Source organism: Chiloscyllium plagiosum, unplaced genomic scaffold (assembly GCF_037043375.1).
Source record: "Chiloscyllium plagiosum isolate Xiang-an unplaced genomic scaffold, Cpla_swu_hap1 HiC_scaffold_3, whole genome shotgun sequence".
Classification (NCBI taxonomy): domain Eukaryota; kingdom Metazoa; phylum Chordata; class Chondrichthyes; order Orectolobiformes; family Hemiscylliidae; genus Chiloscyllium; species Chiloscyllium plagiosum.
This window is the reverse complement of record NW_028270141.1, coordinates 93,158,564-93,230,652: the sequence shown is the minus strand read 5'-3', so window position 1 is coordinate 93,230,652 and position 72,089 is coordinate 93,158,564.

The window sequence follows — 72,089 nt, the reverse complement described above, 5'->3', positions numbered from 1 at the left end:
AGTTAATGTATCAGTCTTAATTGAAAAGTTGCTAATTCTATTCCTGATCCTGTACATAGAGAGCTTTAGCTAACTTTAACTCTCTAAGATTTGGATAGGTTCAGTAATACAGTAAGGCCTGCTTGAGATATCACTATCATTCAATGCTCTAATGCATCGGTTGTGGAATGGTCGACAGGGCTTTGTACTTGCAATTTCTCAGTCAATATGCTCCCAATTTCAGCAATGTCATTGAGGAGGGCTAAGTGGAGACACAGCATCTTGAAATCGAGGGGAGCAAAATCATTTATTTTTATAGATTAAATCACTGGAGAGAATGTCATCCAGGTCATTTAAGCGTTTAAATAACAAAACTTGCTGAGGCTTGAGAGGAAGTTATTTGTGGTTGCCCTCTTGGGTGATCTTTGCTACAGGGAATTTCAATTAGGGATAAGGTGAACATATTAATGATAATGCCAAAATAGAAGTTTTTAAAAGCGGCAATTGCTGTTGGAAAGCCAGCCAATTTTGCCAACTGTACTTCCACATATACATCACAATAACACAATACATGCCAAAATGATGTTGCAGGATGATCCATTACTTCTGATTGGTGTTACTGAAACAATAATGATGCAAAGATACTGCAGGCACTTCCTTTCCTTAAACAGCCACAATCTTCTAAATAATACTCTGTAGGGAGGATAACAGAATCCATAGCTTTTATAGTTAAAAAGGGCTTATCATCAAGATAGATTACTAACTCAGAAAATCACAGATGCAAAGGAATAAAAACTCCACTTTACAGACAGTGAGAGTCTTCTTCCCTCCTCTAAGCCCAGATGCATTCATTTTGCCATGGAGGGTAAAAGAAATGATATCAGTTTATTTATTTGTCCAAAGACGTTCGTTCACCCAACAATAGAAGCCCCTTATAAAATTAAACTTCATGGCAAATAACCACCATCAAAAATTTAATGAAAGGATGATATTTACAATGATTAGAAAAGAAATCCTCAAGGTTTAAAATAATGCTTCTATCAGGAACAGAGAGAGAAAATGACTTCTACGTCTTGGGAAAATAGGAATAAAAACGAATACCTGTTATGTGGATTTCCCAGGGACAGTCAGTGTTGCCAATTGCTATCTGTGGAGCCAGTGCAGATTTAGTCAATGGTACCTACTGGTTGTCTGAGTATGTCTTCTTGGTGTGGCTGCAGCAAATTAATTTTACCTGTACTGTCTTTTTTGGACACAATCTTATTAGGGAGTGACTGAACTGAGCTATGGTGAGATTTGTGGCAGAATTGGTTGAGAATTCTGGCAAGACCCATCTCAATGTTGGAGGCATTTCACGCCATCTTTTACACTTTTTGACAAGTGGCATGGTGAGCTATTCTCTACGTGGTGGCGAATCGCCAATTCAGGAGAATTATTGCTGGTTAAATGGCTCACTTCAACTCTATCGTGTTCAACTTCCTATCACATCAAATAAGCCAACAAGCTAGACGCCAAGAAAAGTCAGCCTGAAAATCAGAGTGGGTACCTGGCAACTTTAGCTTATCATGTTGATAATGACTGAACAGCTTCCCAGGCCACGATCCATGGGCACAAGCCTCGTGCAACCTCTATTAACAGACATTGGAATCTGGCATTTGTCAAACCATCACGATCATCATGACAGCTCTCCAACACAGTGATAGGGGACTTTGGAATATAACTTGTACTCCAGGATGCACCAAAAACTACACTGATAGGTGCTGCAAGAACCAACATTTCCTCTTTTTTTTCTGGTTGCACAGGCATCTGAGAGTTTGTGCACAGCAGTGACTTCTGGAAACAGAGTCAGCATGAGGGATTTTAGAACATTGCACAGCTGAGAGGGACCTCTGGCAAGGACACTGTACATGCAGGGACAGTGACCCAGCTGAAGATGAGGACAAAGCTGCATCTCCTGGCAGCTTGCTTGCTTTTTTATCATTTGGTTTCACACCTACATGCACACTTACAACACCTTTGTCTTGTCTTGCCATGCCAATTGGGGCAATCATGCAAACAGGCAGCTTGCCTTGCTGCTCAGCAGTCCTCAGTCAATAGGGGCATACATTTGGCTCTATGGCAATGCGCCAAGTCAATCTGATTCTTGCTCCATGTGCCAGCAGATGATGAGGCAAACACACTGTATGTGCAGCAAGAAGTCAGCCATGTCTCAAAGTCTGAAGGGAGTGGTCCCCAGAGTAGGCTATGGAGGCACCTGTAGTCAGGGGATCCTAATGCAGTAGGTCATGGACAGTCTCTGACACCTGGCCAAGGGATTGACCCCAGTCAGGCATCCAGGCAGGTGTTCTCGGTCAAAGAGTCCCTGCCTCTACAGTCTGGGGAGTGGGTCATGGTCAGTTCTGTGACTCCAGGACAGTCAGACCCAAAGGACAGGTATAAAACAGACGTGAAAATGTACAGACACCAGTCGGGGATCCGGGGCTGTCCGTTCAGGTCACATACTGGCGGGGTGGGGGGGTTGGGTTTTACACCGTCAGCATCTACAGCAACTGAGGGAAAAACATGTTGGGAGGTGGCTGGAAATAATGGCATCTCTGTTGCAGGAAGGCGACAGACTGGGGGCTGTAGGCTGGGGTAGGGGACTGTGACAATTGACAAGTGAAACAACAGCATTTGCAAATGGAAAAGCAAAGATGGGAATGGGGCAATTTGGGAGGGGCAATGGTTGCCCATGGTCAGGAGCATATGGCTTCAAGCCAAAGTTGGGATGTGAAGTGGGGGAGGGGGGGTATGTGCGCAGTGCCTGATCACACTTGACATGGTCACCTCATTAACCAGGTGTTGAGGGAGAAGGGGTAGGTAAAACCTATGAGGTTCAGGGGAAGGGTTACCAGGAAGAGGGTGCTTGGGGGCTCATTGACAGAGTTGGAGGTGGGGGAAAGGGTGCTGCAAGTCGCTGGCTTAGGGGCTTTCACTGTCTCGTTCCATCATGCTGCAAACTGAAAGTTCCCGATAGGGAATAAAATGGCTGTGACCACACTCGGAGTGGGCAGGGTAACTGACACAAACTTGGGTGCAGGGGGCTGCAAGTCTCATTGACACTGGGTGTTTTAAAACAAAAGAATATTCCATGCAGACTGTTGCCTGGGCAGGACACAGACCTTTGGGGTCCCTAATCCCTGGTCATGCTAATTCATGGCCCCTGTTTGATGTGCCCATGCCTATCTCACCCAGTGCAGACCAACTAATAGCAGGCACCCCCTCATCCATCTAGGCCCTTTAAAACATAGACCATAGAACAGTACAGCACAGAAACAGGTCTTTCAGCCTTTGTGCCAATCATCATGCTATTCTAAACTAATCCCATATACTTGCACATGGTCCGGATCCCTCTGCTCCCTGCCCGTTTACGTGTCTGTCTAAATGCCTCCTAAACTTTGCAAATGTATGTATTTCTACCACCTTCGCTGGCAGCATGTTCCAGGCATCAAGCACCCTCTGTGTAAAGAACGTGTCCTCTTGTGGCCTGTCTTCTCCTGCAATGAGAGAAAGGCAGGGACTGGGTGAGGTGAAAAGGGCTGGCACAGCTGTTAGCACTGATGCAGATGGTGGAAAGGTGGTGAGATGTTCTGAGGAAGCAGTGCAGAGAGCATGTAGCGTTAATGGTGTGGGAATTTGGGGTTAGTGTGAATGAGCAAGGGATGATGTTGCAGGCAATAGTGAGAATGGAGGAGCATAATCCTTAGTGGGAGGTAGATACAGTAGCAGTGAGTAAGAGGTGGCAGACAGCATAGTACAGCAGACCATGAAAGATAGCATGGGCACAAGAGATACAGAACTTTAGACAGCTGTCCGCTGAATGGCACTTTGTTCCAGATACAAAGTGTGGTGAGATGGAACGGGAATAGGATATGACATGCCATGGGGTAGAGTAGGTAAATAATGAGACAAGAGCTGAAAATGTGTTGCTGGAAAAGCGCAGGAAGAAGGGCTTATGCCCGAAACGTCGATTCTCCTGTTCCCTGGATGCTGCCTGACCTGCTGCGCTTTTCCAGCAACACATTTTCAGCTCTGATCTCCAGCATCTGCAGACCTCACTTTGTCCTCAAATAATGAGACAAGTTTTGTAAAACAAGGTGAGAAAACCAACGAGGCCTCATAGTGAAAAATCCTCAAAAAAACTTAGTGCAACTTGACTGAGCCAAACCAAACTAAGACTTGGCCTTCTGGAAATAACAGTAAAAACTTTAAGAAGTACATACTGTAACTTCTTTTGAAAATTTAACAATGAGATCTTAAGATCTTGCATCTGCTTTGCCATTCAATTCCTCATATAAGGAATATACGTCCATTTTCCCATTTCTTTGATTACCCTACTGATCAAGAACTTATCGATCTCAGCCTTAAATATGCATAAGGATTCTGCCCCACAGCTCTCTGTGGCAAGCAGTTCCAAAGATTCACAACTTTCTGAGAGACAGCATTTCCCTTTCATGAAGCCACGCTAACTCTGTTGATTGGATTGTGATTTTTCAAATATTCTGCTATTATTTCCTAAAAAATTGATTCCAATACTGTTCCAACAATAGATGTTACCCTAAACGCCTGTCGTTACTTGCTTTTTGACCCCTCCCTTTTTGAATGGGGTGCCACATTGATGATTTTCCATTCCTCTGGTACTTCTCCAGAATCCAAAGACATTTGGAAAATTACAATCAATGCGTCCACCATTGCAGTAGCCACTTCTTTTTGGATCCTAGGATGCAAGCCAGCAGGGCAAGTGGACCTGTTGCCTTTATCACCATTAGTTTGTCTAATACTGCTTCTCAAGTGATGGTGATGATAGTTAATTCCTCCCCCTGTATACTTTAATACTAATGAATTATTTGACGTAGCTTCAACTGTAAAAGCTGATGGAATATATCTTTTTTACTCCTTTGCTTTTTCCTTGTTCCCCATAACTATCTCCCCAGAATTATATTTAAAGGGACTATGTTCACATTTACCCCCCTCTTCCTCATACATTTGAAGAAGCTATTAATGTCAGTTTCGATATTCCTCAATAGTTTACCCTCATAGTTCATTTTCTTCCTCTTTATTATCTTATTAGTCCTCCTCTGCTTTGAATTTATCCCAGACTCGGAGGCTGTTGCTGACGTTTGCTTCCTTATGTGCTTTACTTTCAACCACGATAGGGACGTTTCAGAGACTTTTAGGTAAACACATGATATGCAAGGAGTGAAGGGATGTGGACCAAAGGCAGGTAAAAGGGATTTGGTTAATTTGGCGTCATATTTGGCATAACATTGTCGGCTGAAGGACCTGTTCCTGTGCTGTGTTGTTCTATGTTCTGTGTTCTGTTTTCAAGTGCTGTGCTGTGTGACCATGAACCTGTATCTCAGAAAGACAAATTTCATAGGACAGATGAGGCTCATATCTTCAGCTAGTGACATAGGATTGACAGCCTGACAATACTTGAATAAATGATCCGAGGAGTGGCTCCAGGATTTGCAACGCTAGGATATACTATTGGTGGGGTTCCAGCAGATCATACCTCACCAATACACAAAATGGTAGGAAGAAAAGGCAGAAAGGAATAGGAGTGCTTTGACTTTGTTAAAGGACATATGGATAGCCACATGGAAAATGTAACTTAGACCCTCAAGGGCATCCTGTGATAACTGAGCCAAGAATGACTGAGACAAGAGTCGTAGACCCTCAGACATGTACCAATCATGCACAACCTGCAATAGAATTCTACATATTATGGAAGATTTGTCCAACCAACCTACAGAATTACCCTGTGAAATGATTCTGCTCTCCCATGTGCGGAAAGTGAACCAACACATTCCCATTCCTCCATAAGAAGGATTAAGAATAGTGTCCAACAGAGAATTTGGAGGAGTGATAGTGAGGAAAACATTAGATGTTAAATGTTATGAGAAATATTAATGGTTAAATGATCATTGTTTCAAAGGAATTGAACAAAGATTTAATTGGGGGAGAGAGAGGTAAGGCAATAGTTAAAACATGTAATACAACAGGGCTCTCATTACTCTCTCTTGTACTTGGCTTTGACTATTAGTCATTTAGTATTTAGTTTAAGAAAGGTTCTTGGTTGTAAGTGTGTATTCCAGAAAGATCTTTAACGACCCTTACAGCAGAGTGCAGGACGAGCCACAGTTTTAAGTCCTTCAGTTGTGGTCCCCATTTCTGACCTTCATTGCTGACCCACCTGACCAGAGTGTGACATGGTGTAGACTTTACTTCTTCTGGGGGCCACTTAAAATGGATGGTCTGTCAGAACATGGGACAAAAATCAGCAGGGATCACTACTCCATACCTCATTAGCACTGCAGTGCTTGAAATGGTCTGGTAGTAGAGGTAGCTTACCACTGGGGGAAGCCCAAGTTATCCTGGGAGATATGGAGAGAGCATTTTCCAGACATTTTAAGGAATAAATTAAGCTGCTTTGGATATTATCAATTTATTTTAAACCACCTCGTAAAGAAATGAAAATCAGCTTTCTTCTTCAGGCACACTTATATGCTCAGAATTGATGTCAGCACTCAATGCATAGAACATTGCCTCATTCTGACTTTTGATCTTGACAGCCATTCTCACTGTCTCCATTTAACAATGTTTTGTTCTGATTGAGTTAACTATTGCCATTGGTGGAGTGAGGCCAGTCATGTGGCTAGGATATGAAGCGGCAATGACATTTCAGTAAGGTAGGGTAAATTTTACTTTGCTTATAATTCAGGTCAGACCTAACCAAAAAAAAAGCACTGACAAAAAAAATAGAAATTTTCAGCAGGACTGAAATTTCTCACTGGGAGCAGCTCAACTTTTTAACCACAAATTACTTCTATATTCCCAAACAGGTCAATGCCAGGATTACCCTTTCACAGCATTAAACCTTTCTGTCAAAGTACCACCTTGGACCAGGTAAATAAAAGTAATAATGCTCACTATTTTTTCCTGGGTGATGGTACATTGTCCATTGTAGGATGTCGACAACGTATAAATAATTTTCTCTTGAGAATGTGAATTCAGCAACAGATGGCCTGACACTATACTTTACAGAGGTAAATTGATGGCAAGGAAGGCAAAATAATGGCAAATGTGCAGGTGTACCTCTGCAGTGTATGTATATTTCTTCTGATGTGGGATAGGGAAGCTGAAGATAGGAGTGCTTCTTGTTTTTATCCAAAATCACTCAAATCACATCACATCAACCTTGAAGAGTTTCTCTCGTATTCCAAACATCAATCCCTTATTACTTACCCAATTGACATTTTGTTATGGAAAGAGGAATCATGCATGGGCTTCAATTTGTATTTTTTTCCACCTCTCCAGGATGTACATAGCTGGGATTCATGTAATTCATACCTTAAAATATCTTCTAAATTCTATTGTTTCCAATGAACAATCAAAGACATAATGAATCTTCCCAGATTTTTGTGTTCTGAAGTAAAATTAGACTCGATAAGCACATTGCAAAGTAGATCTACTCTCAACATTCCCATGCGGTAGAGGCTAACCCCTTCCTGTAATATTATCACTGGCAGTCATACAAAAGCAACCATACAACTAAGGGGCACAGAATCGTTGAATTTACAGAGGGTGTTTTCTCGACTAACAAAGAAGCCATATGCAAGACATGTTATAACCGAAGGTCACACGACGTCAGAGGGTGTTTTAATGAGAAGCTTTTATATTTCTCACAAATCCTAGTCAAATCAAGGGTAAACAATGACATTTAAAGAAAACAAAATTGAAATAAGAACAGAAAAGCAAAATGAAAGTGATGAAGAGCCAGTTTATCGAAAGCTTGTACTTTATTCAAGTTTATGTTAGGGGTATTAGATTTTTATTAGTCATACAAAATACTCATGTCGACCAATAAATAGAAAGCTGTCACATTAAATTTGAGATTTTAATATATTTGTAAGACACTGACATAGCACAGAAGGAGAGGAACACACTAAACTGATATTTATCAAGCTCTTACTCTGCTGGGAATTAAAGAGAGGAAATAAAGGGGGGTGGGGTAGGGGGAATGATTACATAAAAACTGAAACTAAATAGGGTGGACACATTTTGTTTTAAGTGTAATGGCAATCTAGGTGAACAGGGCTCATGGCTTTACTATTTTTAAATCTGCTGTCTATGATATGAAACGATATCTTTCAGTCTGATATTTTTGTGCTGGTGGTGCTTGTAGGCAGATGAGTGTTTCTCACTGTGGCGTCCATCATTCCTTGCCAGTCTTGTCTATTAACAAGCACTATCATCCCATCTCAGGATGACAGCTGCAACACTTACTCTGGCGCAATAAACAGCTAAATGAGGCGCACAGCAATTTTGCTTGTCACCAAGGCCCTCGGCACGACTGGCTGCACAGCTTGATGCATAAATTCATGAGGCTGTTGCATATGATGGAGCATGTCCAGCTGAGAGAAGTGATGGATAACCGGGTGGCTAAAATTGGCCATCACCTTGACTGTGTCAGGACTTTAAAAAAAGACTAGGGGAAGCGGGGGTGGGGAGGGGGATGGGGAGGGGAACCTTTCTTATATTACCCGTGTACAGTACTCTCTCTTGTGGTAGATAGCATTGTTCTCAGTCAAGGGAACAACAACTTTCACCCATTAGAAACTGAATCTATGAAACCTTCAGCATAGTTTCCCTTTCAGTCTTTCAACTGCAAGTTATTATTGGTGTAAAAGTTCAATGGAAAAAAAGGACTGCTTTTGTTTTACTAACTTTTCTTAGGAAGTTTTATTCGAAAGATTAGGTCATTCATTGTTAAAATATGAAAACACAGTTTAAGCCTCAGATCATTGGATGCATAGTAAATATTGGTTTACTTTGTTTCATAAATTCTAAGTATAATACGGCGAGTTTAATATTAAGCCACTTGAATATCTGGAATAGCCTTGTTACTATAATGCAGATCATAAACTACTCCAATATGTAAGTTAAAAATAGTTTTAATTTTAAAAATTCAGAATATTGATTCAGCTCACCCTGCTGTCTATTTTTGCCCTCTTTATCTTTTGTAATTTCATTTTGTGATTTTTGAATATTTGGATTTACCTTATTTCATTTAATCTCCCATTTCATTATACCTTACATTCCTGATACATTAATAATAGGACCTTTTACTGCCTTTTTTTCCTCCTAATACTGCATTTTGATGATGTCAGTAACCAGTCAAATAGGCGGCTTTAAGTCATTGAAAAGAGATTTTTGAGGTTTTATGTAGCAAGAGCTGACTTTGGCATGTTATCGTATAATATAATATAAATTGACTCTTTTTCACAAAGTTATTTCCAGCATTTAAAATTAAATTCATTCATGGTGTTGGATGAATTAAATCTGATTGGTTATCACCATGATGTAATTGAATATATAATTATACTGTTCCGGGGAGATGAGATCTCACACAGGATAGCCACTTGGTCCCTTTTCTTTAATGAAAGACGAGAGCTCACTTTTCTTGCAGGATCAAGTTAAAAATCCCACAATACCAGATTACAGTCCAACAGGTTTATTTGGAGGCACTAGCTTTCGGAGCACTGCTCCTTCTTCTAGCAGGAGGTTGTGATCAGGGCTTCTTCAGAAATGCGGAGCCATCCTTCCAGCCTGATAGCTCTCTCACAGCACAGAACTGTCAGGAGAAAGCAAACCACAGCACCTTTTCACAACAGTCAGCTGCTGGAATCTGAAATGTAAAGGTCCAGAGTCACAGCCAGCCACTTCGACAGCTGCTTTCAAATGGTGAGTACAGAAGGTAACTGTGAAATTGGAGTGTTGGTAGGGTAAAGTGCCAGCTAGTCAAAGAGAAAAGAATGAAGTGCCGCTGGGGATGAAGGGTGCCATGTATGCAGGATGCCCTTGGTGAGAAGGGTTCAGGGTAAATAGGCTGCTAGATAGGTAGGGGAATAAAGTGCTAGGTGGGTAGCATGCCAAGTGGAACCAGAGTAGATTGTCAGGTGGATAGGATGCCAGGTTGCAAGTGGCGTGGGATTCAGGTAAATGATACAATGTTTAGGATAGATCACGATAGGGGGAGAAATGGTGATTTGGCTGGAATGAGCGAAGGTGTATGTCTGTTTCATAGTGAGGGAGTCAGGTCTGGCAGTGGAGTGGAGGGTGGAGGGGGTTGCGGGAGCAGAGAGAGGATGAATGGAGGATTTCACAGACAGGAGGGAGAGGGGAAGAGACTGCCAATTTCTGGGGCGGGGGGTGGGAGGTGGGGGGTTGACACAGATTAGGCTAGGCAGGGGTTTGGGAAAATGGGGAGCAGATCTGGAGAGGAGAAAGGGATTTTTGCTCCTCACACTGAAGAGGTGAGGGAGGGGTTAGGTCTATGGGGCAAGGGGGGGGGGGGGGGGGGGGGGGGCAAATCTGGAGTGGGAAAAAGAGGATAAAGTCTTACACTGGGTGACAAAGGTCAGACCTGGAGCAGGTCAAAGAGAGGAATCAACTCCATTGCTGGACAAAGGGGATATAACAATCAGAACCAGAGGTTGGGAAGAGGAGGTCAAGTCTGGACTGGCATAAGGGTCCCAGGTTTCAAGGAGTGTTAGAACAGGGTCTAGGGTTGTATGTAGTCTGGATGGGTGTAGTTGTGGGTATGGAAGCAAAGTTTAGGTTTAATTGAATAGTTATTCAGGAACTGAACTATGTACTTAATCATCTAACTTCAACTTTTTCTTAAATTAATTCAGAAGATTGTGAGCATCAATGGCGAGGCTAGCATTTATTGTTAAGACCCAGCTGCATTACCATGGGTCGAGAGTCACAAGTACTCTAGGCCAGGAAAGGACAGCAGTTTACTTCCCCTAAATAACATTAGTGAACCAGATGGTTTGTGGTCACCACCAGACTGGTATTTCAAGATTTTTATTAAATTTAAATTTCACTATCCGTCATGACAGGATTTGAACACTGGTCCCCAGAACATTACTCACGAATATATCACTAGGATATCATCTCTCCTGCTAAGTTATTATTAATTTAATTGGAACCCTCTGATGACTCCAATTTAAATGGAAACTTTCAGAGGGTTCCAGACATAAAGGAACTGTTCCAATGGAATCTTCAATTTCCTGCGCAATTCTTTCTGCAAGGTCCCCAGATGTACTGCCCATCTACATTGGAATTATAACTGTTTGGTCATCAGAAAATCTGGGCGTTTCACTTTGGAAAGGCAATAAACTGGCATGAATCCTGCACTTCACTGAATGCTCACTCTCAGCAGTGCTGCAGTGTAGAAAAATGGAGAGGAAGTCAAGCTAATGAATCCTCATGGCAAAAAATTTGAATTTCTATCCTGCCTTTGTTGTAGTAAAAGACCTCAAGACAGTTGAGTGGAGTTTAGTCAAGCAAGGTCTGACTTTGATCTGGACGGTTGGGTTGTGGTGTGGAACACAGCGTGACATATGGTGGAGTGGGAATGTGGTGTGTGGAGTGGGTTGGGATGGTGGTGCAGGGTTGGGGTGGGCTAAGTTATAGGTGGGGGTGTGATGTATGCTGCCATGTGTATGATGTGGTGTGGGGTGTTGGTGTGCAAGTGTGGTGTGGGGTGTAGTGTGATGTGGCATGGGCTGTGTTGAGGGGTGCCATGTGGGGTGATGCGGGGTGTGATGTGGAGTACAGACATGTAGCATGTGGTGTTTGTGAATTGATTGTGAATCAATCTGTCTGATTTACAATTTAGACAAAAGTTAAGAGTTAACTGTCAGGCATTACTAACTGATGCACTTCTATGGCAACATTTTTTGCTCCATGCTAACCAATCAACACTACCCTTTCACAAGTATCAGTCACGACTTAAACGGACAGTGGAGGCTGAAAATTGACAGTAGTATGGAGCTGATGACAGAAGAAAGATAGATAAAATGCATAAAACTAAATCAAGTAAGATAGAATTTCACTGATTAAAATGTTTGCTTCAAATGATTCTGATCTAATAGTATGATGAAGAAATTCCTCCAAAGCAAAAATGTTCAAAGATGTGCTTTTACTTGCTAATCATGAATGGCCAAAGAAAATGTGCTTTTTTTTTTGCAAAAACTGATGAATACCATGCACACAAACATGCACAATGCTGATACAGAGGGAGGTCCAGGTTTTGAGTGCAGGCACTGAAGTGACAATTTGTGGATACGGTGCCAATCAAGCATGTTACTTTTTCCTGGACAGTATTAATTTTCTTGAGCATTTGTAAAACTGAGTGACTTGCTAGGCCATTTCAGAAGGCAGTTACGAGTCAACCAAAGAGAGAGAGAAAGAGACCGAAGGGATTCCACAATCATCAGATGAGGTCTAAGCTCTGATGTCCGGTCATGAATGACGGTGGACAATTAAACATTCAATGGTGGAAGAGTCTTCACAAACATCTCCACCCGCAATGATGGGGAGCATGTTGCATTCGCAATGATCTGCATCCAGGAATGTAGAATGGTTGATCCATCCTGGCTTCCTCCAGTGGTCTTCAGCAGATGCCAGTTGTCAAACAATTTGATTCACTCTGCGTGATATTCAAAATCAGTCAGAGGCACTGGAGACTACAACAACTATGGGCTGTGACAATATTATAGTAATAGCACTGAAGTACTCCAGAACGTGCTTCCTTTGCCAAGCCTATGTCCTGATACAAAAAAGCAGGCAAATTCCCACTCCATCAGTCTACTCTTGATCATTAGTAAAGTGATGAAAGGTGTTATCTTCAATTCATTCAAGCAGCACCTGCTCAGTGAATCCCAGTTTGGATTCTGCCAGGGCTACTCAGCTCCTCACCTCTTTATAGCCAAATATGGACAAAAGAGTTGAATTGCAGAGGTGAGGTGAGAGGGAAGCCTTTGATATCCAGACCGCATCTGATTGAGTGTAGCATCAATGATTCTTAGTAGAAAGTGAGGGCTGCAGATATTGGAGATCAGAGTCGAGAGTGTCGTGCTGGAAAAGCACAGCAGGTCAGGCAGCATCCGAGGAACAGGAGAATTGACGTTTTGGGTATAAGCCCAAATGAAGGTTCCTGATGAAGGGCTTATGCTCAAAACATTGATTCTCCTACACCTTGGACACTGCCTGACCTGCTGTGCTTTTCCAGCACCACATTCTCAATCAATGATCCTTAGCAAAACTGAAATCGATGGGATTCAGTGGGATAAATCTCTGCTGATTGGAATCATACCTAGCACAAAGGAAGGTGTTTGTGATTGTTGAAGATCAGTCATCGCAGCTCCAGAACATCTCTGCGGTGTAGTGTCCTAGGCCAAACCATTTTCAGTTGCTTCATCAATGACTTTCCCTCCACAATAAGGTCAGAAGTGGATGTTTGCCGATGAGTGCACAATGGTCAGTACCAGTCACACATTCTCAAATGCTGAAGCAGTCCATGTCCAAATGCAGCAAGACCTGGCCAATATCAAGGCTTGGTCTAAAAATTGGCAAGTAAAATTCACATGACACAAATGCCAGACCATGGCCATCTCCAACAAGAGACAACCTAACCCCTGCTACTTGACATTTAATGGCATTATTGAATCCCCTATCAATGGTCTGTGGGGTTACCAACAGAAAATGAACTGAGCTAACCATATAAATATAGTGATTACAAGAGCAGGTCAGAGACTAGGAAACCTACAACAAGTAACAAACATTATGGCTGTCCAAAATCTGTCCACAATCCACAAGGCACAAATTAGAGTGTGATCGAATACTTTGGATAAGTGCAACTCAAGAAGCTTGACACCAGGCAAGACACAGCAATTGTCTTCACTGGCATCACATCTACAGGCCTCAACTCCCTACACCATCGATGCTCAGTAGCAACCGTGTTCTCCATGGTTCCTTAGACATCACTCTCTGAAACTTAACTACAGTGACAGTAAAATTTTTCCCTGATTTCAGTTCTTCATATATTGCTGGTTAAAATAATACTTCAGAATTTACAAGAAAAGATTGAGATTCTAAGGTCAGAATTGACAAACAAAATTTAATAATGAAAGTAACTTAGAAGAAAATCCAAAACAGTTTAAGTGAGTTATTGTTGTTGCCAATGTTTGGAAGGAATCAGAGGAGAATTGGAGGAATATTAGTGATATGCACCACATTATTCTGGTGTTTTGTGATTTGCATTATATATTACATGCCATATGACGTCTCTCCTAAACTAAAGTAAATCAAATGGCATTTCCATAATTGTAAATTTGTCTGCTAGAAAGTAATAGTTTCCTGCACAAAGCGCATTGGATGAAATTTGAAATTCTATGCTCGTTAGAACACCTTAGGTGATTTTTTGCTATGGAGATGGGGAATAGTAGCTAACTCTGTTTGTAGATCTGAAATGCACCTCTGGTGGGAAATTGGATTACAATTCAGATTTCACACAGGTTCATCAACTTATAGCCAGTGGAGTTGAGAATAGAAGTGGCGGAGGTGAATTGTGAGATCTGTTGAGATGCCCTACAGAAGCTAACGTCATTGGCTAGCCAGCATTTATGCTCGTCGCTAATTGCCAGAGGCCAATTCAGAGTCAATCACATTGCTGTGTTTCTGGAATCAAACAGGGTGAAGTTAGCAGATTTCATTCCCCTAAAGGACTGTAGTGAATCAGATAGGTTTTAATGACAATTGGTGTCTTGTGTAACTTATGAGGCCTTGTGCCTCTGGTAATCTAGTACTGGAGGCAAAACCAGTAGGCATACTGTCCTTTTAGACTGTGCCTGTCACTATAAGAAAGTGCTATCCAGCTCTGGCAAAAGCAACATCAGTCATTAGCAAAATACAGTAATGTGCAGCCGTTTTTCAGATACCACAAAGATTCACAGCTAATCCTTGGAAAGAACTAGAAATGAGCAGCCATCATTAGTTTCTCTCTGTTGACCTGTCTGCTTTGATCTGGTCTAAAACTGACAACTTTGAGAACATTTCTGCCCTATTAAGTATATTACCCACCCTTCTACAAGCTTCAAATGAACTTTTCATCAAAATTGATTGGCTTCAATTTGGAGGCATGTGGGGTTTCTGCCTTGTGCTCCACTGTCCCCCATGAATATTGCCAGTACTGCTGACATGCTGCTCTGCAGTTGGAACTTTGGTGTTCTTCTGTCCTTTTAATGCTACTGGGAGAGGTTCTGAAGACTGAATCACATTTTCCTAACATCTGTCTAAAACTACCTGTCACACTCCTTGATTTAGCTGATCTTGCCTGTGTAAGCTATTCCCATCAAGTTCCAACATACTGGGCTGAACTTTACAAAAACGTCAGTTGTCAATTTCAGGCGATTTCAAGGGAGAGTTTCCCGCCATGAGTTCTAGTGACTTATCTCACTCAGTTCTCCACTGCTGTCCTCAATATATATGCACCACACCTCCATAGAGCCACTGTCATGTTATGTTGAGAGTGTGTTGCTGGAAAAGCACCGCAGGTCAGGCAGCATCTGAGGAGCAGGAAGACAGCCCGAAACGTTGATTCTCCTGCTCCTTAGATGCTGCTGTGCTTTTCCAGTAACACACTCTCGACTCTGATCTCCAGCATCTGCAGACCTCACTGTCTCCACTGTCATGTTATCTTGTGTTCACCAGGATATCCTCTGCCAATGCCATCTGTGTGCCTGCTTCGACAGGGGGCAGGGAAATAAAAATGAAAGGCTTCTCTGGGTACATGGTTGACGTTCATTACACTTTGTTAGAAATCAAAGCTCACAATCATAAATGTATTGCCTCTACACATCATTGCCTGTCTGATCAAGTGACACTGCAATTGCGGTTAGAAGAGTGAAGCTACATGGCTTACCCGTCCTTAATGCCATTCATGTTAGAACCCTGTCTGCTACTCATTCCCTGATACACAGTGGAGCACAGCATCTTCTCATTGTTCAATGTAGGAGCTTCTCAGGTTGGAAAGCCTTCAAACAGTTGTAAACATTAACTTTTATTGAACATCAGGAAAAGTGAAGGAAAAGTTAACAAAAATAAATCTGCATTTCCTCTGGGATGAAACAGGGCTTTTTGAACAGCAACAACATTTATTTTCAATGAATAATCACTTCACCCAAATCACATCTGTTTTATTTTATCAGGTGTCAATTAAGTTCCATCTGGTTTATTGTGCCTGATGTTGAACTGCTCTGTCATAGTGAAGGTAAGGTTCCTCATCCTCAATGCCCTCATCTTCCTCTTCAATTGCCTCTTCCCAGCTCTTCAACCTCCAGCACATCCCTTTTTGGCTGCTCCAGTTGTGCAGACCTCAGCATGCTGACATTATGTAGCACACTCTGTCTGCAGCCATTTCTCACTTACATTGCGGATTTGTGATTTAGGCGAGGAAGGAAAGCAACGCAGGTCACATGTTGCAGAGCAAGTCACATGCTTAGCCTGTTAATACAGGTAACCCCCAATCCTTTGTGTACCTATTTTCTTTACATTCCCTGTCAACCCCACTTAGTTCTGAGTTTCCACACATTCCCACTTGATTCATTTAAATCTTAATCTCCCAATATTACTCCCTGAGGTCACCAGCTTAGTCATACCAACTAGCATGATACCCTGTCACTCTGTTGAAGACAGGGTAGCAGTCATCCCTTTTCCAACAGTAATCCGCCAAGACAATCCACTCTTGTCTCCATTCCTTATATGTTGAATTGCTCCCCTCCCAATGATTGTCCCAGTATGCAGCCTCTAATTGGACAATTGACTTGCCCAACTTGCCCACCACAGCAATGGTGCCCAATAGCCTGTCTTGACTTTCAGTGAACAGACTGCAAAGGCCCCCTGAACAGACATGGAACAACAACTCTGACTGATCGTCAAGTAGCTTCCTGACTTCCAGGACTCTTAATCCCTGGACTAGTTGCAGTGGTCCTACACAACTGACCATGCCTCACTCCTCAGCTTGTAATGATATAGAACCCCTGAACCTGACCACCCCAAGAGACTGAATGACCATGTCCAAGCCCCTGGACTGAGATTCGACACTGCCCTTGATTGGTTATGATGGGAGCCCCTGACTGAGGTCAGTCAATCTTGGCTTGACTGAGAACAATTCCACTTAGACTTTGAGCGAGGAATCTTCCCAACCCTTGAAAAACATGGACAGCGTGAGAAATTTGGGAAATTAGGGTGAGATTCTCAATATTAAGAGCAAACAGGCTGATTCTCTGACCAAGTATGGAATGGTAAAACAAAAACCTTGTTAGTGAGCAGCAAGAGACCTATTTGCACTAAGGGACAAAGCTGATAGCCTGACCTGCACCCTGCTCTGATGTATAAGATTAGAACCAATCCCTGTGTACAAAGTGACCTGGTAGCAGCATTGAAAGGTGTTGGTGTACTCAAAAGTGAACTGGAGTGGTGAACAGCTTTGTAAATGAATCTGAGATGTGCCATGATGAGGTGCTGTGCCAGGTGTATTTCCAATGTCTACATCCATGGATGAAAGAAGGAGATAGTTGCTGTGCCTGATGTGAGCCTTATTGTTTTGGGGAATGCTGGTCATGATAGAGGCCCGGAGGAGCAAATCATGAGCTGGACCTGCCAGGTACCCACTCAGACTTCCATGTCAGAATTGTTGCTGTCTTATCTTACTCTGACATGTAGGAGAACGTTAATCTGCATATAAATGAGATGGGAATAGGTAATAACAAAATGTAATTGCTGTCAGAAAACTCTCCCAATTTACTAACCAGATTCTTGTCTCACCATTAAGACCTTCGATGGAAAATAGGTCTTATTTTTATCAACTTTGGGAATCTGATATTTCCAATTTTGCCATTTTCCCCAACTGACTTGCCATTGCCTATGTCAGTTGTGAACATTTGTTTCCAGTAAACTGGAAGATCTGACCTAATCAAGGTTGTGCATTCTGTACAGAATGGGATAGAGTTAAAGTTGTACACTGTTCATTTATTCGGAAAAAAGTTTTAAAGACCATGATGGAACATAAAAAACCCCCAAAAATTAGTTCTCCAAGAAAATGGTTAAATGAAAAGAATAAACAGCAGAAGCTCTATCAATACCAGTAAAATGCTTAAAATAAGGAGCATCAATTGTAGCTAATGGCGCGCTAACACAAGGATCGCTATTTGGAGCCATTCCATTCCCAAGAGGGAGAGAACCAGTAAGATCAGCTGGAGATAATGCTTTACCAGTACAGCACTGATTCATTTTTGCTTTTATTGACACATACATATTCTTTTTCTATATTACAGAATGGTAAATGATCCATTTCTGCATCCATCTTATAGTTTAATAAAGATCTAGAGAAATATTGGCTTGTATAATATCAGTATGCAGTTGTACAAGGAACAATTCTAAGAAGACATTTTTAAAATTCAATGTGCTCCAAAGGTAGTATGCACAGGTTTATGCATTCTCGGTGAAACAAAGTTCAAAATTGCTGCATTTCCAATTATGTTACAACTAAATTCTAGTTCCAACCATATAACTCAATCCTGCCATCTATCATTGCAAACTGCAATCTCAACTGCTCAACACTAAATTTCTCCCAAATTCCGTTCACGTAAAAGGGAGAATGTACTGGAATAGTTTAAAGGTCAAAATTGATCAGCGTTTTGGGATGGTACTAATAAATTGATTGAATTTTGCTTGGTTTATATTGCCTTAAAAATGAAGCCACATTATACAGAATAGCCTATGCGATATGTAATGCATACGATGCATATGGAAGAAAGGCATATGGCCCACAGAGTCTGTTGCTAAAGTGTCTCTATCCTTTGAATTCCAATCTTGAACCTTCCCCATATCCCTGATGCTCTTACTCCCAGATTATATGTTCCTTTGAAATTCCTGAAGTGAATTTCTGAAGCAATGCATTGTATTAAATAGGGAGGTAAGATAAGAAGTACTGTGAGACTAGCATCTTTGGCTGAGAGACAAATTAAAAAAAAACATAAAGCATAGCAAGGCAAAGTAGAGATGGTGTGAGTATCCATGTCCGCTCAAATTAAGTGAGTACTAAGAGAGGAGTTAAACAGCTCTGGGGTGCAACCTGGTCCAATCCATGAGCTGGAGGCATGTCCCTGTGTGTAAAACACACTTGCAGCAGCACTGCAACTTGAGTCAGTGTGGCCTGAGGAGCAGCTTTGATGTGCAGAAGAGTACTGTAAGTGGATTGGAGCTCTGTTATAGTGATGCAGAAAGGCTGCCAGATGTCTCCTGGCAAGGTATATGGATATGTGTGCATGCTGTCACTGTCCCCAAAGTGTGTCTGAGATGCCGGTGTACAAGATGGAGGTCTAAAGGACAAGCTGGAGTTGTTTAGGTATCCATTCAGACTTCAAACTGAGACCCTCAGCCTCGAGTTTCCTCACAGCAGTTGGTAGTGGAGGTGACTGCTCACTAATGAGGCAAGATCTGCAGTTAATTATATCAGACAATAATTCCCCTCAATAGGTGTTTCTCCATTGTGTAGTGAGAATCTAATCTTGATGTCCATAATTCTCTTGGAGAATACAGCAAGTTGCTTCCATCATTCAAATAGATCTTGCTGGACTTCTGGCATGATCCTCTTAAATTTCTTGCCAACCCATATTGTTCAGTCTCCTAATAGATTCTGATCCATGGTGTTTTTAATAGACTTGGAATGCAGCTCTAGAAGTGCAAAATTATTTGCCTACAATGGTTAGGTTTTATTTTTCAATAATATGTGGCAGATTGATATCCAGTAATCTTGTAATGATTTCCCATTTAATTTATTTATTTTCTTCTGACACCTTGTGTGAATGGTACATCCTGGCTGATGTGGTCTGTTCTGATAAACATCCTTCCACCTTCAGCAAGAGGTAATAAATAAAGGTGAAGTAATTATTATGAAAGTAATTGCTTCAAAAAATTTGGCAATGGCATAAACCACCACAGCAATGGTAAGGTAAGTAAATTTGGAAAATCAGTCTGTAATTAAAATTATAGTCGTCCCTCCCAGTTTTTCTCCACGTTATCCTCTTCTGTGTCAGCATATTATTAAGCAGTGAAATTGCAACAATCATTTTTGCTGCTTTTCATGAGGTAAGACACAGTATGACACACCGTCACTTAAACTCCTCTCCAAGGAGACTGTCCACAACTCACCACTGCTTCTTCTTAATGAGTAACAGGAGCTATTGTAACTACAATTAAGAACAGTTGAATCATAGCTTTGAAACTAGGGAGAATGTTCCATCAGGAGATCACTTTTGGTGTGGTTTTGTTTGTATGCAGAGTAAGGACTGTATTTTTCACAACATAGCTTAATCATAAGGCAGAAATACCTCTTCTCCTAAAACATTATTCCCACTTTTGTTGCTCTGACAAAGAAGCAAAATCACAACATAAACTTCTCAATTTTTTCAGCCTCCTTCTGTTTTAGTCAATAAAATGGTTACTAATACCATTTTATTTACTTCCCATTAAGCCTCAGAGTCAACCCGAGAGTAACTGACAAAATATTTTTGAATCCTAATTCATTCATTTAGAGAAAGAAATCTTTTTGTCTTGTTTTGTACTGAGACTTTAATAATATGTTACTTGTCTGCAGTGAAATATATATATTTATATATAAAAACACAATGTGTTTTAAGGATGTTGTTAATGTTGCTGCTGAGTGAAGGTTCCCTCACACCATTGCACAGATTAAATGTAAAGATAATTGTCAAATAGAACTGGGAGTCAGCAACATATTCAGAAATATTTAAACAAGAAATGAAAAAGGTACCAATCAAATATTTTCAAGAAAGGAATAAGAGAAATATGTTGCAGACTATGGTTCTGTAAATAATTAAAGGTAAATTAAATCAAATTTCAAAATAAAAATTATCTGAATTTAGAGGACACATAAATTTAAAAAAAGATTGCTAATATGAATGCAGAAAAGTTGCAAAGTTTTTGAAAACCTAAACAGAAATAAGGAAAATAAGAGAAAATTAACAATATAAACAATGAAACACAATAAAAGGAAACCCCATCAACACACTAGTAATAAGAATTGCTCAAGTTGGATTGGGACCACAAAAATATTATTGAACTGAAAGATGCTTGTGATGCAGAGTGAGAAATTCCCAGAAATATTAAATATTTCACTTCAATTATTGTCCAGTTGGTAGAGTACTATAGGGTAGTGCAAAATAGCTAGTAGAAATTATTATTTAAAGAGATATGGTATTGAATAAGCAACTGAAAGTAGCATTGACAAATTACCGAGACTTGACAATTTATATCCTGGGATTCTGCGAGAAGCTAAGGAAGAATTAAAGGGTATTCTAACTTTGTTTTTTTTTTCCAAAATTCTTTGGAAAGATAAATTGTGTCAGGAGGACTGGAGACTGGCAAATGTAAGATAATTATAGGCCGGTTAGTCTTATTTAAATGGTCAGCAAACCACTAAAATCTCTAATGTGGGATGTAATGACTAAGCTCTTGGAGAAACATGATTTAATTAGGGCCAGACAGCATGGATTTCTGAAAGCCAGGTTGTATTTGACTAACTTAATAGAATTCCTTGTAGAATTAACAGAGGATGGATGAAGAAAATGAGGTGGTTTTAAGGATTTTCAAAATCATTTGATTAAGATACCACATAAGAGAATAAGGGAGGAAAAAAACACAAGAATTCATGTAATGAAAAGGAAGAGTCAAGACAGATTATTGCACAAAGGTATGCAAATGGGTCTGGTACACACTTTCAGACTGTACATTGTTTTGTCAATGGAAGCAGATAAATGAAATTACTTTGCCTCAGTTTTCCATGGTTTCCACTCTTTATTGCTGGCTAAAAAATAGGCTTTCTAGTTGTTTCGGATTGACTGAACTGATTAAAAGCAAAATATTGCCATTGCTGGAAATCTGAAACAAACACAGAAAATACTGGAGAAATTCAGCAAATCTGGCACCACCTGTGGGAGAAAGAAATACAGAGTCAAGTTTTTTGAGTCCAGGATGACTCTTTTTCAGAACTCGGGACTATTCTGAAGCATACCAGCATTTTCTGTGTTTATGTCCAGATTGATGATGAGCAATGAAGCACTGTGGAAGAGTGGGCAAGGAGCTTTTGAATGTGTTCGTTAGATGGGTGCACAATGGAACCTAAGTAAAGTTTCAAATAGATTGGGCCATTCTGGGCAGCAAAGTATGATGCTGATGGTGCAGTGTTCTCATCAACTCTTGCCTTCTCATCCTGCTCTTTCTCGGAATCTTGCAAAGCAGGATCTCTGTGCCTTGGACAAAGTTGCTACCTGTGCCTTGGACTATTAAACACTTAACCAGAAGAGGACGGTCCACAAATATCCCATCCTTAATAATTGGGAAGCCCAGCATGTTAGTATAAAAGACAATGCCAAAACATTTGTGACCACATTCAGCCAGAAATACCAAGTCAATGATCCTTCTTAACCTCCTCCCGAGATCCTGAGCATTGAAGATGTAAACCTTCAGCAATTCAATTCAATATTCATCTGGCAGTAATACTGATGACTCAGCTCCTGAAATAGTATTGCCCTTAGGTAAGTTGTTTAATCCAAAACAAAAGCAGTAAAACTGGTCTTTACCCAACAATGTGGAAAATTACCCACGGATGTCCGAGCCATAAAAAGCAGGACAAATCCAAGCTGGCTAAATACTACTCAATCAAACTATTGCCAATCATCTGCAAAATGATGGAAATTGTCATTGACAGTGCGATCAAGTGAACAACCCTCTCCTGTGAACAGGTAAGTAAACAGCTGTGAGTACTGAGCATTGGCATGTTTCCCTGATAAAGTTTCAGCTTCCTCAGTTGCTGCTAACTTACCATTTTGCTTTCACTGGGGAGTTTCAAGGACCCCCAAAAAAACACATGGTCTAAACTTAAACTTAAAAATCCACGTCAACATTGCTTTAATTGACCGATTAACATATGGCAAGTGGCAATTCCTGTCTCTCCTGAGGGGTTTGTTCATTTTCAGCCTAAAGCATGACAGTGCAACCAAGAAACCAGCAGGTTACAGCTAGTTTCACATGGTGCTGTCAATTTACTCAGGTTTAACCCTCTACCATCTCTCCAATCCATGTACTCCTGCTAAATAAACTCTAGATCCATGATTCAACTGTAGTCCATCACTTATTTTTAAATGTGATTGAATATTTGCCAGGAAAAAAAAACTAAAAGATATGGGAAGTGAACAACAAAGTTTGATTTGACTAGATGGCTCATATAGGAAAAGGAACTTTACTTTTTCTCTTCGGCGTAAATGGCTTGTTTCTCTATTGTAACATTATTGAAAGTTTACTTTGGTCATGAAGTGACATTAGTATCTGTATGAGCCATGAAAAAGTCTTACTGACTCTAGCACGAATGAGAGGGTAGAAACTTTCTCATCTAATTTGATTGGCAGAAAACTTCAAGTTTAGAGAATGTAGATTCAAATTTTAATTGGAAAGATTTTAAAAATGTACTTAGTCTGTTTTATAAAAATTGTGTTGTGAATCTGAAGCTATCAGAAGGAGATAGGTTAAACAGTCTTCCTGGACAATATGATATGAAAACATTAATACTGAGGCAGTTTCTGTCTGGTTTTCCTCACAGTTTAATACAGCAATTATGACTGTTTGTTATTTGTCTATCTTCTGGGGAGAATTAGTTTAATTCTGCAATTACAATAAATCGCGAGTGTCATTCCGTCTGTTCACATCCATTTACTGTTCAGTCATTATAATCTAAATCACAGTGTTGTTGTGATGTGTTTATTCCATCACCTTCCACAGTAAAAGAAGATCTTGTGAGGATGCATTACATAATCAAAGCCAAAATACAGTAACAAGAGTTTCATAGTTAACCAGCAGGCTCAATGCAAGTACTTAAGTACGGGCAAGTGAAAACACACTCTTAATAAACAATGGCTCATCCCTGAGATTGGTCTACAGTGCCGGATCTAAGGAAAATATCAAGAACAAAAACCCAATAGTTCAACAGAGCTAGTATTTTCAGTTAAAAAAAACTTTTACTTTTTTCTTTTAAACTGATCCTCGAATTATATAGATAATGTACAAGGGAGCATAATCTTAAAATCAGAGTAAAGTCATTCAGGCGATAACTTGGAACGTCCTTCGTCACATCAGGTGTAATAAAAGTGTGGAACTCTCCACCACAAAATACAGTAGATGCTGGGTCAATAATTCTTTTAGATCAGAGATTGATAAGATTTGCTGTATAACATATAAAAGGACATGAAGTCAGACAAATGGATCAAATTAGGATACTGATTCCATGATCACATGATCTTTGAGCTGTAGCATTATTTATGGAGCAGGAGGAAGCCATTTAATACTTCGAGTCTACCTTGAGTGTCTGTACAGCAAAACAATCAATCCCATTCTCAGCATTTTTCCCATAGCCTTGTACATCTATTTTTTCAGTGCCATCTAATTTTCTTTTGAAATCCTTGCTCATCCTTTGCTTCCAACTTCCCTATGGATGGTGAGTTCTGGCTCATACCAATGATTGCATAAAAATATCAAATGTCAAAACAGGTTCAAAGGTCTGAATGACCAACTCCTGTTCTTATGTCCCTAAATCACAGCAAGTCAATCATATTACTTGTTCAAAATGATGATGAAACTGGATATGATCAGAGACGCAACAGAAGCAGTAACTCTTTGATCATTATTATACGTTCTGCTAGCTATTTAGCTCCCTGAATGAATATTAGCCAGTATACATAACAGTTGGCAAAATATGATTCTGCCTGATTTACAACCTCATGCACAACCAATTTCACCCGCAATCTGATTACATGAGGCTCTACTCCCTGAGAAATAAACAGGTCAGCCAGAGACATTTTCATGGGAGTCTACCCCTTCATTAGTCAGAATGATTTAACACACTTCCAAAATGTATGGGAAAATATGCTGCTTCTGTAGTCCCTGAGTAAAATTTTCTTGAAGAGAACATGAATCAGAGATGGACTCCTGTTCTATAGTGTCGATTTTCAAGCCTGGATACCCTTGCCAATGGGAACACAGAAGTTGCTGAATTTACCCTGTTGTCTCCCTAATCTATTTGACTTTAAGAAATTAGATGGCATGGTGGCTCAGTGGTCAGCACTGCTGCCTCATAGCACCAGGGTCCCAGGTTCGATTCCAGCCTCGGGTGACTGACTGTGTGGAGTTTGCACATTCTCCCCGTGTCTGCGTGGGTTTCCTCCAGGTGCTCTGGTTTCCTCCTACAGTCCAAAGATGTGCAGGTGAATTGGCCATGTTAAATTGCCCATAGTGTTGGGTGCATTAGTCAGAGGGGAATGGGCCTGGGTGGGTTAGTCTTCGGAGGGTCGGTGTGGACTGGTTGGGCCGAAAGGCCTGTTTCCGCACTGTAGGGAATCTAATCTAAATGGTGTCTGTTTAAATAGCCCAGATACATAACAATAAGAGTGCTCCAACATTCTGTACTGCTAACATCAACTGTGAAATTTGTCAGTTCTCTTCCAGACCCTTGGGATGAGGTAGCTGTTGATGGAAGTGTTTTATCATAAAATGAGCAGGGAGTGTGAGCAGAGGATACTGATATTTTCCATCATGATTCTTATGCATTTCCATTGGTAAAGCCATAGAAAAATCTTAGGTTCGTCTTTTTCATCTTTTGAGGTGAGTGATGATTTCAGTTGCAAATTACTATATCATGAGAAGAGGGAGAAACTTAGGGGCTAGGAAGAACATGAATAATAAAATGATACTTACTTGGCTTCCAAAACCAGTGCCAGGATTCCTGTGGTCATTGCCACAGCACCGGATGTACCGAGGAAATGTGAATTACACCCCTTCACACTGTTAGTGGCTGTCACCTGAAAATGACAAATGCAGTGAGCAACAAAATTAATGAGGCAGATTCTGGAAAAAAGCAACAGGCATAAATCTCTATCATATTTTTTATACCATCAACAAAGAGAGCGCTACTGCTTTTTTTTCTTTTAATTCAACAAAAGTCATAAAACTAGGTCATTACTACTGGAATGAGACAGCTGTACTTGTCCTTCGGGAAAATTTTAATAGTAAGCAACAGGAAATAAAATGAAATGGCTTTCATATTCCGCGATTACTGCTCAACAAAAAATGAAATGGGGTCTTTAAAAATATTTTTGGGGTGATGCTAGTTAGTTGGAAGATTTTCTATTGTTACAAACAGCAGAAAATGTAATGCATAAGTGACTAGTTGAACTTTTCTTTCCAAGGTAAATGTCAATTAAATTATTTATAAATACTGTTAAGGTGTTGCTGGTATTTGTTGTACTAAAAACCAGGTGTAAAGTGAAATCTGCAAATCTCTCTTACAGAGGAAAGCAAAGAGGACTTTTTTTTGTTTTATTTGACAATTTTGCTTTTCTTATTCAGAATTTCGGGGATAAACTTGAGATATAAATATCTCATTAAATCTCTGTCTTATTCATATTAACAGAGAGTGATCCAGTAACATCACATGGACAGCAACAGAATCAATATAAGGTAAAGCTTAGTTGTTTCAACACTCTGATGTTGCTATATTTCCAAAGCCCAGATGGCTAGCATCATCCTCGTCTGTTAACCAGGAACAAACAGTACTCCCCACAGCAGTGTTGCCAACCTAAAGGGGACCTTCCACCAACAACCGCTGTCTATGGAATTTGTTTCTGTTTGTGAAACCCCTCAGTTTCTGTGAATTCAAAAGTGAAGAAAATACCAAACATCTGCTTTGGCTCAATGTAACTGCATGGAAAATACAAGGACTGGTTAATGATCCGCATACAAAGGGGAGTCTGAGTTTTACAGATGTATGTATTTCCAGTATCTCCTGACATTTTGGACTTTATTTTGTTTATAATGAATGCTTTAACATGTTTATGCTGGAATGGGGGCTGAGCATTTCATGATTTAATCAGTTCCGTGTCCCCTATTTCAGCACAAAGATCATCAAAATGCTCCATACGATCTGGATGATAAGAAAAGTAATTGAATATATAGGTGAAAATAAAAGTACTGAAGGGCTATGTAACAAAGAGAGGATTGGGACTATTGGGCAGCTCATTCAAAGAAGCACAGATACAATGGAGTGAATGGCTCCCTTATGTGCTACATTAGATTTTTTTTCTCTGCATGCATAGTAAGCAGTCACAGTGTAATATGGAGGTTAACAATACATTCAGCAACTTCAGTTGTATGCAGTTTGTATGGTCTCTCAGGATAGGAGTTCAGTTTATGGGTAATGGATGTAACTTGGGAGACAGTCACAATTTGACCCGTTCCTCACATTGCACTGATAGAGTACATAGTCACATTTTTCCTGAGCCCCTCCTCAAATATTTAAGGGATGTCCAGACCAGTTGGTGAGAGCTCACATTTATTCACAATTCACTTAATCTGCTATGCATTTGTCAACTCACTGAACTTGTCCAAATCTCACTGAAGCATCACTGCACCGTCCTCACAGTTCACCCTCCCATACAGCTTTGCGTTGTTTACAAAGCTGGACAAAATCTTACATTTAGTTTCCTCTTTTAATTAATTAATGTATGTGATGAATAGTTGGGGTCCAAGTGTTGATTCCTATGATACCCCATTGGTCACTGGCTGCCACTCAGAAAATGATTTGTTTACTGGTACTCTTTGTTTCATGTTTGCTAGTGAGTTCTCTATCCATGGCAGTACACTACGTCCAATCTTGTGTACTTTACATGTTTTTCACCTCTGAAAGTCCAAGGAATCTACATCCACTGACCCTGCCCACCAACCTTATCACCTCTACTGGTTAGATTTACAGATTTTTCAACTATGATTCCCCTTTCACAAATTTATGCTGACCCACTCCAATTCTGTTACAGTTTTCAAAGTGCTCTTCTATTTAATCTTCTAGAATAAATTCTAGCATTTTTCCTGATGTCAGGCTAGCTGATCTGTAATTCCCTGTTTTCTTTGAGGAGAAAGTGAGGTCTGCAGATGCTGGAGATCAGAGATGGAAATGTGTTGCTGGAAAAGCGCAGCAGGTCAGGCAGCATCTAGGGAACAGGAGAATCGACGTTTCGGGCATTAGCCCTTCTTCAGGAATTCCTGAAGAAGGGCTAATGCCCGAAACGTCGATTCTCCTGTTCCCTAGATGCTGCCTGACCTGCTGCGCTTTTCCAGCAACACATTTTCATTCCCTGTTTTCTCCCTACTTCCTTTTTTAAATTGTGAGATTACATTTGTGACTCTCCAATCCATGGAAACTATTCCAGACTATAGAAAGATGACCGCCGATACATTCACTATTTCTACGGCCACTTTCTTAATTATTTTGAGATATGGCTTATCAAACCCTGGGGATTTGCTGGTTTTTAATCCCATCAACACCATTTCCCGAATAATACAGGTTTACTTCAGTTCCTCTCTGTCCTCCTCGAGACCATGTGTTCCCCAATATCATTGGGACAGAAACACTGCATGTATTTAATTGGTTTGCCATCTCTTTGTTCCCCATTATAACTTTCCTTGTTTATGATTGTAAGAGACTGACATCTTCACTAATCTTTTTCTCTTCACATTCCCATTGAACTCTTTTACAGTCAGTTTGTACATTCACCATTAGTTTACTCTCGCACTCTATTTTTCCCCTCTTAATTAATCCCTTTGTCCTCCTTGGCTGAAATCTAAACTACTCCCGGTCCTCAGGTCTAATGTAGTTTTTGGCCAATTTTTATTCCCATTCCTTGGATCTAATAATATGCCTAATTTCAAATATTAGTCATGGTCTGTCCACCTTTCATATCTTTTTTTATGCCAGACAAGTATGAACAATTGTTGCAGTACCACCGTGCACTTTATAAACATTTGCCATTGCTTACGCACCATCATCTCTTGTAGTAACATTCCCCAATTTATCAAAGCCAGTTCACACTTCATAACATTGCACTTTCTTCTATTTAGATTCAGGAACCTAGTCTCAGAATCAACCTTGCCACTCACCATCTTAATGAAGAGTTCTATTATGTTATGATCACTCTTCCCCAAGTCGCCTCACACCACTGGATTGCCAATTATTTCCTTCTCAATACACAAAGCCCAGTTGAGAATGGCTGTCCGATAAGACCACAAGAAATAGGAACAGGAAAGAGCTATTCGGCTCTTTGAGCCTGCACTGCTGTTCAACAGAATCATGACTGATCCAATATTCTTCACATCCACTTTCCTGCCCTTGCCCACTAATTCTTGACTCCCCTACTGATCAAGAATTTTTCTAATTCAGCCTTAAATATACACAAGGACCCTGCTCCCACTGATCTCTGTGGCAAGGAGTTCAAAGATTTACAATCCTCTGAGAGAAGAAATTCCTCCTCATCTCATTCTTAAATTGGTGCCCTTTTATTCTGAGATTATACCATCTTTTCCTAGACTGTCCTATGAAGGGAAGCATCCTCTTAGCATTTTCCCTGTTAAGCCCCTTAAGATTCCAACATGTTTTAATGAGAACATCTCTAATTCTTCTAAACACCAGTAAATAAAGTCTCAACCTGTTTAGTGTTTGCTCATAACTTAAGTCCTACAAACCAGGGGTCAACCTAGTGAACATTCTCTGAACTGCCTACAATGCAATGGTATCTTTTTCTTAAATAAGGGGACTAGAACTGCTCACAGTACTGCAGATGTGGTCTCACCAGCACTTTGCACAGTTGCAGTAAGACTTCCCTACTCTTACACTCCAACCCACTTGACATAAGGGCCAACATTCCATTAGCCTCCTTAATTACGTGCTACACCTGTGTGCTAGTTTTCCATATTGCATGTGCAAGTACCCCTAAGTCCTTTAGTATTGCAGCTTTTTGCAGTCTCTCTCTTTTGTTCTCACTTCCAAAATGAACAACTTGGCATTTTCCTACATTATAATCCAAGCTTTCAGCCCACTTTCTTAGCCTTTCAATAAGAGGTGATGGCCTAATTGTATTCTTGCTAGACAGTTCATCCATAGACCTAGATAATATTCTGAGGAGCTAGCAAAGTGCCTAATCCCATGAATGAATGAAAAAAGGCTCTCATAAACTGTTTGTATCCCTCTCACAATCTGCCTTTCCACCAACTTTAGTGTTATCTGCAAATTTGGCTACAAGACATTCACTTCCTTCCTCCAAGACATTAATATATATTGTAAACAGTTGCAGGCTTAGCACTGATCTCAGTGGAAAGCTACTGGCCATGGGTTGTTAACTTGGAAAAGAATGCCTCACCCCAACTCACTGTTTCCTGCAATGAGCCTATTGTCTATCCATGCCAATATACTACCTCCAACACCATGGGCTCTTATCTTGTGGCTTAACTTCTAGTTGGTTCAGTGTGTGCTAGCACAGGAAGCCTCAAGAGATGTGTTAGTCTCAACATTTCTTTAAGAATCCTCATGAATACCCATAAATGAATATCGACCATGGTTGGGTGGCAGATCCTGAGCTAGATTAAACTGTTGTTCTCTACTGTTGAGTAAATTAGGATATTCCAGCATCACTCTAATCTAGACTCTGGTTTCCAGCATCTGCAGTCCTTGTTTTTACCCAGTGTGCAGCAGTGCCTAGTGTATTGATTGTGCTGTCCCAGATGGTATCCACCAGTTTCCGTTTGAGATTCACTTTTGTTTTGATCTTGGCTCCAGTGTTCTGGAGGTGTTGCCGATCAGTCAATGTCTGCACAAGAGTGGCCATGTGATCAGCTGCAGAACTGGATATGAGGTTTTTTCCTGGCTTAGATTGTTCGGTTGGAAGGCTGAAATTACAGTCTAAGCAGTGTCTGGTCAAAGTATGCATTTTATGAATGAGGCTTTCAGAGAACATAATCTTCAGTGTGGGTTTTGTCAATGTGCTAAAGTTCTTTCACCTGAAAAGCCAAGGTCAAATCATCAGCATACATGAAGAGCAGTGGTTTCATGAGATTGTGTTCACTGGTATATGTGTTAAAGAGAGCTAATGTGATCTCTACAGGATTCATATAGTGTATATTTCTAAATAGGAGACAGTTGTGTATGGACAAGGTGTATATGGAACTGTTGGTTGCAAGTTTTTTTTGTTAGTTATTCCCTCTTCAATGTGTAAGAATATTTAGTAACTTGAGTCAAGTGAAAATGTTGCTCGACCCTGGCACGAAAAAGGAGCTATTCAAAAATGCATATCATGCTGATGCCCCTGGTGTCCTTGTGTCACACGCAACTCAAAAACTTGAACTCTATTAATCATTTAGGGAAACAAATTCTTGAACACACATTTCCCATTCCATGCCCTGCAGCCATGACATTTTATGCACTCTTTAAAAAAAAAGAGATGATTTTCATTTATAGAGTCAAATGTCACAGGTCCTTGAGCACACCGAGTCCATGCCGGTCAAAAAAAAACCCACTTACCTATTCCAATTCCATTCTCCAGCTCCTGGCCCATAGCTTGATATGGCTCAGCATCACAAGCATACATCTAAATACTTGTTTAAATATTATGAGAGTTGCTGCCTCTACCACCTTTACTGGCAGTAAGTTCCAGTTTCCCAGGACCCTCAAGTTAAAACCATTTTTCCTCACATCTCCTCTAAACCTCCTATCCTTTATTTTAAATCTAAGCCTCTTTATCATTGAGCCCTCTATCAAGGGGAAACATTGCCACCCATCTGCCTTGTTTTTGCCCCTCATACTTTTATACACCTCAAACATGACCCCCTCAACCTCCAAGGAAAATAACCCCAGTCTATCTAACCTCTCTTCATAACTGAAACTCTCCAGCCTATGCAATGCCCTGGTAAATTTGTGCACCCTCTTCAGTCCAAACACACCCTCCTAATGTGGGTTGTGTACACAATACTCTAGCTGTGGCCTACCAATGTTTTATCCATTCCAACATCATTTCCCTGCTCTTAGACTCTATGCCTCAGATAATAAAGGCAATTATTCTCCATATGGCTTCTTAATCACTTTATCTACACATGCCGCCAACTTAAGGGACCAGCGTATCTGCACTCCAAGGTCTTTTTGATCTTCGGTACTTCCGAGGATCCTACCATTTGTCATGCATTTCCTTGCCTTATTTGTCCTGCCCAAGTGCATTATCTCATACTTATTGGAACTGAATTCCAATTTATTTCTTTCATCTCATCTGGTATCTTACATAACCTCAGGCCTTTCCCAAAGGCTTTTCACCAATTGGGTCCATTTGAAGTTTAGATGGTGTTGTAATGTTGAAATCACAGCAACCAATTACACAAAAGATGTACAGTCATGTGATCCTGAGCAGACAACCTTGTTTTTGTTTAATATGGTGTTTGAGTAATGTAGAGCTTACCTGCTGTTATTCATGTCATCTTTCACAATAACTTGAGTTCTAGTTTGGTTCTAGTTACTCAAAACACTTTAACTTTGTAGCTTATTTTTCTACCTCTTTATATGTAAATTGTATTTGATTTTCTACCATACATCCATTTTTGATATTCGAGACCAAATTGTTCATTGATGGAGAAATCTGATGTTAATTAAGTGTGGTAAGCTTTGGACCAATCCAACATGACCATCAACTCCAACCGTTTCTGTAGGATTTTCTTGGGAAATGCCATGGCTGCATGGACAAGATCAAAAACCGGAGCTCAGTAATCGTACTTCAGAAAGGGAAAGGATCATCAGTGAAATAGCACCGGAAGAAATAAAAGTGAATATGGTTGCTAGATGAGTGTAAGATTTCATTGTAATAAAGTGTGGACAGAGCAAGTAAGTGGAAAACCTTTCACAGCATATGAACCAACATATAGTTAGTCTGGAATTTAGCTGGGCCAGTTTAGTGGATTGGAATCTGAGAGAAATTGTGCAGAGTTTCTTCTATTGCTTAATATTTGCCTTCCTTAGTGGATTTATATAACATTGTGAAAATTAGTGATTGTGCATTCATGCATATTTATTGTATAGAATAAGGTAAATGGATTAAATAACCTTATTTAAGCAATGATTGTATAATATTGTATATACAGTGAGGTGAGCAGCATGTATAGAAAATGATGAGCAATGCACGAGTAGATTCTGAGATGCACTCCCTACAAGTGCCATTCCTGGTTAAAGCTCCAGCTAATCTTTAATAATGTGGCAATTTCTTAACACTGTTCCAAACTAAGCACATTAGTAATCTCACTTAACTACTTAAGGACAGACAGCACAATAGGAAAAAACAAATTGGACACCAATGTGCCAACTCATTTGAATAGGGTTCAAAATCAGTTTGTAACCTCCCAAAGCTGAATGCCCATAAACATGTGCTCCATATAAAATTGAGACAGCTGACATTTAGTAGTTACAAATTCACATCTAAACAGGTGGCAGGCTGTGTATTCAAATTGGAATCCTATGACAGCAGCAGGAGCCCAATTTGTCAAACTGGACAGAAACTTGGAGGATGAGGTAAGGGGGTGTAGTGATGCAGTGGTAGTATCCCAACCTCTAAGCCAGGAGGCCTAGGTTCAGGTCTCACCTACTCCAGAGATGTGTGATAACATTTATGAACAGTCTGATTAGAAAATATGAAATAAGCTGGGTCCAGGGTCATCTGGAACTGAAAAACTGTACCTAAAATTATAATTCTTTTATGTTATGGAGTTAAAATGAACAGTTGTGCTCCTCATAGATTCAGAACACAACTGCAGGGTGTTGCTATCATTGCCATGTGCCCTCTCCAGATTTATCAGAGGGATGCTACCAGCCTTGTTACCATCTCAAATTGTTGAGTGAAATACTTGCTGATATGTGGTTTACACTTACAGCTGAGCAGTCAAATCCAGACGAAGGCTTGTGGCTAATTCAGCATAGGCCTTCGGAGGACAATCAGTTGCTTACCATTGAGATGCATTGTTTACAGAGGAGTTTGGTGGTTCAACTCCACAGAGATCAGATAAAATGTTTGTGTCTTTTGTCGGCTGTTAAGGATCTTTATGAAGTAAACTGAGTAAATTTTAAACCTGTCTCCTGTAAGCGAGAGTCTAAAGAATATAATGTCTTTGAATTTAGCAGTAGTTCTCGGGCAAGTCTCTAGTACAAGTAATGTGGGGAATGGAGATACAGTACTCATGTCAAATGGTTGATCTTTTGAGGTGGAGGTTGGGATTAAGGTCCAGCCTTATTTGATATTTCTAAATTATTCGTAAGAATATAAAAGGATTGTGTAAAGCTCTGATTCACACTGTTAACTTGGTTATACATGAAGCGTAACCAACACTGAAATCAATAAAAGCCCCCTGGCTGATGTATAAAGGGTTACGAATACACTAACTATTATCATCAAGGATTCCTATTTCTGTTCTTGCTATCATCTTGGTAAGAGCATTACTGTCCTATGCTTTGCTGATTCAACAGCATGGTTGTAAACATTAATGCAGCAAAGTGAACGCTGTCAAAATGCTGATTTCAAACATGAGGGAACTTGGCACCTCGAAAATGGTTGTTAATTCACTTCTGGAATGTTCTACAAGGCACACAGTGCTGGTGAGGGTGACAGTGCAGGCATGTCATATATTTGTTGGAAACATGCAGAGTGGGCAGATTCACATCATATTCAGGTTGTTATTTTGCTAATGTGACACCATAATTGCCAGACTGGACCTCACAGAGACCTCCTGCTAATGGCTGCTCTTAAACACTTGCAGCTAAAAATGCATTCAATTTCACAAGGAACCTCCAATGACAGAAGAGCCAGATTTAAATTCTCCTTAAATGATACACACTGCTCCCTGATTCCCCATTACTCCCTCCTTCCATCATGGACAGATGCAGTATCCTCTTCATCAAAATCCTGAAATAAACAAAAGTAAAAAGAAAACTTCCTTTATCCAACTTGACTTCCGAGAACAGATCCAAAATTGAAATGGCCACCTTTGACTCCCCTAGCATCTGACTTTGCCTTAGCACTTCTACATTGATAGCAACAGGATTTGGTGAAAAATAAGCTGACTTTCACTTGGAGAGACTGCAGAGAGCCATGTAGGACATCTTTGAGCAGGTCTAGCCCAAAGGAGTGAGGAGTCAGTGAAGTAATCTGGGCTAACTGGCTTAAGTCAATAGCAAGAATACTAACAGTAATGGACTGACAATGGTGGCAGCACACACACACACACACACATTTGCATTTTTGCATTTGCAGAAACATTTTATTTTGTTCAAAAAGCACGCAATCTGTAGGCACTCAGTAAATGTGACATTTTATAAATTCCTTATTTGGAAATAGAACCAGTCTGACTCAAGATTGGGATACAGACAGACTCTGAATTCACACCTTTAATGCATTGTCTGAGCTGAGATGTTACCTTGTTTTTATACTGGTAAAGCCTTAAGTAATCTCAGTTCCTTGATTTGAAAGGGTTTCTGGGATTTACATATTAATCAATCGAAACCTGCATCCACTTCTAAGTGATTGAAGACTTAACATCAATCTAGGTTTGTTCAATACTTTGCACCAGTTGTATGACACTTTGATCTTTTACTATAAATTATGTGTCCTATGATCCTGTCCCTGATGAAGGAGCAGTGATCCAGGCTACCTGACAAAGGAACAGTGATCCGAAAGCTTGTGTGTTCAAACAAACCTGTTGGACTAAAACCTGGTGTTGTGTGATTTTTAACTTTGTCCACCCCAGTCCAACACCAGCACTTCCATATCACAGCACAAATACTGTCATCTTAACTGAGGCTAATGCAGCTAAGCACATAATGGAGTCACTTGTAGTCTACAACCGGAATGCCTCATAAAACCCAGTAATCCACTGGAGCACAATTTGTGGGATTGCAATGGGAACCAACATGACCCTTTGAGCACTGTATCTACAATGACTGTGGCAGCAGTCTGATTACAGGTTCTTTAACAGATCTGGCGATGCAGCAAACCATGCCCATCGTGCTTTCCTGTGTGCCATCCCCAGTAAACTACTACCTTGTTTCCCTCCAGCAGAATTTGCCCATGACCTACTTTTTGTGAAGCTGGCAAGCACTCTCCTTGGCCTGCCAGCTGCCTACTTGTGCCTTGTGGCTCGAGAATCTCATCTTTCTGCTGTACTTTAAATTGTACACAGTGGTAGGTATCTGACCTGGTGCCTAGAAAGTGTCAACTCAGTGTTGGACTTCTTTACCAACTGCGCACTGCTCCGCAAATCTTTCATCACTCACCTTTCAGACTGTCTAGCTAAGTTTTTTTTGTAAAAATGTATTCTTTCATGTGATGTGGACATCACTGGCTAGGGAAGCACCAACTGTAATCATACTTGAATTGGAGGTTTTAAGTTGCCACCTTGAACCGTTGTTGTCCACGTGCTATAGATATTCCCATAGTGCTATTAGGAAGGGAATTCTAGGAATTTGACCCATTCCTGAAATCAGAAATGCAGAAATGTAGTGTTGGGGATGGGATTAAGGGATCATGTGAAAAGCAATAGATCCATGGTTCACCACCTGCAGATCTTCAAACCAGATTATGGGATAAACGTGAAGTGGATTTTGAGATGATGTGCAAGACAGGAAATTATAGTCATTCTAAGTGATGCCGTTGCAACAGTGTCAGTGACTACCAGCTCAAGTGTGTTACAATGTATTTGAGTGATGTGTCTGAAACCTCTGAATAGCTGGGAGTATAGGGTATGTGATAGTCATGTCACAGTGCTATGAGAGTTAAGTGAGCTGGAGCATCTGAATGTAAAGAATGGTTGCTAGAGAGTGCTGCAGGGGAGCATTGAGCATAGAGCAGTGTGAGGTTATAGTGCTGTAAGTGAAAGATGGTGTTTGTATGTACATTCATTGATGTTGACCAGTAATGTGAAGTAATTGGAATCTTCTGGTACTTCAGTCTGGCCTTTGGAGTCAAATACCAACTCCAATTTCCTTAGCTGTGTTTTGCTGGAAGACTTAGAATCATAGAGTCATAGAGATGTACAGCACAGAAACAGACCCTTCGGTCCAACATGTCCATGCCGACCAGATATCCCAACCCAATCCAGTCCCACCTGCCAGCACCTGGCCCATATCCCTCCAAACCCTTCCTATTCATATACCCATCCAGATGCCTGTTAAGTGTTGCAATTGTACTAGCCTCCACCACTTTCTCTGGCAGCTCATTCCATACATGTACCACCTTCTGAGTGAAAAAGTTGTCCCTTAGGTCTCTTTTATATCTTTACCCTCTCACAGGAAAAAGACTTTGTCTATTTATGCGTCGCTCCGAAAGCTAGTGTGCTTCCAATGAAACCTGTTGGACTATAACCTGGTGTTGTGTGGTTTTTAACTTTGAGGAGAAAGTGAGGGCTGCAGATGCTGGAGATCAGAGCTGAAAATGTGTTGCTGGAAAAGCGCAGCAGGTCAGGCAGCATCCAAGGAACAGGAGAATCGACGTTTCGGGCATAAGCCCTTCTTCAGGAATGAGGAAAGACATTCCTGAAGAAGGGCTTATGCCCGAAACGTCGATTCTCCTGTTCCTTGGATGCTGCCTGACCTGCTGATTTTTAACTTTGTCTTTTAAGCTATCCATGCCCCTCATGATTTTATGAACCTCCATAAGGTCACTCCATCTTGGCCCTCTGACAGAAATGTGCTTTTTCTCCTCCTTTTGCGCTCCTGAACTAAGGCCTGCGACACCACATTAGGGAACCCAACGTCCTTTTTCAGTCTTGATTCTTCATTTTGAATTTGCGAAACTCTGTTGTGGGCAGTTTCACCAGTTGATGCACCTTGTGTTTGGGAAATGCCAACGTTAACAGATCGAATTGAATTTTTATCCTGTATATCCAGCTTACTTATCCCTCACCTCGTTAAGAATATCAAGTGAAGTTAATGGTGCTTATTGAAAACAAATGGAAATCGAGGCATTGATTTACCCAGTAAAACAAATTTTCTGAATTAACACTCAAAATGACTTATTTCCGTTGAGTTTTCCCAGGACTAATCATGGTTCAACACTCAAAGTAATGGTGCAAATTGAAGTGGTACTCATTTTTCAGGCTGACATATTCTGAAGCCTGAGATGGGGCTGTTTGCTTCCTTCACCATACCTTAAATATGATTGTCGCTGAAGGGAATGCCATCCACAAATCAAGGGATAGATGAAATTGACTACATCAAAGTCTTGATGCAATTATACCATGAGTATAAGTTTTTTATTGTTCCCACACCTCTGTCTTATTTATAAACAAATAAATGCTGAGATCAAGTGATCCTAAGAGAAGAGCTGCATTTAGAAGTTCTCACTGGAGAACTGCTGGAACACAGAACAGTACAGTGTAGGAACAGGCTTTTTGGTTGACCATGTCTATGCTGACCATGTTCCCATTCTAAACTAATCCCACCTGTTGACGCATGGTCTGTATCCCTCTATTTCCTGACTGTTCATGCATCAGTCCAAATATCTCTTAAATGTTGCTATTGTATCTGCTTCTACAAAATTCCCTGGCAAAGCATTCCAGACACCTATCACCCTCTGTGTAAAAAGCCCACCTCTCACATCTCCTTTAAACTCTGCCCTTTTCATTTTAAACCTATGCCACCTAGTATTTGACATTTTCACCCTGGAAAAAGACTCCGACTATCCACCCTATTTATGCCTCTCATAATTTTATACACTTCTATCAGCCTGTGATGTTGTTGCAGAAACATTGCAACTCCATCCAAACTCTCCTTACAGCTAAAACATTCCAACCCGGGCAATATCCTGGTAAAGCTCTTTTGCCCCCAATCCAAAGCATCCATATCCTTCCTATAGTCTTGTGACCAGAGTTACACACAATACTCAAAATGTGACCGAACTAAACTTTTATACTCAATTACCCGACTGATGAAGGCAAGTATGCTGTATGCCTTCTTTACCGCCTTCTTCCCTTGTCTTGCCACTTTCAGGGAATTATGGACTCCCCAACATGTCTTTGCACATCAATGTTCCTGAGGGCCCTGCCATTCACTGTATACATTCTTTTTGCATTTGACATCGCTGTCTACATCCTGCTAAATCCTTTGACAACATTCCTCATGGTCCATAGCTCCATCAATTTTCATGTTGTCTTTAAACTTTCTAACCAGACCAATCCTAACCATGTATACAAATTGCAAAAAACAGAAGTCTCAGAACTGATTCTTGTGGAACATCATTTGTCACAAACCTTCAATCAGAAAAAAAATCCCTCCACAACTACCCTCTCTTTATATGACTAAGCCAATTATGTCTTCAAGCTTATCACTTTATCATGGATCCCATGCGACTTAATCTTCTGGGTAGCCTACCTTGTCAAATGCTGTAGTAAAGTCTACGTAGACCATATCCACTGCGTTACCTTAATCAATAATCATCATGATATCCTCAAAAAACTCAAACAAGTTTGTGAGATAATACCTCACCCACACAAAAGTGGCAATTTCTGCTGCACCTCAGATATGCCTGTTTTATTCTCCTTATTTTATCCCTCATTGATATGGTTCATTGTGAGAAAGCAGGAAGCCACAGTTTCCACAGAGACAGTGGAACACAACAAGAGGAGAACTGCAATTCAAAGCAGGTTACCATTCCACTGTCAGGTAAAAATCTGAGTAGATTGTTGGTCAAATATCCTGAATAGATCAACAGCACGACATTGATTATGTATTCATCATACCTTATCTTCCAGGATATTCCAATCTTGGTGGAAGCATTTGTATTTGTCCTTCATCTGACAATTACTCCAACCCCATGTCATAAACCAAATGAGCTAATTGAGAATTCGGCACCACTGCATGAATAACCAACTACTTGCAAAAAATATGAATATTAATTGCGTTTCCTGAGTAAGGAATTCTGCATTGCTTGTATGAAGAAAAACAATAAGATAGCCATGAAAATAGTTGGATATTACAATGAAGCTGCCACATGTTCTATTAATGTATCTGTTAGACTATTATAGAGCTTCCACATCCCCCATAATCAGCCATCCCCAGATTGTCTATGTCAATTTCTCCTGGAATGAGACATTCCAAGTGCCTGCTCTCAGCTAATGCTGGGGTGGAGGGGGAAACTAGTGAGAAACGATCACTATAACATGGCAGGATGGAGTAGCAAGGGTTAATTGCAAAATATCCATATAATGTGCTTTCAAAACATGGATTGCAGGTGGTTCAAAAGCCCTTGAACCACAATGCATGAGGTTCAGCATTCAACTGACTAAGTTAGAATGAAGATTGGATATGATGTAATGATAAAAAAGGTAGCATGGCAATTTTCTTTATAATCAACAGGTTATTGAATTCTTACCATCAATGGTTTGCTATCCTTTGAATTAGGAATGTGCCATCCAATGAATGCAGGGTCTCTGACCTTGCCACTTCCCTCCACATTGATTTGGCTACTTGCCTTTCGGCAACCTTCTTCTACCTTATCTCAGTAACAATTCCTTGTTCATTAGTATCCGCTGTATTAAGACCTCAAAGTCTACATCAGAAAAATTGTAAAATGTCTGCTTTGATCATTTTTGTGGAATAAATTCGGACGACTCTCTTATATGACCTAACTTGTAGTTCCTTCAGCTACTAATACCTATTAGCATTTCTATTAGCATTCTACTCTTAAATGGACATTGCAAATTCAGGCTTGGCCAACACTGTAAATTGCCCATGGGCAAACACCCCACAGGCTCCAAGATAATCTAATGCCTATAGTTTTAAGCACTCAAATGAAATGGGGATATTACTAAATAATATGCCACCAGAATGTGCTGTTATGTTAAAATAATTCCCCACCCAATTCAGTCAAGTAATTGCATTACCTTCACGAGTGGATCACAGTCTGTTTTGAAATGGGAAGGATTGAAACATAAATTATGCAAAGGCAAATTGAGTGCATGTCATCTTATTGATACTTTTCTTCTTCCAAGGAAAGTGGGAGTTGCAGGTAGCTAGGAAAGCGAAGAAGGCATTTGGTCTGCTTTCCTTTATTGATCAGAGCATCGAGTATAGAACATAGAACATAGAAGAATACAGCGCAGTACAGGCCCTTTGGCCCTCGATGTTGCGCCGATCCAAGCCCATCTAACCTATACTAATCCACTATCCTCCATATACCTATCCAATGCCCGCTTAAATGCCCATAATGAGGGAGAGTCCACCACTGCTACTGGCAGGGCATTCCATGAACTTACGACTCGCTGAGTGAAGAACCTACCCCTAACTTCAGTCCTATATCTACCCCCCCTTAATTTAAAGCTATGCCCCCTTGTAATACCCGACTCCATACACGGGAAAAGGTTCACACTGTCAACCCTATCTAACCCCCTAATCATCTTGTACACCTCAATCAAGTCACCCCTAAACCTTCTTTTCTCTAATGAAAACAGCCCCAAGTGTCTCAGTCTTTCCTCATACTATCTTCCTTCCATACCAGGCAACATCCTGGTAAACCTCCTCTGCACCCGTTCCAGTGCCTCCACATCCTTCCTATAGTATGGCGACCAAAACTGCACACAATATTCCAGATGCGGCCGCACCAGAGTCTTATACAACTGCATCATGACCTCAGGACTCCGGAACTCAATTCCTCTACCAATAAAAGCCAGTACGCCATATGCCTTCCTCACCGCACTATTTACCTGGGTGGCAACTTTCAGAGATCTGTGTACATGGACACCAAGATCCCTCTGCTCATCCACACTACCAAGTTGAGAGGTCATGTTGCGGCTATGCAGGATACTGCTTAGGCCATTTTTGAAATATTGTGTGCAATTCTCGTCTTCCTCCTATCGTTTTGAAACTTGATGTTGCCAGAGTTGGAGGGTTTGAGCTGTAGGGAGAGACTGAATAGGCTGGGGCTGTCTTCCCTGGAGCATCAGAGACTGAGGGGTGACCTTATAAAGGTTTATAAAATCATAAGGGGATAAATAGACAAGGTCTTTTCCCAGGAATGCCTACAACTGTGAAAGAGTAAATAAATACAGTGACAATTTGAATTAGTTGGACAATTACACTGAAGTCCAATAAATTGTTTGCTGCAACATCAGAGCAGATTATTTTCTATCTATCATAAATCAGAGTCTAGATTAGAGTGGTGCTGGAAAAGCACAGCAGGTCAGGCAGCATCCGAGGAGCAGGAAAATCGACATTTCAGGCAAAAGCCCTTCATCAGGAATAGAGTCTATTCCTGATGAAGGGCTTTTGCCCAAAACATTGATTTTCCTGTTCCTTGGATGCTGCCTGTCCTGCTGTGCTTTTCCAGCACCACTCTAATCTAATCTCTGGTTTCCAGCATCTGCAGTCCTTGTTTTTACCTATCATAAATCGAAATCCACTCATATATGCTTTCTTAGCCATGCCACAATACAAGTCCTGATGAAAGGTTCTGACCTGAAACTTTCAATCCCCATCTTCTCTGATGCTGTTTGACCTTTTTCCAGCTCCACTCTTTATCCACCCCAATACAAATATGACAGAGTCAAAACATTCATACACTAAATCCTGATGCTAAATAACGCATTACAAATCTTGATAATGCAACATCACATTTCAGACCCAGAAGTATAGTGATTGTAGAGAAGGTGCTTGGCAAGTCCACAATGAAAATTTTTTGCTTTGGATCATTCCAACTTGTTGGGCCTAAGGGCCTGTTTCCACAGTGTAGGGAATCTAATTACTGCCCAGAGTTGGAATCAGACTGCAGAGAGTACACTGAGGTCTATTAAGAGTGCAAAGAATGGATTCCTAAAGACATACCTACTGGATGTGACCATGGAAGACATGTGAGCAGAAGTTATATCATGATCTTACTAATCAAAATGGTAAGCGTCGCTGCGTTTTAAATTCTATTTATCCAAGACAAAGAGATGAAGGCATACATAGGTCCAAAGATAGCTTCATAATTGGACTGATCAGTCTAATTTTCTAATAAATATTCAATCTCTTGTACCTCTCAATTTCTTTCTCAAGTATCTATTCAGTTTGTTCTTGCAGTTGTCAATACTATTGAATTGTTTCTGAACTCACCATTCCAAAATCTTAGCTGAAAAGTCTGTGGTGTATTTATATTCTTCATTGACTAGACAATCATTGAGAGCTGCAGTGTGTAGAAATGTGACACAGATTGCAGATGGATTTTTGTTTGATGCTGCCAGTGTCATAGCAAAATATAGCCCATTGTGGATGAAAGTGCTCTCGGCAAAAACACATGTTGTTCCTCAAGCATGGTACCATGGATGCCGCAATTAAAGCTGTCTATTTAAATTGCAGCATACCAGGAGTAGTTCCATCAAGATTCTTTTGGCAGAACCAGTAAATGTAACAGCCAGTAGAGCTGGGCAAAGTTTCCTGGAATTGGCTGGGAGGCTGAGGTGAGTAATTGTGCCAATGGGGATTATGTAAATGTTGTTGGCAAATCCAGCAGCTTTGCTGTGATCATCCATCAGACTGCCATTGCCTGCTGCTGGACAAAACTGCTGCCCTTGCCTTTTTGCTCATAATATCGATAAAGAAGTGGACGTAAATGGCATTGCAAGTTCTCTAACCCATATAGAGTTCACATAAAATGATCATTGAGGATTGCTCTTTAGGATTGGCTTATTAATTATTTTGGATTATGTATTTAAATTAGAAGGTTATGTAAAACAGAATGGAAATGGTCCATTGCAGGCAACATCAGGATTATTGATGATAGACTAAAATCAGATTTTAGTTTAAGAAGTTGAGGTCAGCTTTCATTGTTGTTACGATGGGTCTTTGATTCAATTTTGCACTAGAGTATAATGCGACAGAATTTCATATCTATATCAGGTTAATGACCTTATGTTTAATCCAATTTGATTTGAAAGAAATGACTGAACTCAATATGTTCCTCATATTGTATAACATGTTAAGCAGTATATATTCATGGGTACTTTTACCAATATGTACTTTAAAGAGCATTGAAGAGAGAGAAGTGTCTGCTTATATTAACTTATTATGTTTTTAGTCTGTGAGACTTCAACAAAGGCATATAATGAAGCACATAACACAGAACCCTCATTTACCAACTTTGCTTGAAAATAACTAATTGCCTGGCCAGCTCTTTTCACTTGGAGTAGCAGGAGGTTTCCAGTGAAAATTGCAGGTGCTGATGGAGGCAGGTGTGAGTGCTGCACGGGGCTAGTATAACTGACCCTCACCTCAGGAAATCAAGAACTGATGCTGTACTAATATAACAAGGGACATTAATGCTGCTGCCATCCTGCAGCTATCAAATGCTTCTCAGCTGGCAACAGCTTGTTTATTCTGCCTATTGGTGAATCCAATTCTCCGATCCAGGACAGTGTTCTATGTATAGGTGCTGATTATATACATGCTCAGGTCTCTACTCCTGCACAGGAAATTTTAATTAAGAGTGTGGGCAGTAGCTTCTGTTTTCTTAAAATACTGAAATAAACTTTGATTTAGTTTACAAAATGCCCTGAAGTTTGACATTTTTAAATTGGGATTTGACACCTCACTGGAGTTCTACTTTGTCAAAATCAGATAGCGTTTAAATTGCCTCCTTCTGCAGGTCTGCTATGATGTCAAATCAGCACCAGCCTTGCATGTAGAGATGGACATCTTCCAACTACGAGGCGATGGCAATGATTTTCAGCAACATCGTATGCTTCAAAAATGTGTACAACTGCTTTTGCATTGCTCCAAAGCATTTTCCATTTTGCAGAATTGCAATAATGGTGATATAATTCTAATCATTAGATATAACTTTACATTGCTGCAAATCCAACCTATGGTGTGACTGGGACATGGGATGGTGCATTGTGTTGGAAAGTATCCTTTGTTCTCTAATATAAAATAAAATATAATCAAGATTGATAGCATGCTGACAATAATATTCTTAGGTGTGACAAGGTGGGGCTGTTTATTCCCAGTTACTTAAAATACAGACATCAACAAATAAAAGCTTATACCAAAGTGCTTTCACATTCTCAATAATGACATCGAAAGGTATTGTATGTAATTGGTTTTTGCTCCCATTAATTTTTATATAGTGAATCAATATAATCACCTTTATTTTAATTGTCTTGGAAAAGAACTATAAATCAACTAATAAATATCAGATTATGTTATTCTGATGCAAAGTTGCATTCATTTTAGAGGGAGATTGAAACTGAGAATGGAGTTGGCAATTTTATTCAAGTGAGAGATCATTGCAAGGGGGGAGACAGAGGTGCTCATTTTTTCTACAATTCTTTCAACCTCCAGAAGCAAATAGAAGATCCAAGCTGCTTCCCAAAAATAGGAGGTGATCAAGAGACAGTGTTCGAAAATCTGGAGGAGAAAGGATGAGGCTTCAGACCATTACAAAGAATATTGAGGTGTTGTAGAACAACAAAGAAGGTAAGAATCTTCCAAAAGGTGGACAATTCATGAGACTAACACAAGCCATAAGAAATAGGAACAGAAGTAGGCTGCTCAGCCCTTCAAACCTGCCATTCATTGCAATCATGGCTGACTCTGATAATCCTCACATCTACCCTCCTGCCTTTTCCCCATAACCCCTGCTTCCCTGACTCATCAAGAATCTATCGATCTCAGCCTTAAATATACACAAGGACTCTGCCCCACAGTTCTATATGGCAAGGAGTTCAAAAGACTCACAATCCTCTGAGGGAAGAAAATCCTCCTCACCTCAGTCTTAAGTTAGTGCCCCTTAATTCTGAGACTCTGTCTCATGGTCCTAGACTCTTACATGAGGGGATAATTTACCAGTAGAATAAAGCCTTGTAGAAGTGGAGCTGTTTAATTATAAATTAAGAAAAATAAAATAATTAACATGTAACAAAGACAGCAGAGCAGGTGATGTGTTACAGCTGCAAAATATAGAACCTGACAGATGCCCGTATCATCCACAGTAAATACATCTGCAGTAAGTGCTAGCAGTTCAAGCAACTTCAACTTAGAATCAATGAACTGGAGAGTAAGCTACAGACACTGCAATGCATCAGGGAGGCAAAGATTACCTGGACAATTTTTTTCTCAGAAGTGGTCACAGCACTTAAGGGAGCTTTGTCACTACTTTCCCTCTCACTCTGAATAGATCTATTAACTTCTTATTCTCTATTCTAGTGACATCTGTCTCTCCTCGTATTCTGTGCGTATTGGTATTATTCTCAATTATTGTCTCCTTGTTCCCCTACACCCACACTTAGTTTATTCTCTCTCTAACATACTGGCAAACTGCCCTGCAAGGAATTCAGATGCTGTTTATCTGGCTTGTAGAACTGCCATTTCCCCCAGAGTCCATCCCAGTGTCCTAGGAATCCCTCCTGCACTATTTTTCCAAACACACGTCCATATGTCTTATCCATTATATCTTCCTACCTTTTTGGCTCACTTACATGTGGCACTGGGAGTTATGTGGGGATTACTATTTTTGATATCCTACTGCTAATTTTCTACCCAGCTCCCTAAATTCTGATTGCAGGGCCACATCCACTTTCCTTCCGATGTGGACCAGGATCTGTGACTGTTCACCCACCCTTAGAAAAATATGTTAAAAACCTAAGTTAAGGAGAGTACCAACTTTAAGGAAACACTATACAGTACAGATCTGAAAGGGTTAATGGCAAGTCAGAACACTGGACAGATTTTAAGGACTGGTATTAATTTACAAACTTTATTAAAAGAGGAGAAATTTGAATATGAGCAAAAGCTAGCTAGAAATATAACAACAGATAGTAAGACCTTCCACAATAATTTAAATATTTCAAATCACAACTCTCTAAAACATGTCTTGGATGTTTCTTCTCTTAAGACACAGAAAGAGATGGAGAGAACTTTGACATATAAACTGGCATATATTCCCTGTCTGCTGAAGTTTTTTTTCCAATCTTCATGTTTCATCTCAAACCAATGAAGAATCTCATAATGGTGTACATCAAGTAGAAGATGAGGACCTTTTCATTGCTCTTTTTTGGGGTGGGAATGTGCATGACTGACTAGTTTCGTAGCACTTAGGTTTCATCTATTTTCAGCTCAGGCTTTCTTTTGTTTAATTCACAATGTTTTCATTAAATGTAGCCACCTGTATGGAGGAGGGGATGCCTGCAGCCCTTTCAAGTCAGATTTTTTATCTTTTTTTAAAATTCAGTCTAATATCCCAATTGTCAAATCAGCCAATGGAATTCAAATAACAATCTCCATAAACTATATCATCCTGTAACATAATATCATGGATGAAGCTTTGGTTAACTAATTGGAAGCATAGAGTATGGATAAAATGATTATTTTCACTGTTGGCAAAGTGTAACTAGAGGTGTGTCACAGGGATTAATGCTAGGGCCTCACCTGATTACACTTTAATACTTGGATAAAGTCACTCAAGGTTTGGTAAGTACATTTGCCAATTGCATCAAGTCTGGTAGGTAAATATGTTGTCAAGAGAAAGCAGGAAGCCTGCAAAGGGATATTGACAGTTGGGTAAGTGGCCAGAAATTTGGCGAATGGAATATAATGTAGGAAAATGTGAATGTGTCCATTTTGACAAAAATAATTGAAAAGCAACATATGATTTAAATAGAAAGAGCCTACAGAACATTGTGGTACAGAGGGATCTGGTTATCCTAATATTTGAATCATACAATGTTAATAGGCAGGTACAACAGTTGCATTAGAATGACAAATGAAATATTTGGGTTTATTGCAAGAGGAATGGAGTATTAAAGTAATAAAGTTTTATCATAGCATTGGTGAGATCATATCTGGAGTGGTGTGCACAGATTTGATTTCCTTGTTTGAGAGAAGATGGAATTGTTTTAGAAGCATTTCAGAGAAATTTCATTCCTGTGATAAAGGATTTATCTTACAAAGAAACACTTGAAGACGTTGGCCTATACCCAGTGGAGTAGAGAAGAAATAAAAAGATAAAATATAATTGAAACATGCAAAATCTTGAAGGGGTGGATACTGGGAGAAAATTTCATCTTGGGAAGGTGGGCAAACTAGAACCAATTGACATGACTTAATAATAAAAGGATTTTTTAAAGATGGAAATATTTTTCTCTATGTATAGAATGCTCTTCCCTAGAATATAGTGGAGGCTGAGTCACAGAATTTATTCAAGGCACAGTTAAATAGGCAAGGGAGTTAGCTGGGCAGACAGGAAAGTGGACTTGAGACACAACCAGATCAGCTATGATCTTATTGAATTCTGAAGCAGGTCCAATGGTTTGAATGGTCCACTCCTGCGCCCAAATCCTATTTTCCTGTTACAAAGTCCACCAATACAGCAAAGTGAGTCAGAGTGTTTGATTAGGACAAATCAACAATGCCACAGTCCCAACTATTAAGTGGAGCTGGTATTCAAAGTCAGTTCAGATTTGACCTAATTAGAAATGTAGGTAGAGCACAGTCAAGCTAATGGAAATGGGAGGGACATAACCAGGCAGAAAGAAAAAGAGGTCAGGTCAGTAAATTGAAACTATTTAGAAGGAGGAAGAAGAAAGTTGTTTCTTTCCAATAGACCTTGCCAAATAATGATATTTTAAAAATATATATAATTAGTAAGGGAAGAAAATTATTCTTAACATGCAAATTATTCTGTGATTTCAACCATGTACATTTTGGATGTGATAATAGTAAAACAAATATACAACTTGGCCTGTTAGATTTTGTGTATTGTTAATGCTGGCTTGGTCATATTGTATTTTGGAAACTTGTATATCTATATCATTTTGCATTCAAATGTATAAGTTGTACGTTTGAATGGGAAAAAGTATAGAATGTTCCATGGTCTGAGCATTTTGTTATATGGCACTGTCTGCTCTCCTCTCTGTTGTTAGTAAATAAACTTAGTTCAAATAAGAGTTGTCTGCAATTGAACATTAGTCCTAGTCTGGTACACAACAAACATTGCATTTCTCTTTCTTTAAAGAAAACATAATGTCTCTTTGTAACAATATACAGTTCCAATGATGGACTTCCTTGTTTATTACAGTATATTTAAAATAAATATGATTGGCCATCACATTTATAATGAAAACACATGCCATTAGAGTCTGTTATAAGCTTGTGCTTTTTCCTAAAGAAATACTATTTATTGGTTAGGTTAATAATTGGTTCGTAGGTAAACTGTTGTGCCACTTCTTCTGAGCTGAAGTAACATATTGCGATTGGTCTCTAGCCTGGCAGTACTACTCTTTGGTCTTTGCATAAAACTTTCTGCAGCATATGTATTCCTTCCACTCACTCACCATGTCTGCCTTCTACCAATCTTTCAACTCCCTGCTGCTCCTGCTGTGCTTGGCTACTTGAATTTTATATTTTTTTCCTTTAAATTACAGCATTTCTTGCAGTTTGGTATTCGTGTCCAGAGAACCATTCTCCAACTGTGATATAGTATTAAACTGCATCTGCAGCTCACTAAACTGATTATCTGAACTCACCCTATCATTCTTTTCATTTTCAAGTTTTTCTGTTTGAAGCACAGGCTGCTGAGGTTTGGAGCTAAGGTTCAGGATCTCCCTCTTGAATGCCTCCACTGCCAAGTGTACAGCTTTCAGTTACTCTTCCACATTGTCCTTCTCATTATGTCATTAAGTCCTACTCAGCCTCAGTCTTTGCAGGTCAGCAGCTCCCATCAACAGCATTCATGTGTTTCAACAATCCCACATCTGCCATCGTGTTAAGTCTTTTGATTCCCATAAATTCAAAATAATCACACTTTTTGACTCAAAATGAGGTGCTTCATTCAGTATTTTTCTTACAGTTCCCCATGTCGCTGGTGAGCTGATACTTTGTGGTTCTACAACTGACTGCAACGTTTTCATTTTACTTTGCATGTTATTTCTCATAATGGTAGAATTTATTGAATATTTACATGATGTGATGCAGGTAATCACTTACATGTTTCTGATTTAAAGATGCTCTTTTCCATGGATCTACTATCTTCCACCAGCAGTGCTTCCTCTTTCACCTAATGGTTTCCTGAAACAAGCTATAACTTTTTGCAACTGCTTAACCCCAGACAAGCAGGACCATCTGAGATAGCGATATTGAACATAGTTAACACCTTTTCCTCTGATTGTTCCTTTGATTTGGGTTGTTTCTGCTTGATGAATCTCAGTTCCCCCATATCCCATTACCGTGATATTGCCTACTTTCAGAGCATCTTTATTGGGCAACCATTTGCTGTCAGATTTTCAGGCAGTATTTTCTGCAGTACTCTGTGCTTCAGTATCAAGCATCAACTTCTTATTTCTCACCCTCTTCCTGATCTGAATATGTATGTGAATTTCCTTTTCCTGCGAACCGTTGTACCCAGACATGTCATGCCCAATGTTCCCTCTGAGCTACTCATCCATGGTTCCAAGGTTCTGCACACACTGATTGGGGTAACTTGTGCAATGACGCATTGACTTTTGTATGTTAATACCAGACACAGGGCACCGAAAAAGAATTGGATGGATTATTGTATATGGAAATGGATATTGAGAGCAAAATCTTTAAATTTGCAGTTGAAACTAAGCTAGAGGGAGCAGTAAATTGTGAGGATGGCACTGAGCGACTTCAGAGAGACATGACAAATAGGCCACATAGGCAGACACCTGGCAGATGAATTTCAATGCATAAAATTTGAGGTCGTAACATTTTGATGGAACATGGAGAGCAAATACAAGCCTAATGTTAAAACTTTGAGGGAGTAGAGGAGCAGAGGGACCTTGAGGTTCACAAAAATCATTCTCTAATGGTGGCCAAACAAGTTGAAATAAATATTAAGAAGGCTTATAGGATTCATGGGTTTATAAATAGAGGCATAGTGTATAAATGCAAAGACTCCATATCCCTCCAAACCCTTCCTCTGCATATAACCATCCAGATGCTTTCAAATGTTGCAATTGTACCAGCCTCCACCACTTCCTCTGGCAGCTCATTCCATAATTGCACCACCCTCTCCGTGAAAAAATTGCCCCTTTTATATCTTTCCCCTCTCACCCTAAACCTATGCCTTCTAGTTCCGGACTCCCCCACCCCAGGGAAAAGACTTTGTCTATTTACCCTATCCATGTCCCTCATGATTTTATAAACCTCTATAAAGTCACCCCTCAGCCTCCGACCCTCCAAGGAAAACAGCCTAGTCTATTCAACCTCTCCCTATAACCCAAATCCTCCAACCCTGGCAACATCCTTGTAAATCTTTTCTGAACCCTTTCAAGTTTCACAACATCCTTCCAATAGAAAGGAGACCAGAATTGCACACAATATTCCAAAAGTGCCCTAACCGGCAGGTTGCTGGCAGGTGGGACTAGATTGGGTTGGGATATCTAGTCAGCATGGATGAGTTGGACCGAAAGGTCTGTTTCCATGCTGAACATCTCTATGACTCTATGACTCTATAAGTGAAGCTACTCATCCACAAAACATTGATGAGACCACACATGGAGTATTGTGATCTATTCTGGGCACCTTACTTAAGGAAAGATATTAAAACTCCGGAGAGAGAGTAAAGGAGATTTGCTGGAACAAACAAGGGTCACTAGACCCAAAGCATTAACTCTGCTTTCTCTCCAGAGATGCTGCCAGACCTGCTGTGTTTTTCCAGCAATTTCTGTTCTCGTTTTTTCACTAGAATGATATTAGATTAGGTTAGATTAGATGACTTTACAGTGTGGAAACAGGCCCTTCAGCCCAACAAGTCCACACCGACCCGCCGAAGCGCAACCCATCCATACCCCTACATTTACCCCTTACCTAACACTGCGGGCAATTTAGCATGGCCAATTCACCTGACCTGCACTTCTTTGGACTGTGGGAGGAAACCGGAGCACCCGGAGGAAACCCACGCAGACACGGGGAGAACGTGCAAACTCCACACAGTCAGTCGCCTGAGGCGGGAACTGAACCCGGGTCTCTGGCGCTGTGAGGCAGCAGTGCTAACTACTGTGCCACCGTGCCGCCCATAATGAGGGATTATAGATACAAGGGAAGGTTAGAGATATTGGGCTTATTGTACTTGGGGCACAGAAGATTAAGAAGTGACCTTATTGAGGTGTTCAACACTATGACCAATTTTGACAGGGTAGAGAAAGATATCAGTTTCTATCTGGTCACTATCTGGTATGTGAGTAATTAAGGGGCACAATTTCAAGATTCTCAGCAAGAGAGCTGGGAGTGAGATGAGGAGAAAGAGTTTTTCTCAGAGATTTGTTAAGATTTGGAGTACATTGTCTGGGAGAGTGGTGGAGGTGGATTCCGCAGGATGTTTGGAACGAGGGCTGGATACATATTTGAAAGAGATGAATTTAGTGGGCTACGGAGATAGAACTGGAAAATAGAACTAGCTGGGTAGCTCTGTTAGGAACCAGTTCAGACATGATGGACTGAATTACTTCCTTCTGTACTGTAAAATTCTATGATTCTGTACCTATTATGTTCTCAAATTCAATCAGCTTCCAGGGTACAGATAGTTTGGTTTCTTCTCTTCATATTCTAGCTGATGCTCTGTCCCTGATAACTCAATTACCATCTTCTTTCTTTGTTCTGCATATATTTTCCCAGTGAATGGACTTTCAACAAATGCATCAGCTTCATCCAGGTGCAATGCATTTCATTTTTCCATGAACTCAGCTAGTTTTCCACAGTCTTTCTGCATATCTTTCTCTGTGTTTGGTATGCACAGTTTTGCTGCTGTTTTCAGGACACCAATTCTGCTTCTTTCCCATGATTAACTGAAAGCTAGCTTTTTCGGTAGCCATTAACTTTATCTTTCCACTCATGACCTTCTGGCAGTGACTGTAGCTTGTAATTTTAGAGCTTATTGTATAGAAGCAAAGATTTTGGTTCTTCAGGGCGTGTATCATCCCAAATGAACTGGCCTATTAATCTTTCACGTGTTTTCATAAATACCACTGCAATATTACGAAACAGTTAACGTTTAATGCATTATGAGTTGTAGTTAAGCATTGACTGTTGCAACAGTAGCCATTTTGTTTTAATCTGATTCGCTTGTTTTTCTCTATCTCCCGACACAAATTTGGATTGTTTTTTTTCTCAATTTAACTGAAGATTAAATTTATTTAAAATGTTGTGTTCTTCCTCATAAACACCTGCTGCCACCATGTTTATGTCTTCTGATTCACAAAACACAAAAGCGAGAGATTCATTGAATGCGTTTCTTACAGTTCTCCATGTGACTGGTGGATTGAGAAGTGGTGAGCAATTACAATGTAATAGTATGGCACCCTGTATCTTTCAGTTATGAACTTACCAAATGTAAAGATTAAGAGAAAATGTAGCTACTATTTGAATTGAAACTTCCCACTAATCCCTCAGACAGGAGATTTTATGGTAACTACACCAAGTAACGGATGTATCCCTCAACAGTATTGCCATTGTCTTTTGGAATGATCACTTAAAACCTGATAAACTGTATGTTAAGATCCACATTAATATGAAGATAATTTAAATGTTCCCTGGTTCATGCTAACAAGACAGCATACAGTTTTTCGCTCCTGAGTTATTCAGATGGTTTTTGCCATTACTGTTTGACAAGTGTACTTAGTGACCATTCAATTAACACATCGACTGCTCCAAGTGGTTGGAATCATCATTTATATGATAATGAATGCATACTTTATGCTAATATGTTGACCGTTAATACAGATCATGTGGCAGGAAAGTTGTGAATGATTGGGAAATTGCCCATTTCCATCTGTTGCGATGAGTTAGTTGTTGCCCTTGAGCATTTAAAAATTAACTACAATAGCGTAGCCGCACTAAGTAATACTTTGGTATTGTCCCAATGTGTGTCCTGCACTGTGATATACAACCATTCACCAGCCAATGCAGCTATTTGGAATTTATAATATATAAAATATATAATACACAGATCAGAGTTCAGACAAAATTAATTTATTTCTCAATGTTTACCAATGAGCATGGGAACAACAGTCCCATTACAATGTCATGTAATAATGCAAGTTTGAAATTGAGAACAAAAAGGCCATTTTAAGAATAAGTGCAATTATAATTTCTGCTGGTGTGTCTAAACTTCAAAGCTGCTTAGATGTTATGTATAATGGACACACTCTAGTCATCAACACCACATAATTTCACAGGAAAATTATTATGAATTCTGTAGTAATGATGTCTAAAGCATGCTATGTTTCTTTTTGCACCAATTACATTTTTAGCATTTCTATACAAGGTCATGAACCACTTCTCTCCAAAAAGGCTCCTTAGCCACTGTCACTAAAAAGATACATGCAACTAAGCCAGCATGACTTGTCCACTATTTTAATTATACTCTCATAGAAAAGTATATAGCCTTCAGATGGCTCTTTCTACTGATGCCATGACTCACTGTGTGGGGGCTTACAGTCTGAAATAACCAATCCAAATGTACTGCATTAGACCAATGTCTTCAATCGCAGTTTCATAGATGCCTTTCACATCTTTCCGTAAATGTCACATTTCACTGCTCATAACTGCCAGGATTGCCATAGAAACAAGTTTTGTAAAAACTGATACTTTAAAAACTATTACATTAAAATAACAATCTTTTTATCAAAATATTGCCAATGCCAGTAGCTCAGAAGGTGGATCTTACCTCCCTTCCAGATTTGGTGTACACTGCCTCCAGACATTAGACTACCGGTGTAAGAGGATGCTTGATACAAGTGTTGGATGTCCTGTAACCAAGCAGATTATAAAGGATTGTTGTGAAAATTAAAGGGTAATTAAGCACAAATGCTGTTTTAGCCCTTTCAATGTATGAAAACAGTATTTGAACATGTCAGCTTTTCCAAAGACTGCAAATCAGTAAGAGGCTGATAAAAGACAAAGGAACTCCAAACCAATGTGAGTGCATAAATTCCTGAAGAAGGGCTTGTGCCCGAAACGTCGATTCTCCTGTTCCCTGGATGCTGCCTGACCTGCTGCGCTTTTCCAGCAACACATTTTCAGCTGAGTGCATAAAATACAACTCAATGTAAGTTATTGTCTTTAGCTTACAAAAGGGTATCCATTATTGTGTACATTGTTAATGAATTTAGTGAAAGTAGAGCAACTATCCATTCTGATCATTATAAAACTCAATGGTCAGTATAGATAGAAATAGTAAATTAAGGTTACAGTCGACGTATGTGTAAAATACGTCGATAAAATACGTTGGATGAAGACTCACCATCTGAGATAGTTTGGGCTTAGGTTAGGATTGGAAAGGTGAGGTCACCCTGTTAGGAGTTTTCTACAGGCCTCCTAATAGTCCTAGAGATGTAGAAGAAAGGATTGCGAGGATGATTCAGAAGAAGAGTGAAAGTAATAGGGTGGTTGTTATGGGGGACTTTAATTTTACAGATATTGACTGGGAAAGCTATAGCTCGAGTTCGTTAGATGGGTGAGTGTTTGTCCAATGTGTGCAGGAGGGTTTCCTGACACAATATGTAGACAGGCCAACAGGAGGTGAGGTCATACTGGATTTGGTTCTGGGTAACGAACCAGGCCAGGTGTTAGAATTGGAGGTAGGTGAGCACTTTGGGGGCAGTGACCACAATTCGGTGACGTTTACTCTGGTGATGGAGAGGGATAAGTGTGCACTACAGGGCAAGAGTTATAGCTGGGGGCAGGGAAATTATGATGCGGTGAGGCACGACTTAGGATGTGTGGCTTGGAAAAGTAGGCTTCAAGGGAAGGGCGCAATTGATATGTGGAGCTTGTTCAAGGAGCAACTATTGAGTGTCCTTGATAAGTATGTACTTGTCAGGCAGGGAGGAAAGGGTCGTCTGAGGGAGCCGTGGTTTAATAAGGAATTGGAATCCCTTGTTAAAGGGAAGAGGGCGGCCTATGTAAAGATGAGGCGTGAAGGTTCTTTTGGGGCGATTGAGAGTTATAAGGTAGCCAGTAAGGATCTGAAGAGAGAGCTAAGAGCAGCAAGGAGGGGACATGAAAAGTCCTTAGTTGGTAGGATTAGGGAAAACCCAAAGGCTTTCTGTCGGTATGTCAGGAATAAAAGAATGACTAGGGTAGGAATAGGTCCAGTCAAGGATAGTAGTGGGAAGTTGCGTGTGGAGGCTCAAGAGATTGGGGAGACACTGAATGAATACTTTTCGTCAGTATTCACTCAGGAACAGGACATTGTTGCCAATGTGAATACTGAGTCACAATTAATTAGAATGGACGGCTTTGAGGTATGTAGGGAAGAGGTGTTGGAAATTCTGGAAAGGGTGAAAATAGATAAGTCCCCTGGGCCTGATGGCATTTATCCTAGGATTCTCTGGGAAGCAAGGGAGGAGATTGCAGAGCCATTGGCCTTGATTTTTATGTCCTCGTTGTCTACAGGAATAGTGTCAGAAGACTGGAGGATAGCAAATGTGGTTCCCTTGTTCATGAAGGGGAGTAGGGATAACTCTAGTAACTATAGGCCGGTGAGTCTCACTTCTGTTGTGGGCAAAGACTTGGAGAGAATTGTAAGGGATAGAATTTATGAACATCTGGATAGGAATAATGTGATCAAGGATAGTCAGCATGGTTTTGTGAAGGGCAGGTCGTGCCTCACAAACCTTATTGAATTCTTTGAGAAGGTGACTAAGGAGGTAGATGAGGGTAAAGCAGTAGATGTGGTTTATATGGATTTTAGTAAGGTGTTTGATAAGGTTCCCCATGGTAGGCTACTGCAAACAATACGGAGGTATGGCATTGAGGGTGAGTTGGAGGTTTGGATTAGGAATTGGCTGGCTGGAAGAAGACAGAGGGTAGTAGTTGATGGTAAAGGTTCATCTTGGAGTGCAGTTACAGGCGGTGTTCCGCAAGGATCTGTTTTGGGACCATTGCTGTTTGTCATTTTTATAAATGACCTGGAGGAGGGGCTAGAAGGTTGGGTGAGCAAGTTTGCAGATGATACGAAAGTCAGTGGAGTTGTTGACAGTGAGGAAGGATGTGTCAGGTTACAGCAGGATATAGATAAGCTGCAGAGCTGGGCAGAAAGGTGGCAAATGGAGTTCAATGTAGGTAAGTGTGAGGTGATTCACTTTGGTAAGAGTAACAAAAAGATGGGGTACTGGGCTAATGGTCGGATACTTGGTAATGTGGATGAGCAGAGGGATCTTGGTGCCTATGTACACAGATCTCTGAAAGTTGCCACCCAGGTAAATAGTGCGGTGAAGAAGGCAAATGGCGTACTGGCTTTTATTGGTAGAAGAATTGAGTTCCGGAGTCCTGAGGTCATGTTGCAGTTGTATAAGACTCTGGTGCGGCCACATCTGGAGTATTGTGTGCAATTTTGGTCGCCACACTATAGGAAGGATGTGGAGGCACTGGAACGGGTGCAGAGGAGGTTTACCAGGATGTTGCCTGGTATGGTAGGAAGATCGTATGAGGAAAGGCTGAGGCACTTGGGGCTGTTTTCATTGGAGAAAAGAAGGTTTAGGGGTGACTTGCCAGAGGTGTACAAGATGATTAGGGGTTTAGATAGGGTTGACCATGAGAACCTTTTTCCACGTATGGAGTCAGCTATTACGAGGGGGCATAGCTTTAAATTAAGGGTTGGTAGGTATAGGACAGATCTTAGGGGTAGATTTTTTACTCAGCGAGTCGTGAGTTCATGGAATGCCCTGCCAGTAGCAGTGGTGGACTCTCCCTCTTTATGGGCATTTAAACGGGCATTGGATAGGCACATGGAAGATAGTGGGCTAGTGTAGGTTAGGTGGGCTTGGATCGGCGCAACATCGAGGGCCAAAGGGCCTGTACTGCGCTGTATTTTTCTATGTTCTATGTTCTAAAATTGGATTAAATATTGGCCCAATGTTAATCTGACAAAACAATTAAGAGGGGACAATTCTTGTTTATCAGTTGGCTTAAAAATGCAATCTTCTTGAGTTTTCTGCCCAATTTGAAATTATTCTGAAAACCATAGTAAATTGCAATGATTTTTAAAATTACAAGTACAGTTAGGAGGCAGATCCCAAGTTTACCTTAGCCAAAATGGGGATCAAAACCATTGCTGTAGGTGTTAATCTGATACATTGGGGCTATCCAGCCACCTCAGCTAAGTGTAAACTACATAGAGGCAATCCTCACTGAATATATTAGGTGCTAAGGAGTTCAGAGGTGGCCATGTTGGACATTAAGCAGCAATGTTGGGTTACCCCATATTCAGCACAGGACACATCTTGGTAAAGGAGCTGAAACTATCACGAGAAACTTTAACGCTAGGGTGATTCAAAAAAGAATTGCCACTTGAATGCTTTTCAAGAGCCTGCACTAGACTGGTGACTAATGCCTGAACTAACACCATCTCCTAACAGCAACCAACTGTTTGTGAATAAGTATGGAGCAAAGAGGGAGGGACAATAAATATAACCCTTTTCAATGAAGATATGGCCCATAATCAATTTTTTTTAAAAATTCAAATTTGGAAAAGGTGATTAAAATTGGATAGATTGATCATAATAATGCAAGAAAGAAGAACTGGCATAGTCCATTTGGCCCATCGAGGATGCTCTGCAATTCAATATGATTATGGCTGGTCTGATTGTGGCCTTAACTCTAGTCCTTGTTCAGGAAACTGATGAAGGGCTTATGCCTGAAATGTCGATTCTCTTTTTCCAGTTAGCCCCTTGACTCATATGCTCACCAAAAATATGTAATACTCAGCTTGAACTTATTTAATGTCCCAGCCTTCACTGCTCCACATGAAAGATATTTCCAAAGATTTACAACTCTCTGAGAGAACAAAATCTTTCATATTGCCATTTAAGTGCGAGACCCACTGTTCTTAAACTGTTCATTTTAATTATATATACTCCTCATAGGGAAACATCCTCCCAGCATCTACCCCCTTAAATCCCCTTAGAATTGTATTGGAATTCTTTTTGCATACACTTTCTCTCATTATCATCTTACTTTGGTCTAAAAGCTGGCAGGAAGCATCTAAGCAGATAACCTGTTGTGATAATGCATTCAAATTCAATAACAAAGCATTTTAGATAACATCTCTAACACAAAATATCCTGATTTTTTTTACAAATGCACATCGAGCCATGGTAGGAGAGTTGGAAAAAAAACCGAGATGAAAACTTATTTGAAGAGTTAGGCTGTGAGAATAGGCTATGGAAGAAATGGCAATCCAAAGGATTTTAGGTAGATAGTTCCAGATAATAGAGTCAAGGCGACCACCATCTTTACCACAAATCATGGAGACAGTGTGATGCACAAGAAAACAGGTTTTATTCATTAAAAAGGGTTGGATGGACATATTAAAAATTGAGGAGTGTGTAATCTCTTGTAAGATAAGTTAGGTCTAGTGAAATGTCATGTTCTTAAGTGTTTTATTTAAATTCAAGCCATTTAAAAATAAAAAGAAGTTATAACTGTCAACACAACTCACCTCATGTGAGTACATAAATTGACATGACAACAAATTCTCTTTTGTCCTTGAAGTTTCAATAGACTTCATTGTTCAAATTTTTTAAGTGATGAAAAAACACCTGAGTCCATTATGAATGCTTGATTGAGCTTCAAAAGCTCCAAAGCTAGTTATTTCAGTGCGGTGGGGTAAGTGGGACAAAATTAACATTTTGGTTGACACTTTTAAGAGGCTTTATAAAAGTCTGTGCAAATGAAGATTTATCACATTTTATATTAGATTGACCACATGTGGAGATTTAAGATTTCTAAATGGGTTTTATGAATGAAAGGAGTTCCTTTCAATATCAATGTGTATGAGTGAGAGCCTTCTTAGATATTAAAAGTTTATTTCCACATAAAGTGTGAAGTTTACTCATAATTGATATTGGATAAATGGCTGTGAAAGTGGCATGGAGATATGAGAGTGCAAGGAGGTGGCATAAGAACTATGAGTTGGCATATAGGTGATATGCAATATATGAAATGATACAAGTGGCATTTTGGTATGATGTGGGATGTGGGAGTGATATAAGATAGAGGTGACATAGAATTATGAGAGCGTAGAGATGACATGGGGGGGGGGGGGGGTTATGAGGAGATTTTGGACTTGGGTTGGGAGATAATTGATAAGGGATAGAGGGCCTAAAGATCCTTTTATAAAAATGGGTGGGTGTATCAGAGAACTCAGGCTGGCCTTCTAACCAGCACATCTTGGCAATCACCTGCATCCATGGTTTCCATCAAACTTGAACAAAGCACAATTTAGTGAAGCTTCCTTACCACCTTAGTGAAAGTTGCAAGTGTAGTTGTTATTACCGTGGAAGTAATTTAAAAAATAAATCACCCAATATCAGATTATAGTCCAACAGGTTAATGTGGAAGCACTAGCTCTCGGAGCATTGCTCCTTCATCAAGTAATGTGAAACAGGACCATAAGACACTGAATTTATAGCAAAATATTACAGTGTCATGCAAGTAAATTTTACTTGCAATTCAGTGTAATCTTTTGCTATAAATTCTGTGCCTTATGGTTCTGCTTCACAACCACCTGAAGAAGGAGCAGCGCTCCAAAAGCTAGTGCTTCCAAATAAACCTGTTGGACTATAACCTAGTGTTGTGTGATTTTTAACTTTGCCCACCCTAGTCCAACACCGACTCCTCCACATCATGGCTACCATGGAAGTAGATTTGCTGAGACTTGACCTTTCCATTCTATAATTGAAATCTTGCCTTCTATGTTTATAGATGATGCTAGCATATTGTATGTTCCCAATTGATGGTAATACTACACATTAGTTCCCAAAGTGCAGATAGCTTTATACAACATAAGAAATTATTCACAAGAGGTTGCTAATGTTTGCTTTATAGTGCAACATAAATGTTTATTATGAAAAAGTTAAAAAAGCACAAACTGTTAGAATATACAAAAAGTATCCAAATGATATAATTACAGTCAGAAAGAAAGGCTAATTTCTGTTTATTTTACAGACACTTAATTCTCAGTGAAGAGTGAATCCTATCTCCATGCTGAAGCTTTGCTCAGTTGGCACAGTTACACTGATTTTCTTTTGACAGATTTCTATCCAATTGCACAATAATATTTTCTTCAGTAATATATTTTTCCAAGAATCTTAAAGGAACTAGCTAACGTAGCTCACTAGTAATGCTTTACATGCGTTTCCTAAGCTCACATCTTCAATAAGTTTGTAGGACATAGTCCTCTCTGTCATGTCCGCAGCTTTCTGTTTCTGGGGCTTTCTTTTCACTGACTTCTAAGCAACTCAGCATCCCCAGCACTCACTGGTTCTCAAATAACAATAATATTATGAACCCTGATGACATTATAGATGAGGAAGAAGAGGTGACCAAGGATAAAACTTTAGGATTCTTGACTGCACAGGGTTGTGAAGGTATACCATTGTTGGGATGTACTGGTTATATCTGGACAGGTAAGAGTGGAATCCTACGAAGAGAATAATGTTGTCTGCTCGAATAAATACTACGGCATCCAATTTCTAGTTTTGCAGCCAATGAAAGTCTTCGACAAAATTCTAAACATCCTATCCTAATGTGCTGGAATCAAGAAATGCTGGAGATCACAGTGGGTCAGGCAGCATCTATGGAGAGAAAGCAAGCTAACGTTTTGAGTCTAACTGACTCTTCATCAGAGTCTTCATCTGATGGAGAGTCACCTAGACTCGAAATGTTAGTTTGCTTTCTCTCCATGGATGCTGCCTGACCCTCTGTGATCTCCAGCATTTCTTGTTTTCAGTACAGATTCTAGCATCTGCAATAATTTATTCCTATCCTAATGTTCTGGGTGTGAAAAAGATAACAACTTTAAAGCAAAAATATTCTAATATTTATTACTTTTCATTTTATTTTAATTCCGAGCCAATGGAAAGGAAAGTATCATGCTGATTCAAGAAAGGCAATCAATCATTTACAATTTTTTTCTGTGCTTAGTTTGAAGATTTTTCACCTTTATGTACAGTAACCTATAAATCCCAGCCCAATAAACTTTAAAATAATTAGAACAATAACATTCATCAGGCAATCACCAGTTCAAAATCTGAACGAAAACCTTCACAGTCTTTGCGCTTCTGAAGTAAGATGGCACATCCGCCTTTTCTCATTTTATTACTTAAAATGTTTTTCTCCAGCACTTGTTTTGTGAAACATACAAAGTAACTGCTTATTTAATTGGGAATGTGTTAACAACAATCTATTAACATGGTCGAAGCTTTCTGTTATGTGACCAAGGGTCATCAGCAGATGATTAATGGGAAAGATTGCAGAGCAAAAGGGCACACAATCATCAGATCACTGGGTGCACTGCAGCCAAAGAGAGCAGGAGTTCACATTTAACAGCAATTCAATGATGTGAAATTAGTGGCAGCCTTTTCTTATATACATGGAGTAAAGTTACCCTGAGGAAAAATATAAGCTCAACAGACTTGCTCACTAGTGACCTAACCTACATTTACTGCTTGTTTATAAAAGGAAGAGCATTGTTCAACTCCATTAAGTATTTTTGTTTGAACAATAAATGATGATAACATTATCTATGCATTGGATCAGACAAAGCTATTAAAGTTGGATAAATAAGAAGGATTATGAAGTATTCACTGTTAAGATGAAAATAAGAACCAATACACTGCGAATATTGGAAATCTGCAGAGAAAATATCAAAACTTGGCAAACCCACAGCATGCCAGACTGCTTCTGTAAAAAGAACAAAATTGATCATTTTTGTGGTGCCTACCTTTGAAACAGACACTACATTATAGGCACAATCTTGGAGCTGTTCAAGCGTTCTCTCAGAATTAATGAAGTATATGTATGTTAGATATTATTTTCATCTGTCTTTTCTCTTTTTAGATGCTACCTGCTATGAGTAACATCAGCATTTTTTGTTAATTTTTGTTTCAGTGCTGTGGATGGAATTGCCAACTCTAGTTAAATGTATTTCTGGAGATTGGACCATGTGGAACCCAATCCTGTTATGATGTTACTGCATTTAGTTTACCAAACTAGACCATGGAAACTGTTCCATTCAAGAATAAATCTGCACACAATTTCTCCATGTCTGGAATTTCCTCAGCTACCTCCCCCATCTATCAAAAATCCCTGTCCACCCACACGCGAACACACATCCACACACCCACATACATAACATTACACCACACCACATATTGTGGAGCTTCACTCCAATTATACAGTTACAAAAGGATTTGCAGCTCACATAAAATAAATTGAAATGATGTGTAAATTACGGGAATGTATTGAATGAAGCATTTAACTTCTAAAGACCTATGTTGGAACAGTCACGTTAAAACCATATGCATTGAGGTACAATCTTGCAGAATTATCTGACTGACAGCCTTATAACTAGCATTTACAAGTTTCATGACACAACACATGTTAAACATTTCTTTTGCGATATCCTTCATAAACAATTGTTTAAAAAGGAATATTTCCTTCCAAAAAAATAAACAAAGCACTAGACATAGACAAGGACAAATGCAAATTTAAAGTACTTTACTTCTGTTGACAGCAGCTGTGCCTGTGATATCAATCTTCCATTCCTAGAAGTTGTATTAACCCACCAAGACTCGTCCAACAGCACCTGCAAAATCATAACCTCTACTATGTAGGACAAGAGCTGCAGCAAGTTCACCTCCAAGTTACACATGACATTGTCAATTCTTTACTGTGGCTAGGTCAAAACCCTATAATGCTCTTTCAAACAACACTGTAGATGTCCATATAAGGGTGCCTTGGGCGACACGGTGGTTAGCATTGCTGCCTCACAGTCTCAGGGACCTAGGTTTGTTTCCAGCCTCAGACGACTTTACACATCCTCCCTGTGTCTCTGTGGGCTCCCTCTGGGTGCTCTAGTTTCCTCCCACAATCCAGAGATGTGCAGATTAGGTCAATTGACCATGCTAAATTGCCCACAGTGTTCAGGGATGTGTAGGTTAGCTGCATTAGTCAGGGGTAAATGTAGAGTGATATGGTAGGGGCATAAGTCTGGGTGGGTTACTCTTCGGAGGGTCAGTGTGGACTTGTTGTGCCAAATGGCCTGTTTCCACACTGTAGGGATTCTATGATATACCAAGAACTGTAGTGGTTCAAGAAGGCAGGTCACTATCATCTCTTATCTGGCAATTAGAGGTTATCAATAAATGCTGGCCCAACCAGCGATGCCTATATCCATCAATAGTTATGTACAAGGAAGCATTGGCAAATCAGCTACACCTCCGCTGAAAATGAGAGCTGAAAGTGGGAATTTAGGAGTAAAAGTCGTCCTTTCAATCCTCTGGATAATCTGCAGTTCAATTAGAAAATGGCTGCATGCTTGAAGATGATACATAGCCAACATCAACTCCTCTCCTGACATGATATCTGTGCATACCACAACAAGTGAGAGTGGGATTATTGTCTTACTTCCTTTTGTAGCCCAGGACCAATGTCACTTTAACTGTAATCAGCTAACTCAGTGTGAACCAGACCATGGGACTTCCTTCTTTTATATGATTAAGCACCAAGCCCGGTGCCACAATTACCCTCAAAACTTATCAGTGCAGCTAAAATTACAGATCATTAACATTTTGAGATTTGCATCTTTAAAATGTGCTTCTAATCAGTTAAAATATTAAGCTTTGAGAAAGGGTGCACTTATGTAGAGGCAAAACAGTGATGATCCATTTGTAATTGATTCAGGTAATGCATTTGTGATTTTAGGTGATCCCACATTAGCAGATTTATGTGAACACTCCATTCTTCATTGTTTTTCACATCTGCACTTAATTTTCCCTTGTGGTCCTAACCATATTTACTGCTAATTACCTCCTTATAGCATATATTTATATGTAACATTTTGTACAGTACATCACTGTAGCACCCCACCCTCCCTAAACTGATAGGTAATATATCTCCAGTACACAAGGGCCAGACTTCAAAGCACATCTGTGATTATTTCTTCCTCCTAATCATTCATTTTCCAGTCAGGGACAATAAATAACTTGGTCTCAGCTTTTTTTTTGAGAACTTAATGTTAGTTTTTGGGTCTTAATGTTTGTTTTGTAGTTAAGTGGTTCAAAATCACAGGTAATGACTAGCAACCAGGTTCTTAAAGTATGTGAATACTGGTTAAGTGCATAGAATGTCATGCACAGTTTTGTAACATAATCGCTCAGGTTACACATCTTGCCATACTTATAGTCAAAATAATCACAGTCTCATAATCTCATTTCAAAATTCTGCCAAACTGTAAGGACTAATCGCATGCACTACTAAGGACTTTCAGCAAAAGCATAACTTAAAGCACACAAATAAGTCAAGCAAATTTGACAGAGGCATACAAGATTATGAGGAGTCAGGACAGAATAGACCAGGAAATACTGTACCCATTTGAAAAGGATTGAGAATGAGAGGGTAGAGAAGGTAATTGACAAAAGGCACTTACACATATCAAGTGGTTAGGACCTGAAATGTGCTGCATGACCATGTGGTGGAGGCAGGTTTAATCAAGGGTTTATGGGAACCAAAATATTATGTGAAAAAGAGGAATGTGGAGGGCTGCAGGGAGAAGGCAAGGGAGCAGGACGACTCTTTGGAGAACCAGGCAGAATGGCCTTCTTCGGCACCATGGACATTCTGTTGAATGCTGATAAAATTGAAAATCCTTAGCTATTCTCAAATTCATGGTATCATTTGGACAATAAGAGACCATTTGATCTATTAGTCCTATCCAATCCGCTTTAGAAAGTTACAATTAAATCAGTTTTATTGTTAGTGGAAGGAGATGCTGTAGCGGTAATATCACTTGACGAGTAATGTAGGTGAATGATTTGGAACAAAGGTTCAAATCTCACTATAGCAGCTGCTGGAAATAAACAAAAACTAGTCTCTATAATGGTAACCATGACGTTGCTATTGATTTGCTGTTTGAAAATCTGTTTAGTGTACAAATAACCTTTCTTTAGAGAAGGAAACCTACTATCCTTACCTGGTCTGGCCTACATGGGGGTACTCTGGACACAAATGTGAATGGATGGCTCTTAGCTGCTCTCTGAAAAGGCTGAGCAAGCCAAGCATAACTAAAGGTGGACAATAAATGCTGACTCTGCAAAAAAAAATCACCATAACAACACACTACAGACAACAAAAATAATGCTTTTGTCTCCTTGCTGTTTTTTTTATATCTTAAATCTGGTTTATATTCATCTGGCAATAACAATTTCTACCTATTTATTCAATCAAAAGCCTTTATGACCTTGAATCTGATCAACTTATCAAGGTTATCAGAAGAGTATCTCCCTGTCCTGTGACCTCTTCCACCAAGTCAAACAGCAGTGTTATCTAAGGAAAATCTGAAAAGTATTTATCCAAATCACTCACCATCCCACTTGGATGCATATCACACTTCCTGACTTGGCATCAAATCACATTTCTGGGAAGTAAAATAACACAATGAACCGCAGATGTTGGAGATCTCAAAAAAAAAGTCTTAAGTTCTAAAGAAGTGTCACTAGACTCAAAATGTTAACTCTGTTTCTCCCTCCACAGATGCTGCCAGATCTGTTGAGTTTCTACTGCAATTTCTGATTTTGTTTGTTTCTGGAAGTTAAATGCTGAAAATGTGTTGCTGGAAAAGCGCAGCAGGTCAGGCAGCATCTAGGGAACAGGAGAATCGACGTTTTGGGCATAAGCCCTTCTTCAGGAATGTCTTTGTACGGATTTGGAACTGGTTTTCCTGGGAGCAGATACGGCGGAGACAAAGGAATTGGGAATATGGGATGGCGTTTTTACAGGGGGCAGGGTGGGAGGAGGTGTAGTCTAGGTAGCTGTGGGAGTCGGTCGGTTTATAGTAAATGTCTGTGTTGATTTGGTCGCCCGAGATAGAAATGGAAAGGTCTCGGAAGGGAAGGGACGAGTCTGAGACGGTCCAGGTGAATTTGAGGTCGGGGTGGAAGGTGTTGTGAAGGAATTGGGAATATGGAATCCGTACAACCAAGATGGCCTCCTTCTTCAAGGACCGCAACTTCCCCTCAGACGTTGTCGACGATGCCCTCCACCGCATCTCTTCCACTTCCCGCTCCTCTGCCCTTGAGCCCCGCCCCTCCAACGGCTACCAGGACAGAACCCCACTGGTCCTCATCTACCACCCCACCAAGCTCCATGTACAGCGTATCATCCGCCGTCATTTCCGCCACCTCCAAACAGAGGTGGCGGAAACATATATTTCCCTCCCCTCCCCTATCAGCGTTCCGAAAAGACCACTCCCTCCGTGACTCCCTCATCAGGTCCACACCCCCCACCAACCCAACCTCCACTCCCGGCACCTTCCCCTGCAACCGCAAGAAATGCAAAACCTGCGCCCACACCTCCCCCCTTACTTCCCTCCAAGGCCCCAAGGGATACTTCCATATCCGCCACAAATTCACCTGCACCTCCACACACATCATCTATTGCATCCGCTGCACCCGATGTGGCCTCCTCTATATTGGGGAGACAGGCCGCCTACTTGCAGAACGTTTCAGAGAACACCTCTGGGACACCCGGACCAACCAACCCAACCACCCCGTGGCTCAACAAATCAACTCCCCCTCCCACTCCACCAAGGACTCCTCCATCGCCAGACCATAGCAACACGATGGTTGGAGGAAGAGCGCCTCATCTTCCGCCTAGGAACCCTCCAACCACAAGGGATGAACTCAGATTTCTCCAGTTTCCTCATTTCCCCTCCCCCCACCTTGTCTCAGTCAAATCCCTCAAACTCAGCACCACCTTCCTAACCTGCAATCTTCTTCCTGACCTCTCCGCCCCCCCACCCCACTCCGGCCTATCACCCTCACCTTGACCTCCTTCCACCTATCGCATTTCCAACACCCCTCCCCCAAGTCCCTCCTCCCTACCTTTTATCTTAGCCTGCTGGACACACTTTCCTCATTCCTGAAGAAGGACTCATGCCCAAAATGTCGATTCTCCTGCTCCTTGGATGCTGCCTGACCTGCGGTGCTTTTCCAGCAACACACTTTCAGCTCTGATCTCCAGCATCTGCAGTCCTCACTTTCTCCCCTCTGGAAGTTAAATCCCAGTTTAACCTTCTGTACTTTCAGGAGTTATAATGAGACAATAAACAAAACATTGCAGGAAATAGGTTACAGCTTTAATGATGTCAGACTTGGAAGGGAACATGTTGGTGGAAATATTCCCATCCATCTGCTGCCCTTCACCCACTGGGTGGTTGAGGTTGTACATCCAGAAGGTGCTGTTGAAAGATCGTTGACAAGCTGTGCATCTAGCTGTTCATACACATTGTTATCACTGTGTTCGTGGTGAAGAGAATCACGAGTGATGGTAATAGATCAAGTGGCAGTGAAGAGGGGTGCTTTACTCTGTGTGGTGTTGAGCTTCATAGTTGTTAACTGCACTTATCCAGCAAGTGGAGAGTATTCCATTTTAATCTTGATGTGTGCATTGTAGTAACAGATTGATGAGGGTCATCAAAACAAGAAATGGAGTTCCAAGTTTCGTTATAAGAGTAAACAAATGGAAAAGGTGAACAAGTAAAGAATGTACTTAATAATATTGAATTTATGATCAGAAGCGAAGAAATGACAATCACTCTTCAGCCCAGCTAACGTTTGGTGAGCTCTTTTGCGATAAGGTACTTGTTCAAGAGCTATTTAGTGGAATGACAGAGTTTGGGGAGCTGTGTAAACATAAAACACAACAGTATATCTTTTTGAGGAGAAAGTGAGGTCTGCAGATGCTGGAGATCAGAGATGGAAATGTGTTGCTGGAAAAGCACAGCAGGTCAGGCAGCATCTAGGGAACAGGAGAATCGACGTTTCGGGCATTAGCCCTTCTTCAGGAAGAAGGGCTAATGCCCGAAACGTCGATTCTCCTGTTCCCTAGATGCTGCCTGACCTGCTGCGCTTTTCCAGCAACACATTTCCATCTCAGTATATCTTTTTGACCAATCAGGTTGAAGAATGCTTCCAAAGCATGCAGCATCTAAATGGTGTATATGCAGCTTCTAGGTTTCAAGTCACAATATCTGAGTTCGAGTCTGCACTTCTCTTTGTAGTTTACCTTTCAATCCACATCACCTTGTTGCAGAATGTAGTTGTTCACTGCAGAAATTGAAATAGCACAAAATCCCATTGGCCCTACTCAAGGGGCTGAAAATAGTCTCTAACATTAAAACAACTCTGCACATAAAAAAGTCACAGTCAGCCTTGAGACAAATATGCTGGATTTGCCTCCTCAACTCTACGACTATATGTTCCTCTGGTTTGCATGCATTTTGGTGACAATTCCTGTTGGCTTCCAGTTCAAACCAAACTAGTTCTGTATATCCCACATTTGCCAAAGTAGTATATTTTATATGAATTACATCAACTGGATGGGTCTTAATTTCCACCACAGCAGATGAACCCATAATGTGTGATGAAGGAAGTCAAGACCTCCTGTTTCATTTACCTACTAACACACTAGGAATGTGCCTGTTATATTTACACATCACATTGTGCACTCCCTTTTTCTGGCTGCGCCTGCAATGAACATTCACAGCAAAGTTTCTATCCTCACTGCTGTTTCTTCAAGTAGGTTCCATGAAGCAATCTCCTCGAGTCAAAAATGATCACAGATTCAACTTGCAATGTTGATTGCAAAGACACATTCAAGATAACCTGGAAATCTGCCTGCATTTTGCAGTTAACCCTGTAACATTATACAACCCAAGGTAAAGGGTGTAGGTGTAAAGCCACAATTCTCCACACAGCATGATTTAAATCGAATGAGAGACAGACAGGGGTGGGCTTTGGAGAACGACAGTGATTCAGAGAAACAGTGGAGGATAAATACCAAGAGAAATCTCATAGAATCCAAAGGGTAAGATATACTACAGTTATTAGGAGTACAATAGGTCAGTGGGGAAGGAGATGAAGGTGATAGGTCAGGGAGGAGAGGGTGGAGTGGATAAGTGGAAAAGGAGCTGGGCAGGTCAGACAAGTCCGGACAAGTCAGGGGATCGAGTTGCTGGAGGTTAGAAATTAGGATGAGGTGGGGGAAGGGGAAATGAGGAAACTGTTGAAATCCACATTGATGCCCTGGGGTTGAAGTGTTCCGAGGCGGAAGATGAGGCGTTCTTCCTCCAGGCGTCTGGTGGTGAGGAGGCGGCGGTGGAGGAGGCCCAGCACCTCCATATCCTAGGCAGAGTGGGAGGGGGAGTTGAAATGTTGAGCCACGGGGCGATTTGGTTGATTGGTGCGGGTATCTCGGAGATGTTCCCTAAAGTGCTCTACTAGGAGGCGCCCAGTCTCCCCAATGTAGAGGAGACCGCATCGGGAGCAATGGATACAATAGATGATATTAGTGGATGTGCAGGTAAAACTTTGATGGATGTGGAAGGCTCCTTTAGGGCCTTGGATAGAGGTGAGGGAGGAGGTGTGGGCACAGGTTTTACAGTTCCTGTGGTGGCAGGGGAAAGTGCCAGGATGGGAGGATGGGTCGTAGGGGGGCGTGGACCTGACCAGGTAGTCACGGAGGGAACGGTCTTTGCGGAAGGCGGAGAGGGGTGGGGAAGGAAATATATCCCTGGTGGTGGGGTCTGTTTGGAGGTGGCGGAAATGTCGGCGGATGATTTGGTTTATGCGAAGGTTGGTAGGGTGGAAGGTGAGCACCAGGGGCGTTCTGTCCTTGTTGCGGTTGGAGGGGTTGGGTCTGAGGGCGGAGGTGCGGGATGTGGATGAGATGCTTTGGAGGGCATCTTTAACCACGTGGGAAGGGAAATTGCGGTCTCTAAAGAAGGAGGCCATCTGGTGTGTTCTATGGTGGAACTGCTCCTCCTGGGAGCAGATACGGCGGAGGCGGAGGAATTGGGAATACGGGATGGCATTTTTGCAAGAGGTAAGGTGGGAAGAGGTGTAATCCAGGTAGCTGTGGGAGTCGGTGGGTTTGTAGAAAATGTCAGTGTCAAGTCGGTCGTCACTGATGGAGATGGAGAGGTCCAGGAAGGGGAGGGAGGTGTCAGAGATGGTCCAGGTAAATTTAAGGTCAGGGTGGAATGTGTTGGCGAAGTTGATGAATTGCTCAACCTCCTCGCGGGAGCACGAGGTGGCGCCAATGCAGTCTTCAATGTAGCAGAGGAAGAGGTGGGGAGTGGTGCCGGTGTAATTACGGAAGATCAACTGCTCTACGTAGCCAACAAAGAGACAGGCATAGCTGGGGCCCATACGTATGCCCATGGCTACCCCTTTGGTCTGGAGGAAGTGGGAGGATTCAAAGGAGAAATTGTTAAGGGTGAGGACCAGTTCGGCCAAACGAATGAGAGTGTCGGTGGAGGGGTACTGTTGGGAACGTCTGGAGAGGAAAAAACGGAGGGCTTGGAGGCCCTGGTCATGGCGGATGGAGGTGTAGAGGGATTGGATATCCATGGTGAAGATGAGGCGTTGGGGGCCGGGGAAACGGAAGTCTTGGAGGAGGTGGAGGGCATGGGTGGTGTCTCGAACATATGTGGGGAGTTCCTGGACTAGGGGGGATAGGACAGTGTCGAGGTAGGTAGAGATGAGTTCAGTGGGGCAGGAGCATGCTGAGACAATGGGTCGGCCAGGGTGGTCAGGCTTGTGGATCTTGGGAAGGAGGTAGAACCGGGCAGTGCGGGGTTCCCGGACTATGAGGTTGGAAGCTGTGAGTGGGAGTTCTCCTGAGGTGATGAGGTTCTGTATGGTCTGGGAGATGATGGTTTGGTGATGGGGGGTGGGGTCATGGTCAAGGGTGCGGTAGGAAGAGGTGTCCTCGAGTTGGCGTTTGGCTTCAGAGATGTAGAGGTCAGTGCGCCAGACTACCACTGCTTTGTCCGCTGGCTTGATGGTGAGGTCAGGATTGGAGCAGAGGGATTGGAGGGCTGCGCGTTGTGAGGGTGAGAGGTTGGAGTGGGGGAGGGGGGTCAACATTCGTTTGGCCGAACTGGTCCTCACCCTTAACAATTTCTCCTTTGAATCCTCCCACTTCCTCCAGACCAAAGGGGTAGCCATGGGCACACGTATGGGCCCCAGCTATGCCTGTCTCTTTGTTGGCTACGTAGAGCAGTTGATCTTCCTTAATTACACCGGCACCACTCCCCACCTCTTCCTCCGCTACATTGATGACTGCATTGGCGCCACCTCGTGCTCCCGCGAGGAGGTTGAGCAATTCATCAACTTCACCAACACATTCCACCCTGACCTTAAATTTACCTGGACCATCTCTGACACCTCCCTCCCCTTCCTAGACCTCT